Source organism: Lutra lutra, chromosome 12 (genome assembly GCF_902655055.1).
Source record: "Lutra lutra chromosome 12, mLutLut1.2, whole genome shotgun sequence".
Taxonomy (NCBI): Eukaryota; Metazoa; Chordata; class Mammalia; order Carnivora; family Mustelidae; genus Lutra; species Lutra lutra.
Genome location: NC_062289.1, coordinates 67,689,368 through 67,745,951, shown reverse-complemented (window position 1 = coordinate 67,745,951; position 56,584 = coordinate 67,689,368). Strand labels below are relative to the sequence as shown.

The 56,584-nt window shown below is 44.8% G+C and overlaps 1 gene segment (V, D, J or C); it reads left to right on the top strand.

The window, feature by feature from the left end:
* The first annotated feature begins 25,907 nt into the window (after positions 1-25,907).
* Positions 25,908-37,829, top strand: LOC125081772 (immunoglobulin lambda variable 3-9-like). The segment is given in 4 exon segments: positions 25,908-26,026; positions 26,393-26,683; positions 37,110-37,115; positions 37,726-37,829. Coding segments are annotated over 4 exon segments (447 nt in total).
* The last annotated feature ends 18,755 nt before the right edge of the window (positions 37,830-56,584 follow it).

Here is a 56,584-nt window from a genome sequence, read left to right as displayed (position 1 = left end):
TGAAGTGGTTGACAATGTCATTGCTGATCTGCTGTGGGATGGGGGCTGTCAGAGAAAAAACAGCACTATGTGTTAATAGACCAGAAATACTGATGAATCTCCAGCAGCAGGTGGTTGTTTAACAAGTTAGTACCCACTTTTGTAAGAGATGAGTGAACCTCAGAACTAGAGAGTTTTCTATTCTGTTGACATGCCAAGAATGGGACCACAGTATCTGTGGGGGATGCAGGGGAGATCTGGAGCCGGGAGAGGAGAATAGTAAGGTCACAGGACCACCTCACCTTGAATCAAGTGTTGTCTGCATCTCTTAGAGAGACCAGGCCAGGCCCATGGCCAGGATTCTGGAAACCCTGGGCCAGCCTCAGATAGTGTTCAGGCAGAACAGGTTAGAACAGTGGTTGTGTTCAAACCCCAAGAATGTGAGTGTGATACCAAATTTGGAGACCAAAGCTCATTTTCTGGCCTGAGAGCTGCTTGGAGGAAGCGGGGACCCCTTTCTTCCTCCTAGTCACCTGGTCTGAGCCACAAGTGGTTTGAAGGCATTTGGAGTGCCACAGAGGAGAAAATTTGCATAAATACTAACAGTCCCAGACCCAGGGGTCTGGAAAGAAATAAGAGGAGGTGGGGTAATGTTGTCCTGCTGTGGTTCTCAGAAGACAGAGTGCTGGGTACATGCACCATGGCCTGGACCCCTCTCTCACTCCTCTTCCTTTCTGCGAAGGTGCTGTCCCCAGTCCTGCCCACACTCTCAGCCTACAGGACACCTGAGCTTAGCCTGCCCCAAACCCTGAGCCCAGCCCAGAACAGCCTCAGTATTGGGATCCTGGGATTAGCCCCTGGACCTCATTGCAACCTCTCCTCTTCTGTCTTGTCAGGCTCCATGGTCTCCAGTGAGCTGACTCAGCCACACTCAGTGTCAGTGGCCCTGGGACAGATGGCTACAATCACCTGCACTGGAGAGGAACTGGACAATGTTGTACAGTGGTACCAGCAGAAGCCACGCCAATCCCATCTGATGGTCATTTATGATGATAGCGAGAGGACGTCAGGGATCCCAGAGTGATTCTCTGGCTCCACGACGGGAAACACAGCCACCCTGACCATCAGTGGGGTCCAGGATGAGGATGAGGCTGACTATTATGTCAGTCCTATGACAGCAATGGTGATGCTCACAGTGACACAGGCATATAGGGAAGTGAGACACAAATCCCTTCCCCATCTGTGTCACCCTATTCTCCAGCCACAGGAGGCCTGTACACAGAGCAGGGAGCTGGTCTGGCCCAGGTTCTCAGGTTTGAGTTCCCCAGTCTGTCCCCTTCCTCCCAGTCCTTCAGGCAGGCTGCACAGGGCAGATCACCAGGGGATTTGTAATCAGTTATTAGAACTCTATTAACCCAGGACTGTGGGTGGAAGAAGGACTGTACATGTGAGAAGCAGAAATGAAAGTTTTTGTTTTTTTTTTTTTTAAAAACCTCTTTTAAGAATTCCCAAATTACATGGTCTGAAATTTTAAAATACATGGGATAGACTGACAGCAGATATGATGCTGCAAAAGAGGATATCAGGGAACTTGATGTCGTAGTGATGGAAAGTATTCAAAATTAAACACAAAATGAAATACCTAATAAAACTGATGAAGGCTTAGTGCCTAGAGGACACCTTCATGCCACCCGGACAGTGTGCAAGTATAGGAACTGCAGAAAGGATGGTAAAGAGCTGAGGACAAATCAAAAAATCTGTGAAGAAATATCAACAAAAAAACTTCAAGTTTGGAGAAACCCAGGAACCAATATATCCAAGAAGCTCAATGAAGCTCAGATACAGGGAACATGAAAGCCAGCACAGTACACATCATTATGAAATTATTACAAACCGGTGATGCAGACACTCTCACAACCAGAGAGGAGGGTCCTGTTCTAAACAAAGAAACCATCATTGTGCTGAGACACATGTCCTTTTTTTCCCTTAGTAATTAATTTTATTATGTTCACTTAGCCATCATACAGTACACTAGTTTTTGATGTAGTGTTCAATGATTCATTAGTTGTATGTAACACCCACTGCTCATCACGACATGATGAGCATCACCCTGTTACCCCCTCCCCCTCCCCTCTATAACCTTCAGTTTGGTTCCCAGAATCCAGAGTTTCTCAAGGTTTGTCCCCTTTCTGATTTCTTCCCATCCAGTTTTCCCTCCCTTCCCCTATGGTCCTCCACACTATTCCTTACATTCCACATATGAATGAAAATACATGGTAATTGTCCTTCTCCACCTGACTTATTTCATTCAGCATAATCCCCTCCAGTTCCGTCCATATCAATACAAATTGTACGTATTCATCCTTCCGGATGGCTGAGGAATATTCCTTGGCATATGTGAACCACATATTTACCCATTCTTTTTTTTTTTTCAGCATAACAGTATTCATTATTTTTGCACCACACCCAGTGCTCCATACAATCCGTGCCCTCTACAATACCCACCACCTGGTGCCCACAACCTCCCACCCCGCACCCCTTCAAAATTCTCAGATCGTTTTTCAGAGTCCATAGTCTCTCATGGTTCACCTCCCCTTCCAATTTCCCTCAACTCCCTTCTCCTCTCCATCTCCCCTTGTCCTCCATGCTATTTGTTATGCTCCACAAATAAGTGAAACCATATGATAATTGACTCTCTCTGCTTGACTTATTTCACTCAGCATAATCTCTTCCAGTCCCGTCCATGTTGCTACAAAACTTGGGTATTCATCCTTGAAATGACAGATGCTGGCGAGGATGCGGAGAAAGGAGAACCCTCCTACACTGTTGGTGGGAATGCAAGCTGGTGCAACCACTCTGGAAAACAGCATGGAGGTTCCTCAAAATGTTGAAAATAGAACTACCCTATGACCCTGCAATTGCACTGCTGGGTATTTACCCTAAAGATACAAACGTAGTGATCCGAAGGGGCACGTGCACCCGAATGTTTATAGCAGCAATGTCTACAATAGCCAAACTATGGAAAGAACCTAGATGTCCATCTACAGATGAATGGATAAAGAAGATGTGGTATATATACACAATGGAATACTATGCAGCCATCAAAAGAAGTGAAATCTTGCCATTTGCGACGACGTGGATGGAACTAGAGGGTATCATGCTTAGCGAAATAAGTCAATCAGAGAAAGACAACTATCATATGATCTCCCTGATATGAGGGAGAGGAGATGCAACATGGGGGGTTGAAGGGGTAGGAGAAGAGTAAATGAAACAAGATGGGATTGGGAGGGAGACAAACCATAAGTGACTCTTAATCTCACAAAACAAACTGAGGGTTGATGGGGGGAGGGGGTTGGGAGAGGGGGGTGGGGTTATGGATATTGGGGAGGGTATGTACTATGGTGAGTAGTGTAGTAGTAGTAGTAGTAGTAGTAGTATGCTGTGAAGTGTGTAAACCTGGCGATTCGCAGACCTGTACCCCTGGGGATAAAAATATATGTTTATAAAGCTGTAAAAAAAAAAAAAAAGAAAGCATATTTACCCATTCTTGTGTTGAAGGTCATCTCAGCTCGTTCTACAGTTTGGCTATTATGGACACTGCTGCTATGAACATCGGGGTGCAGGTGCCTCTTCTTTCCACTATTTGTATCTTCAGGGTAAATACACAGTAGTGAAATTGCTAGTTCTATTTTTAACATCTTGAGGAGCCTCCACACTGTTTTTCAGAGTGACTGCACCAGCTTGCTTTCCAACCAATAGTGTAGGGATCCCCTTTCTCCCCATCCTCACCAACATCTGTCACTTCCTGACTTGTTAATTTTCGCCATTCTAACTGGTGTAAGGTGGTATCTCATTGTGGTTTTGGTTTGTATTTCCCTAATGGCTAGTGATGTTGAACATTTTGCCATGTGTCTGTTAGCCATTTGCATGTCCTTGGAGGTATGTCTGTTCATGTCTTCTGCCCATTTATTGATTGGGTTATTTGTTTTTTGGGTGTTGAGTTGAGTTTGAGAAATTCTTTATAGATCTTGGATACCAGCCCCTTTATATGACATGTCATGACCAAACATCTTCTTCAATTCCATGGGTTACCTCTTCATTTTGTTGACTATTTCCTTTGATGTGCAGAAGCATTTTGTATTGATGAATTCCCAATAGTTCATTTTTGCTTTTGTTTCCCTTGCCTTTGGTGATGTGTCTAGGGAGCACATTTTCTTATCATGAACTATGTAAACAGGAAAATAGAGGGCAATGTCCTCAGAATACTAACAGAAAACATTCTCAACCTTGGTCTTTATCCACAAAAAAAATCATTGAAAATTGAAGACAAACTAAGCCTTTCTCAAACTACAAACCTCCCAGAACTGATCACCCACAGACCCTCAGCACAAGCAAGAGTGAAAGACACCCCTCAGACACAAGGAAAGGGTGACAAATGGAAATGTGAGTCTACACAAAGTATAATAAGCTTCAGAAATCATAACCTCATGAATAAACATAAAACAAAATTTAGTGGTCAATATCTGTAAATACAGTCAACTCCTTAAAGCAGAAAAAAATAGCAACATGTTTGATTTATAATGGAGTTACAAGTAAAACATATGACAATGAGAGCAGAAATGATGAGGGAGATGAGACTATGTTATGATGTACTCACCTTGCATGTCAGTGATGTTGTGTCCCTGGGAGGAACTCTGATAATGTAGGAGGTGAGGACTGCAAATCCACACAAACCATTACAATAACATCACTTTACAAACAAAGAACTATAGCTACTCAGGTGAATGACTTAGGATTGTCTGGAGGGTACAGATCTAATAGGACATGGATGTCATGTGCATGTATGTGTATATTGTCTGTGATGCACAGAGAGACAGCAACAGTGGGAGAGAGACATTCACGTTGAGAATCAGCTCAGGCAGTCCTGGGGCAGCAGGTCTGGAACATCCCAGACAGGACAGAAGGCTGTACATGGAAGTCAGGATGAGGTTGCAGACTTCCATCCTTATTAGGCTGAAGAGGAGAGAAAGAAGAAAATTAAAACATCCAATTCAAGCTGCTAGAGATGAAAAATATAAAGTCTCTGATCACAAATAGAAGGGCTGACATTAGCATCAGACACAACAAGACAAATGACAGAAGGGAATCCAAAGACACAGCACAGGCACTGCAGAGTAAAAGGTATAAAAACAGTTTAAAAGTGAGCAATGCAGGGAGATCCTCAGAATATGGTAGAGGACTAGGAGACCCTATTTCAACTGGTCCCCTGAATTTCTTGGGATAGCTACAAACCACTCTGAACATGAAATTAGCCTGAGATGTAATAATTTATATCTGGATCCCTAAAAGCAGTAAATCCCTGGTGGTCTTGAGGTAAAAAGGGGAGAGCTATGATTCTGTGGGCAGATATTGGAAGATAAATAGAAGATGGAGAGAGCACAAAAAGCTGGTGTGAAGAAGGTAATACAACACCATAGTGCAAAAGGATCACATGCTGGGGACCAGGCACAGACTCAAAAACTTTTAGTGCAAGGTGAGGACTTTAGTCCAGCACCCAGGCAGGATCCAGGAGCTGCTGGTGCCTGGAAATGACCTGAAGTCAGCTCAAGGTTTTAGAAACACCAAGGACAGAGACATTCCCAACCTTGGAATCAACCTCTGGGGGAGCTACGGTGGGGTGAACAACCAGGGAGGCTGTGGTTTTTAGCAGGACAGACAGAAACAAAGACTGTGTGTCCTGGAGAGCTCAGTGAAGAGCAGACTGTGATTTCTATGTTTTGGGACAGAGGTTTCAGTGTGGTCAATTCTGCTCTGACTCTTGGAAGAGACACAGAATGCTACCAGGGAAGGCCACCAGAGAACAAAAGCCCCCCAATACCAGTTTTCACTGAGCCCACCCCTTCCCACAGGGGGCAAGGCAAATCTGTCCAAGGAGGGTTGCCTGAGTAACAACATGACAGGCCCCTTTGCCAGAAGACAGGATGGAAGAACAAGAGGAAGACAACCCTAGGGTCCCTCTATAACAGGTACATCTTGCTTAGGTAATGGTTAATACTTTAGACTCTGTATATTCCCTCAAGCATGCCCCCAACTGAATGATTAGGAGGAGGAACCCCCAACAAAGAAAAGAATCAGAGACTATGGCCTCTGCCACAGACCTAATGGATATAGACATAAGTAAGATATCAGAGATAGACTTCAGAGTTACAATTATGAAGTCAATATACAGGGTTGAGAAAAATATTAGCAACAATATAGAAGCTCTGAGAGCAGAAATGAGGTCTAATCAGGCTGAACGTAAAAATGCTGAGTGAGGAGGGGCAAGGTGGCAGAGAAGTAGAAGGCCCTGTTTCAACCATTCCCCTAAAATGAGCTAAATCTCTACCAGAACACTCTGAACACTCAGGAAATCAGCCTGAGATGTAAGATTATACACTTCTGGATCTCTGTGGGGGCAAAAGACATCAGTGGAAAGGTAAAGCAGAGAGGGAACATTTGGACTGATATTGAAGGATAAACAGAAAGGGGAGGGAGCCACCAGAAATGACCCATTGGAAAGTAATACCCTAATACAAAAGTGCTCTGTGATTGGGAACCAGCATTAACTTGGAGTCTGGTTAAAAGCACTCAGAAAGAGCAAAAGATCTGAGGGGGAAACTGGTGGAACTGGGCGATCATGGGCAGGGGCCTAAGCCCATGTTCCCAGGACAGTCACCACCAGTGACCACTTGTGCCAGAGAGAGTCTAGCAGGGGCTCCAGTCTGTGGTCCCTGAACACACGACTTTGCACTGCTTGCACCGCCACTCAGCTGGGCACACTCCTGCCCACACCTGAGAAAGCCTGGTGTGAGCACTGCAGGTCTCTAAGACCACAGCCTTCCCCAACCAGCTGCAGGGTGAGAATGCTCCCAGCCCCTGCCTGAGAGAACCCTGTGGGATCTCTGGTCAGGATCCCTCAGCTGCAGCCTTCCATGACCTGCACAACCACTGGGTTTCTGTGCATTGGGCATGGACCTGGGCTCCAGACAGCAGTCCCCTCAAAGGCTGCCACCGAAAGGGGGCTCCCCAGATCAATATTGCTCACGGTTTCAGTGGCACGGGGATTCAGAGACAAGCAGGGACCTCAGATGACTACTGGGATGGTGGCTACAGGTGTGCACCACCTGTGGGAGGTTGCGCTCTTAAACAGAGTCTTCAGAGGGGCAGTTTGTGTTCTAGAACCAAGAGGGGAAGAGTCTGAGGTTTCTCTCGGAGGCGGAAGCCAGGGTGCACACAGATGCTTTCTTTGCTCTGACCCACTGAAAAGTGGCAAAAAGGCGCCAATGAACAAAACCCTCCAGAGAACAAAAGCCTGAAAAACCAGTTTCCACAGAGTCCAGGCCCTTGATAACCTGCAGGGCAACTCAACCCAAACAAGACTGAAGGGAGAAAAATGCAGCAGGCCCATTCCCCAGTAGACAAGCCAAACGGATGAGAGGACAACCACCACAGGGCCCCCATAAAACTGTAAAACCCTTGGGGCACCTGGGTGGCTCAGTGGGTTAAAGGCTCTGCCTTCAGCTCAGGTCACGATCCCAGGGTCCTGGAATTGAGCCCCGCATCAGGCTCTCTGCTTAGCGGGGAGCCTGCTTGCTCCTCTTTCTGCCTGCTTCTCTGCCTACTTGTGATCTCCATCTGTCAAATAAATAAATATAAAATTAAAAAAAAAAAGTAAAACCCCAACATCAAGGGAAAACAATATATTAAGCTCCTGGTATTGCCCTAAAACCTGTATATTTCATGGATACAACTTTTTTCTTTTTAATTTGTTTTCACAAGTCTTGTTCTTTTAATTTTTTAACCTACTTACCATTACAATTAGAGGTGTAATATAACATATTCCATAATAACTTTTTAACCTGAACGTTTTTTCATATACATACTAGTGTTTTTTTTCTTTTCCTTTTATTTTTTTTTCTTAATATGCAAACAGATATAAGCTTCAAGGTAATCCTTTTTCCCTATTCGAACCTACCCCTATATATAAACCAGTTTTTAAATCCCTATATCTCTAGAAAGTTGGGTTCTTTTTTTTTTTAAATTTCATTATTTATCTTTATTTTTTTTAATTTTTTAATTTTAATTTTTATAAACGTATATTTTTATCCCCAGGGGTACAGGTCTGTGAATCGCCAGGTTTACACACTTCACAACACTCACCATAGCACATACACTCCCCAATGTACATAACCCCACCCCCCCTTCAACCCCCCTCCCCCCATCAACCCTCAGTTTGTTTTGTGAGATTAAGAGTCACTTATGGTTTGTCTCCCTCCCAATCCCATCTTGTTTCATTTATTCTTCTCCTACCCCCTTAACTCTCCATGTTGCATCTCCTCTCCCTCATAACAGGGAGATCATATGATAGTTGTCTTTCTCCGATTGATTTATTTCGCTAAGCATGATACCCTCTAGTTCCATTACGTCGTCACAAATGGCAAGATTTCATTTCTTTTGATGGCTGCATAGTATTCCATTGTGTATATATACCACATCTTCTTTATCCATTCGTCTGCTGATGGACATCTAGGTTCTTTCCATAGTTTGGCTATTGTAGACATTGCTGCTATAAACATTCGGGTGCACGTGCCCCTTCGGATCACTACGTTTGTATCTTTAGGGTAAATACCTAGCAGTGCAACTGCTGGGTCATAGGGTAGTTCTATTTTCAACATTTTGAGGAACCTCCATGTTGCTTCCCAGAGTGGTTGCACCAGCTTGCATTCCCACCAACGGTGTAAGAGGGTTCCCCTTTCTCCGCATCCTCGCCAGCATCTGTCATTTCCTGACTTGTTAATTTTAGCCATTCTGACTGGTGTGAGGTGATATCTCATTGTGGTTTTGATTTGTATTTCCCTGATGCCGAGTGATATGGAGCACTTTTTCATGTGTCTGTTGGCCATCTGGATGTCTTCTTTGCAGAAATGTCTGTTCATGTCTTCTGCCCATTTCTTGATTGGATTATTTGTTCTTTGGGTGTTGAGTTTGCTAAGTTCTTTATAGGTTTTGGACACTAGCCCTTTATCTGATATGTCATTTGCAAGTATCTTCTCCCATTCTGTCAGTTGTCTTTTGGTTTTGTTAACTGTTTCCTTTGTTGTGCAAAAGCTTTTGATCTTGATGCAATCCTAATAGTTCATTTTTGCCCTTGCTTCCCTTGCCTTTGGCGATGTTCCTAGGAAGATGTTGCTGTGGCTGAGGTCGAAGAGGTTGCTGCCTGTGTTCTACTCAAGGATTTTGACGGATTCCTTTCTCACATTGAGGTCCTTCAAACATTTTGAGTCTATATTCATGTGTGGTGTAAGGAAATGATCCAATTTCATTTTTCTGCATGTGGCTGTCCAATTTTCCCAACACCATTTATTGAAGAGGCTGTCTTTTTTCCATTGGACATTCTTTCCTGCTTTGTCGAAGATGAGTTGACCATAGAGTTGAGGGTCTATTTCTGGGCTCTCTATTCTGTTCCATTGATCTATGTGTCTGTTTTTGTGCCAGTACCAAGCTGTCTTGATGATGACAGCTTTGTAATAGAGCTTGAAGTCTGGAATTGTGATGCCACCAACTTTGGCTTTCTTTTTCAATATTCCTTTGGCTATTCGAGGTCTTTTCTGGTTCCATATAAATTTTAGGATTATCTGTTCCATTTCTTTGAAAAAAATGGATGGTAGTTTGATAGGAATTGCATTACATGTGTAGACTGCTTTAGGTAGCATAGACATTTTCACAATATTTATTCTTCCAATCCAGGAGCATGGAACATTTTTCCATTTCTTTGTGTCTTCCTCAATTTCTTTCATGAGTACTTTATAGTTTTCTGAGTATAGATTCTTAGTCTCTTTGGTTAGGTTTATTCCTAGGTATCTTATAGTTTTGGGTGCAATTGTAAATGGGATGGACTCCTTAATTTCTCTTTCTTCTGTCTTGTTGTTGGTGTAGAGAAATGCAACTGATTTCTGTGCATTGACTTTATATCCTGACACTTTACTGAATTCCTGTACAAATTCTAGCAGTTTTGGAGTGGAGTCTTTTGGGTTTTCCACATATAGTATCATATCATCTGCAAAGAGTGATAGTTTGACTTCTTCTTTGCCGATTTGGATGCCTTTAATTTCCTTTTGTTGTCTGATTGCTGAGGCTAGGACTTCTAGTACTATGTTGAATAGCAGTGGTGATAAGGGCATCCCTGCCGTGTTCCTGATCTTAGCATAAAAGCTTTCAATTTTTCTCAATTGAGAATGATATTTGCACTGGGTTTATCATAGATGGCTTTGATAATTTTGAGATATGTGCCCTCTATCCCTACACTTTGAAGAGTTGTGATCAGGAAGGGATGCTGTGCTTTGTCAAATGCTTTTTCAGCATCTATGGAGAGGATCGTATGGTTCTTGTTCTTTCTTTTATTAATGTGTTGTATCACATTGATTGATTTGCGGATGTTGAAACAGCCTTGCAGCCCTGGAATTAATCCCACTTGGTCGTGGTGAATAATCCTTTAATGTACTGTTGAATCCTATTGGCTAGTATTTTGGTGAGAATTTTTGCATCTGTGTTCATCAAGGATATTGGTGTGTAGTTCTCTTTTTTGATGGGATCCTTGTCTGGTTTTGGGATCAAGGTGATGCTGGCCTCATAAAATGAGTTTGGAAGTTTTCCTTCCATTTCTATTTTTTGGAACATTTTCAGGAGAATAGGAATTAGTTCTTTAAATGTTTGGTAGAATTCCTCTGGAAAGCCATCTGGCCCTGGGCTTTTGTTTGTTTGGAGATTTTTGATGACTGTTTCAATCTCCTACTGGTTATGGGTTTCTTCAGGCTTTCTATTTCTTCCCGGTTTATTTGTGGTAGTTTATATGTCTCTAGGGATGCATCCATTTCTTCCAGATTGTCAAATTTGTTGGTGTAGAGTTGCTCATAGTATGTTCTTATAATTGTCTGTATTTCTTTAGTGTTTGTTGTGATCTCTCCTCTTTCATTCATGATTTTATTTATTTTGGTCCTTTCTCTTTTCTTTTTGAGAAGTCTGGCCAGGGGTTTATCAATCTTATTAATTCTTTCAAAGAACCAGCTCCTAGTTTCGTTGATTTGTTCTATTGTTTTTTTGGTTTCTATTTCATTGATTTCTGCTCTGATCTTTATGATTTCTCTTCTCCTGCTGGGTTTAGGGTTTCTTTCTTGTTCTTTCTCCAGCTCCTTTAGGTGTAGGGTTAGGTTGTGTACCTGAGACCTTTCTTGTTTCTTGAGAAAGGCTTGTACCGCTATATATTTTCCTCTCAGGACTGCCTTTGTTGTGTCCCACAGATTCTGAACCGTTTTGTTTTCATTATCATTTGTTTCCATGAATTTTTTCAATTCTTCTTTAATTTCCTGGTCGACCCATTCATCCTTTAGAAGGATGCTGTTTAGTCTCCATGTATTTGGGTTCTTTCCAAATTTCCTCTTGTGATTGAGTTCCTGCTTCAGAGCATTGTGCTCTGAATATGCAGGGAATGATCCCAATCTTTTGATACCTGTTGAGACCTGATTTAGGGCCGAGGATGTGATCTATTCTGGAGAATGTTCCATGTGCACTAGAGAAGAATGTGTATTCTGTTGCTTTGGGATGAAATGTTCTGAATATATCTTTGATGTCCATCTGGTCCAGTGTGTCATTTAAGGCCTTGATTTCCTTGTTGATCTTTTGCTTGGATGATCTGTCCATTTCAGTGAAGGGAGTGTTAAAATCCCCTACTATTATTGTATTCTTGTCGATGTGTTTCTTTGATTTTGTAATTAATTGGTTTATATAGTTGGCTGCTCCCACGTTAGGGGCATAGATATTTAAAATTGTTAGATCTTCTTGTCGGACAGTTCCTTTGAGTATGATATAGTGTCCTTCCTCATCTCTTATTATAGTCTTTGGCTTAAAATCTAATTGATCTGATATAAGGATTGCCAATCCTGCTTTCTTCTGAGGTCCATTAGCATGGTAAATTCTTTTCCACCCCCTCACTTAAAATCTGGAGGTGTCTTCGGGTCTAAAATGAGTTTCTTGTAGGCAACATATAGATGGGTTTTGTTTATTATCCATTCTGATACCCTGTGTGTTTTGATTGGGGCATTTAGCCCATTAACATTCAGGGTAAGTATTGAGAGATATGAATTTAGTGCCATTGTATTGCCTGTAAGGTGACTGTTACTGTATATTGTTTCTGTTCCTTTCTGATCTACTACTTTTAGGCTCTCTCTTTGCTTAGAGGACCCCTTTCAATATTTCCTGTAGAGCTGATTTGGTGTTTGCAAATTCTTTCAGTTTTTGTTTGTCCGGGAAGCTTTTAATCTCTCCTTCTATTTTCAATGATAGCCTAGCTGGATTTGGTATTCTTGGCTGCATGTTTTTCTCGTTTAGTGCTCTGAATATATCATGCCAGCTCTTTCTGGCCTGCCAGGTCTCTGTGGATAAGTCTGCTGCCAATCTAATATTTTTACCATTGTATGTTACAGACTTATTTCCCAGGCTGCTTTCAGGATTTTTTCTTTGTCACTAAGACTTGTAAATTTTACTATTAGGTGACAGGGTGTGGACCTATTCTTATTGAAGTTGAGGGGGGTTCTCTGAACCTCCTGGATTTTGATGCTTTTTCCCTTTGCCATATTGGGGAAATTCTCTCCAATAATTCTCTCCAACATACCTTCTGCTCCCCTCTCTGTTTCCTCTTCTTCTGGAATCCCAATTATTCTAATGTTGTTTCGCCTTATGGTGTCACTTATCTCTCGAATTCTCCCCTCGTGGTCCAGTAGCTGTTTGTCCCTCTTTTGCTCAGCTTCTTTATTCTCTGTCATTTGGTCTTCTATATCGCTAATTCTTTCTTCTGCCTCATTTACCCTAGCAGTGAGAGCCTCCATTTTTTATTGCACCTCATTAATAGCTTTTTTGATATCAACTTGGTTTGATTTTAGTTCTTTTATTTCTCCAGAAAGGGCTTTTATATCTCCCGAGAGGGTTGCTTTAATATCTTCCATGCCTTTTTCAAGCCCGGCTAGAACCTTGAGAATCGTCATTCTGAACTCTATATCAGACATGTTACCAATGTCTGTATTGATTAGGTCCCTAGCCTTTGGTACTGCTTCTTGTTCTTTTTTTTGTTGTGAATTTTTCCGCCTTGTCATTTTGTCCAGATACGAGTATATGAAGGAGCAAGTAAAATACTAAAAGGGTGGCAACAACCACAGGAAAATATGCTTTAGCCAAATCAGAAGAGATCCCAAATTGTGAGGCGGGAGAAAGGGGATAAAAAGGGGTTCAGAATGAAAGAAAAAAAAAGAAAGAGAGAAACTATTAAAATAAGAAAGCCAATAAAGAAAAAATATAAAAAGGAAATATATATATATATATATATATATATATATATATATTAGATAAACTATTTAAAAAAACGTTAAAAAAGAAAACGGTAAAAGTTAAAAAAAATTTAGCAGAAGAAGAGAAAAAAAATTGAAAAAGAAAAAAAAATTAAATTAACTGCAGGGCTAAAGAATCATGGGGAGAAAGCCATGAGTTCCTTGCTTTGCTTTCTTCTCCTCTGGAATTCCGCCACTCTCCTTGGTATTGAAACTGCACTCCTTGGTAGGTGAACTTGGTCCTGGCTGGGTCTCTCATTGATTTTCTGGGGGAGGGGCCTGTTGTAGTGATTCTCAAGCGTCTTTGCCCCAGGCGGAGTTGCACCGCCCTTACCCGGGGCTGGGCTGAGTAATCCGCTCGGGTTTGCTGGGTTCGCTTTCAGGAGCTTTTGTTCCCTGAGCGCTTTCCGTAGAGTTCCGGAGGGTGGGAATGAAGATGGCGGCCTCCTTGTCTCCGGCCTGGAGGAGCCGAGAGCCCGGGGCCCCACTCCTCAGTGCGCCCTCAGAGAACAGCGCCCAATGACTCCCGTCACCCTGGCAGTCATCAAAAACCTCCCAAAAAACAAGAGCCCAGGACCTGATGGATTCCCTGGAGAATTCTATGAACCACTCAAAGAAGAAATAATACCTATTCCCCTGAAGCTGTTTCAAAAATAGAAACAGAAAGAGAACTTCCAGACTATTTCTATGAAGCCAGCATTATCCTCATATCGAAACCAGGCAAAGGCCCCACGAAGAAGGAGAATTTCAGACCAAAATCCCTGATGAATAGGGATGCCAAGATTCTCAACAAGATCCTAGCTAATAGGATCCAACAGTACATTAAAGAGATTATCCACCATGACCAATTGGGTTTTATCCGTGGGATGCAAGGGTGGTTCAACATTTCCAAATCAATAAGTGTGATGAAACAAATCAATTAGAGAAGAGAGAAGTACCACATGGTTCTCTCAATTGATGCAGAAAAAGCATTAGACAAGATCCAGCATCCTCTCCTAATTAAAACTATTCAAAGTGTAGGGGTAGAGGGAACATTCCTCAAACTCTTAAAATCTAACTATGAAAAGCCCACAACAAATATCATTCTCAATGGGGAAAAGCTGACAGCCTTCCCTTTGAGATCAGAAACATAACACGGATGCCCACTCTCACCACTCTTGTTCAACATAGTACTAGAAGTCCTAGCAGCAGCAATCAGACAACATAAAGAAATAAAATGTATTCAAATTGGCAAAGAAGAAGTCAAACTCTCTCTTAGCAGATAACATGATACTTGATATGGAAAACCCAAAAGACTCCACCCCAAAATACTAGAGCTCATACAGCAATTCAGGAATGTGGCTGGATACAAAATCAATGCCACAGAAATCAGTTGTTTTCTAATACACTAGAAATAAAAATATAGAAAAGAAAATTAGAGAATCAGTTCCATTTACTGTAGCACTAAGAAGTATAAGATACCTTGGAATAAACCTAACCAAAGAGGTAAAGGATATGTACTTGAGGAACTACAGAATACTCATGAAAGAAACTGAAAAAGGCACAAAAAGATGTAAAAGCATCCATGCTCATGAATCGGAAGAATAAACATTGTTAAAATGTCTATACTGCCCAGAGAATTCAATACATTCAGTGCCAACCCGATCAAAATTCCACTAGCATTTTTCAAAGGGATGGAACAATCCTAAAATTTGTATGGAACCAGAAGAGACCCATAATTGCTAAGGAAATGTGGAAAAAGAAAAACAAAACTGGGGGCATCGCGTTCCCTGATTTCAAGCTTTACTACAAAGCTGTGATCACCAAGACAGCATGGTACTGGCACAAAAACAGACACATAGACCGGTGGAACAGAATAGAGAGCCCAGATATGGACCCTCAACTCTATGGTCAAATAATCTTCGACAAAGCAGGAACAAATATCCAGTGGAAAAAGACACTCTTTTCAATAAATGGTGCTGGGAAAATTGGACAGTTATATATAGAAGAATGAAACTTGACCCTTGTCTTACACCACACACAAAGATAAACTCGAAATTGATAGAAGACCTCATCATAAGGCAGGAATCTATCAAACTCCTAGAGGAGAACATAGGCAGTAAACTCTTCAACATTGGCCACTGCAACTTCTTTCAAGACATGTCCAAAGGCAAAGGAAACAAAAGTGAAAATGAACTTTTGGGACTTTATCAAGACCGAAAGCTTCTGCACAGCAAAGGAAACAGTCATCAAAGCACAGAGGCAACCCACAGAATGGGAGAAGATATTCACAAAAGACAGTACAAAGGGCTGACACCCAAGATCTATAAAGAACTCCTCAACTCAAACTCAACACTGAAAACAACAGATAATCTTGTCAAAAAATGGGCAGAAGACATGAACAGACACTTCTCCAAAGAAGACATACAAATAGTTAACAGACATATGAAAAAATGTTCATCATCATTAGCCATCAGGGAGATTCAAATCAAAACCACATTGAGATACCACCTTATACCAGCTAGAATGGCCAAAATCAACAAGACAGGAAACAACAAGTGTTGGAGAGGGTGTGCAGAAAGGGGAACCCTCTTACATTGTTGCTGGGAATGCAAGTTGGTGTAGCCATTTTGGAAAACAGTGTGGAGATTCCTCAAGAAATTAAAAATAGAGCTACCCGATGACCTTGCAATTGCACTACTGGGTATTTACTCCAAAGATGTGTATGTAGTGAAAAGAAGGGCCATCTGTACCCCAATGTTCATAGGACCAATGGCCACAATCACCAAACTGTGGAAAGAGTCAAGATGCCCTTCAACAGATGAATGGATAAAGAAGATATGGTCCATACATTCAATGGAATATCATGCCTCCATCAGAAAGAATGAATACCCAACTTTTGTATCCACATGGATGGGACTGGAGATTATGCTGAGTGAAATAAACCAAGCAGAGAGAGTCGATTACCATGTGGTTTCACTTATTTGTGGAGCATAAGGAATAACATGGAGGATATTAAGAAAGGGAAAGGCAAAGTGAATTGGTGTAAAATGGAGGAGAGATGAACCATGGAAAATTGTGGACTCAGCAACAAACTGAGGGTTTCGGAGAAGAGGGGCGTGGGGGTTATATGAGCCTGGTGGTGAGCATTAAGGAGGGCACGTATTGCATGGAGCACTGGGTGTGGTGCATAAACAATGAATCTTGGTACACTGAAAAAAAAAAAAACAAAATAAAATTTCAAAAAAAGAACTAAGTCCTCTAGGACATCAGAGTGTAGGGTCATGGTGACAGTCATAATTTTGAAGGAGGTCACTGGGAATATCAGTGAATGGGTACATTCCTAATTCCACGTCTAGATCTCTGGATCCATGAATGTTAGCTACGCAAGAGACATCACCATATATTGGACACAGATTTAATGCAAATATTAACTCTGGAAAATGTTGCCCCAACCCCACAGGGTGTTCTCTGGTGCCTGGCACAGTAACTGCACCTTCAAGAAGAAATTAGTCCAGGGGAACCTGGGTGGTTCAGTGGGTTAAGCCTCTGCCTTCGGCTCAGGTCATGATCTCAGGGTCCTGGGATAGAGCCCCGCATTGGGCTCTCTGTTCAGCGGGGAACCTGCTTCCCCCTATCTCTCTGCCTGCCGCTCTGCCTACTTGTCATCTCTCTCTCTGTGTCAAATAAATAAATAAAATATTAAAATAAAGAAGAAGAAGAAATTAGTCCACTCATTCAAGCCAGATGCTTCAGAATGTTGGGGAATATGGTAGAGCCAGTGAATTCCTAGATCTTGGGCACATTGCAGCCCTTCATTTGATGTGAAAAATGTGCCTTGGACAGAAGCTTCCCTGAAATACTGGAACAGTGAGCGAGGCATCCTGTAAGTCCAAGGGTAATACTTTGGGAGGAAGCATTGCAGTCAAAGTAAGTCTATCTAGGGAAGGTCTATTCCAAAAAGTACAGAGCTATCCCTGCCATGATGGAAGAGGGCTAATATAATTAGTTTGTCGCCAGGGTCCAGGCTGCTTCCCAAGGGAATGGTCTCATTCTGGCAATTCAGAGTTGGTCTATGTTGTTGGCAGGTTGGTCCTTCAGAAAAGCCATAGCCAAGTGAGCTTTAGTGAGTGGGAATCAACAGTGATTATCCCATAAATAACCATTTACTTTGCCACATGGGCACTTTGCTATGAAGCTCACTGGAGTAGTTTAAGAATAGGTGGACAAAAAGGTCGACCCCTGCTCCCAGACATGTCACATTATTCACCTGGTTGTTAAAACCATTTCCATTTGAGGACACACTATGGTAGACATTTTCATTGAACAAAAATAATGTCCTGCTCTGTGTTCATTTGGAGAGTTCTACTCACATATCTCTTACTCAAACATCTTTCACCAGTTTTCTTACTTTGTTTCTTGAAATCTCCAGCCATCCACTGAACTCTGAGTAAAGCCCATATATTCATATATCCTCTGTCTTTCTCTCTGTCCAGGCAAAATGAACCAGTACTCTGCTCAAATATTACCTTATTTGAGAATTTCCCTCCACCCATGTTATGGAGGGATATCTCAGATGAGGGCAGAAGGACTAATATTGTTAAGTATCAGAGTTGGCTGCACAGCATACAGAAACCTCTGGAAACCAGCCATGTGTATTTTCTCTATATCAGCTGGTCATAGAATTGTCCCCTTTGGGCCATTGTTGGGAGAAAGAGAAAAAACAATGCAGCAGGGGTTGGTGTCATGGGGCCTCTTCCCCGTGCAATTCATATGTGCCTTCAGGCCCAGGTGAAGCCTGACCAAATTTCCCCCTTTGTTTGATGATGGACAGCTGCTGTGAATGTCTAGTTCCATGGCATTGTTGGTCAGATAGCACCCAGGCCAGGCAGGTGGTTCAGGTCACAGAAAATTAATGGCTAATAAGGAGCATACATTCTCTGTTACAGATCAGTAGCAAGCTAAATAGGTTGCTAAATGGAGTTTTCTCTTTAGACAGCTATAAAACAAATTGGAGAGCTGCCATCCATTTACGTTCTAAGAATACCATCATTAACCAACTGATACCATAGTCTTTTGTCAAATGAGTCTGATTGGTAATTATCCCACTATTTCTTGTAGTAACCTTACCCACCTTATCAATGCTGATAAACTATAACCTCATGTCTCCTAAAAACTAAAGAATCATATCAACTGCAACATTCAATGTAGAGTTCAGAATCTCTAGAAAATATATGTGTATACATTGTAAATAGATATGTATTTATGTACACACAAATACATCTACAAACATACAACACCATTAGTATATATGCACATACAAACTAGTAAATTCAGATATGTATGAGTGTGCATCAAGAATTTGGTGTCATGTGGAACACACACACAGATACATGAGCCACACAAAAGCCACAGTGACGCTCAGCTACAAATGGGCTCCTGCTTCCCATTCAGTTTGCAGGGAGGTTCGCACAGGTTCCTCTTGTGACCCACCTTCCTTGGAAACATACAACATGAGGATTCTAATACATGACTCCTGCCCCTCAAGTGTTTAACTTATGAGAAAATGTCACTTAACTCGCATAGAATCACAGACACCTAAGGTCCTCACTGTCCCCGCATGTCCTCACACAGACCAGATTCATCCCCACAGGGACTGACTCCAAACACACTCCAGTTCTTGTACCTTCTTCCCTTCTGACAGCAGCCACACAGACCCCTCCCCAGAGAAGCCTCCTTCAGCTTCTGCCCACACACAACCTGCCTATCATTTTGTCTGTTGTGACTTCAGTCTCTGCACATCACCCAAAACTAAGCAGGTTCCCCTATTCTTATTTTATTAATTGAATGTTTTATGTTAATTATTATCCTAGATGGATAGGAAGTGTCTAATGGAATACATGCCCATATCAACCAGGGGAATAAACATTCAGGTGCTTCTTTTTCTCCCACAAAAATAAGTCTGAATTCAGATGGTGGTTTTCCAGGTACTCATCAATTCCATAAAATCCCAAAGCTTCTCACTTTCTCTCCCACCATCACTACTATGGAGGATTTGCTTTTCCTTTTTGTTGACAGCAGACCTTAGGACAGCTGTGGCAGGTCCAACTATCTCAGCCATGTACCAGAGAAAGAGTACATCATAAATCTAGTGTGCTTCTTTCCTTCACAAGAGCAAAAGTCCCCCCAAGAGATCCTCAGCCACATAACACATTCATTGGCCAGCGTTGGGTCATGAGGTCAATGGTGACCAAGTGGCACTGGAGAATAACCATAGTGTGACTTCTAAATGAATATAAGAGAAGATGCAGGTAGAAGGGTTTAGAGTCTATATGCTCTATCAGCAAAGCATGTAGGTCGACTCTGCTGCACCAGCCCCAAGATGGAAACTCAGACAATGGGACTGGGTCTTGTTAACACTAATTTCCAGGATGAAATGTCTGCCATACTAAAGTGGGTGTTGTTAAGTCACTGTTGTCTCTAACGTTGAAGCAAAAGTCTCCTTTACCCCAATTTGGACCTTCATCAGCCACTGGCTCCAGTAAAAAGCAGTCCCTGAGTCCTGTTTCCCCTAAAGCCAAGCTCCAAAACCACAGGCATGACCACCCACCACCCATACTTCAGATGAGCACTGCATTCTTATCCTCTAAATGAGCCTGTTTGTATTTTCATGGGTAACCTAATCAGATCCTGCATGATCTTGAAGCTAGCAGGGAATACTTAGAGAAAAGCAATTCCTCACATGGATCCAAAAGTCCATGGATCAGGGACTCAAAATATCATCAATAGATTCAGAATCTCCACCTGAAGATCTTCCCTTCACCTGGCCCCTAGAGGGCAGCAGAGATCACTGGACATGGGATGTGTCTGGGCATCAGGGGTTCCAACAGCCAGGGAGGGCTCGTCATCACCAAGACCTACAGGAAAAGTCATAGGCTTTCTATAGTGTCACCTACACCACCAACATAAAATTCTGACTTTGTGTTACTCAGATCTTTGTCTTCTAGAATTTGCCTGTCTCTTGCACAGGTCTAGTACCTCATGCCTCTCCAGCCAAGCCCATTTCTTATCAAACCCAGTCACTATCAAACCTCGCTCAAGCACAGCATCTATCCCAGAAACTGAGTGCACTCTGGGGAGACTGAGCCACAAAATCTATCACACACCCTAGGAGCTCTCCCTGAGGATATCACCTAGAGCAACTCAATGGCTTCTGCAAAACTTCATGTGCTTAGCAAGTTAAGGATTTTCTACACATTTGATGCTCACATACAGGAATCTGGGTAGAAACTGCACTGACCTAAGCCTCTTATGGTCACCCAGGAACAAGGATAGGACAAAATCAGGGAGGGGATTTCAGAACCAACTGTGGGACATGTGGGTGAAGCAGAATCCCCTAGGCTGAAAGTAGGTCTGCAGGGACCACCCCTATCTCTCTCTGTCCCCTGAAGCTGAGCCTTCTCTGCAACCACAATGTTCCTCAGAAAGGACCCTGGTTAATTTGCATAACCTTCAGGTGTTTCCAGCAAGGGGATAAGAGAGGCATGGGAAAGAATGTGCCCAGCCTAGTGCCTAAGGGTGCAAGTCAGGGCACCTCCCCCATGGCCTGGACCCCTCTTCTCCTAAGATTCCTGGCTCACTGCACAGGTGCTGAGACCTGGCTCACACCCACCCAGACCCACAAAACTGTCACAAGACTGGCACTGACATGGAGCTCAGTGGGGCACTTCCTCTGTGTGGGAGAATGCTCATGACCCAGCCGCAGGATGAAGGGCTGGGTGGCTCTGCGTGAGCCCTGAGGGGCTGTACCTGCCCAGGGAAAGAGGGTCATGGGCTTGTTTGATCAAAGACTCCATCCACCATCCAGGCCCAGGGATCCCAGGGGCTGAGACTGATGGGAGGGGTGCCCTGTGTGCCCAAAGTATCCTTAAACTCCAATCTAGATCATGCAGGTGGGGGCTTCCTAAAGATGAGAGCGTAATTTGAAAACCCACCTCTCTTTCCCTCTCTTGCAGGTCCTGTGGCAACCTACATGCTAACTCAGCCTCCCTCAGTGTCAGTGAACCTGGGCCAACATCACCTGTGGGGGAGATAACATTGAACGTACATGGATGTACATGTATTTCCTGGCACCAACAGAGGCGGGGCCAGGCACCCATGATGATTATCTGTAGTGGTAGTAACTGGCCCTCAGGGATCCCAGACTGGTTCTCACGCTCCAGCTCAGGGAACTTGGCTACCCTGACCACCAATGGGGCGCAGGCCAAGGACGAGGCCAACTATTACTGTCTATCACATAAGGGTATCACAGTGACACAGGCAGACGAGGAAGTGAGACACAAACCCCTTCCCCCTCTGTGTCACTCTCTCCTCCAGCCCCAGGAGGCCTGTACACAAAGCAATGAGATCTGACCCAGATCCTCAGGTCTGAGGTCTACAGGCTACTCCATCTTCCCTGCCCTGCAGGTGGACTCTGCAGAAGATGTATGATGAATAACACACAAATTGCCATTGATTGATATTCCATTTGTTTGAAGAGGCAGAGCATGACTGAACATGTTCGGTGCAGATATGGACGACCTTGGAACAGGGCCACATCTCGCTTCTGAAAATGAAAACTGCAGCATCTTAGAGGGAAAATGCACAGGGTGACACCAAAAACAGATTAGATGCTGCAAAATAAGAGATTCACAAACTCCATGACATCAAAGTAGTAACCATTCAGAATGAAATAAGGCAAAAAAATAAGTGAATAAGTCAAAAGACTGTAAGAAATGAACAGAGCCTCAGTTGGCTGTGGCTCCACTTCATGCAGCCTACTGTGCTTGTAACTGGAGCCCCCAAGCAGGAAGGACAGACAGGAGGGAAGAGAAAAGATGCTTAAAGAAGTATTGGACAGAACTGTCACAAATGTGGTGAAAACAATAACTGACATATTCAAGAAGTTCATCAAAGCTCAAGCACAGGAAACATGAGGCACCGACACTGTCATCACGTCACACCCACATTGCTGAACATCATTGTGGAAGAGTCATCTGTGAAGCAGCCAGGGAGAACCTGAAGGTCGTCTGCAGAGGAATAAACATGGTGAGAGCAGATTCTTACTACAAGCAAAGCAAGCAAGATGGCAGTGGAGAAATGTTTTTTATAAAACAAAGGTTTTAAACTATGTATCTGTAGGGGGCCCTGGGTGACTTTATCAGTTAAGCTTCTGCCTTTGGCTCAGGTCATGATCCTAGAGTCCCAGGATCAAGCCATTTCTCCTGCTGTCTGCTCAGTGGAGAGTCTGTTTCTACTTCTCACTCTGCCCAAACCCCAACTTGTGTTCTCTCTCTCTCTCCCTCTCGAATAAAATCTTTATAAAAATATATATCCGTAGAAAAAAAAATCTTTTCACCTGAAATTCATTATCCTGTGAAAATATCTCTCAAAAATGAAGCAAGATATATCTTCAGCCTGCACAACATCACATAATTGATCACCCACAGACGCTCACTACAGCAGCGAGAGAGACACCCCTCGCACAGAGGAACAGTCTCTCAGATAGCAATGTGACTCCACACAAAGGGACGAAGAACATCAGCTTTGGGAACTACCTGGACAAACATAGAAATGTCTCTGAATGATCACTGTGTGAAGCCAAACATAATAACAACATTGTCTGGCTCATGATGAATCTCAGAATTAAACTCATGAACAGCATAGCCCAAAGTCAGGGGTGGGTGAGAAGAACATATTAAACAGTCCTTGTTCTATGTGAGGTGATATAAAAATCACAAGAAGGTAGACTTTGGGAAGGGAGATTGGTCCTGTAAACCTTGACACAACAATAAACTAAAACCTGAAGAACAAAGAGTTATGTCTAATGAGGTGTGTTCATTAGGGTTCTCCAGACAGAGCCATCAGGAGAGGCACACAGCTAAGCCTTGAACAACATGGGCTGACTTGCTCGAGACCAGTTACTCACAAGGGTTTACACGATATTAATGTAAATGTATTTTCTCTTTTTCATGCTTTTCCCCAAAATCTGTATGTTTTATTCCCAGGAAACAGCCAGGAATAGGATGCTGAGCAGCCAGACAGACAGGACAATCCTCCCGTAGAGGGTGCCTGCCCGATCCAGGGTCTACCCCAGAGCAGAAGGCTAGTTTTCAGGGAGACAGTAAGTGTACCTTGTGGAACTTCTGGGGGGACATGGTCTCTGGTGAGGGGTGTATACCTGCAGAGCTATGGGGAATGGAGAACATATTTCTTTATTACCAGGACCATTCTGTGGGGCATACCACGTCACCACAGAGCCTTCTGGTCAACATAGAACTTGGTGAAGGTCCATTTGATGGCATTTCCCAGCATGCTCCACCCCTTGGGCTGGGCTTCCATCCCCTTCCACAGGTGCTAGGAGTCCTCCCTGTTCACTCAGATCTTGCTGTGCTTATGGATTTGACCTGAGAGCCAGCGGTGATCTCATCAATCTGCACATGACTCCCTGCCTGCTACCTGCTGCCTCTCCAACTGGTCACAAGGGAAGGCCAGGCTCCCTGAACCCCACTCAGCAGAGGGGGCTTGAGGGTCGAGGAGCTGAGTGCAGTTCATGTCTGTTTGCCACATTGTTAGGGGAGGTTGGTGAACATGCACAGCTACTTTATGTATTAACCATATGCCCATCGATTATCTTGGCTGAGGAATGGTGCACAGGGTCAGCACAATGCCAATCCTCACTGGAGGCTCACATGGGGCTGGCTGTCCAGGGGCTGCAAGGACTCCACACCAGCACCAGTGATCCTAATTTTCCTAAATTTCTTCTTCACAACATCTTCTTATGGATTTGCTATGAGAATACAATATATAATGCATATAACATATAAAATATGTGTTAATCCACTGTGTATTTCGTCAGTAAGGTTTATGGTCAATAAAGGCTATTAGTAGTTATGGTTCTGGAGGAGTCAAAAGTTATATGCAGATTTTGACTGCACCTGTGTCAGCTCCCCTAACACCTGCACCAGCCACCAGGGTCCCTAAGAAGGAGTTCCTGAGTCCTGTGTCCCCCACTTTCCAGCCCAAAACCATATCCATGATGACCCACCACCCCAGTGTTAGCAGTAGTGATACCTCAAAAGGGTCCTGCCTCCTCTCCTTCACATGGGCCAGTTCCTATTTTCAAGGATAGTCGGTCTCCTGTAGTCTGGCCTTGAGAGTGGCAGGGACCAGCAGAGAAGAGTATGCCTCCCTGGGGGCAGCAGTCCACCAATCAAAGAAACAGTGGGTTCTGAATCCCCACCTGGACAATGGGCTTCCCTGCACCTCCAGGAGAGCGGCCACCAGGGCTCAGCAGAAATCACATGGCCAAACCACCTGCCTATGGGGAGGATCTGGGCATCAGGAGTTCTAACAGGGAGGGTTGTTCACCAGGACCTGAGGAAGAAAAGAAAAGGCACAGGTTTTCTACACTATCGACATTGACTCTGATATAAAATTCTGACTCGGGGGGCTCTCAGAACTGTGTCCTGGTGTATTCGTCTCTGTCTCTAGCACTGGTGAAAGTCTTCATGCCTCCCCACCCAGCACATTCCTGCTACATTCAGTCATTGCCAAGCGCTGCTCAAGCTGGGTAAACCCCAGGACTCAGTGCACCCTGGGGATACAGAGGCACAGCATCTATGGCCAGCCCTCAGGACGCACACCTACAACAGCCCTTCAATGGCTCCTTAAAACTTAAAACAAAGGCTCACATGGGGCTGGCTGTCCAGGGGCTGCAAGGACTCCACACCAGCACCAGTGATCCTAATTTTCCTAAATTCCTAAATTTCCTAAACTCACTAGCCCTCCTCTTCCACCGAAACCACACGCCGCTCCTGATTCCCTGCACCCAGGCTGCTGGCCCAGCTCCGCACCACCGTCTTCACACACTTCCCTCCAATAAATAAGGACGCATGCAGCTCTCACGCCTATCACGGGCAGCACCGGGTACCCAGCAGGCCAGATCTGCTTCGCCGGCCCCACACCCATCCTGCACTGACCCCAGCAGGGCCTCCGAGCCTGCGCGCTGCCGGCAGGGACTTCCTGCCTCAGTGTGGGATCATGTGTCTTTCCAGCTGCCACCCATCAACTACCAGCTGAAGAATTTTGTGGGCGGGTCAGAAGCCCTGTGTATGTTTTGCAAAGGAGAACTTTTGTTTGGGTCCTGATGTCCCCAAAGGACATATGGCTTAGGCACTGCATTGCCCTAAGCTCACTAGTGCCTGCAGAGGAAACACGCTATTGTTGGCTCAGAAAATGCAGACTTCACTTCGGTGTTCAGCCAGGACAGACCAGCCCAGGAGTAAGATCATAAATGCAGAGGGACAGAGTTGGGCACCCCATTCTATGGGCCATGGGGTGAAGCATAATCTCTTTGGTTGACATTGGGTCTGCAGGACCAGACCACACCTCTCTGTGTCTCTTGGGGCTGAGCGCTTCTCTGAAACCACAAGGCTCCTCAGCAGCTGTGCCTGAGACCCAGCTGATTTGCATGACCATCCTCTCCCTCTGCAGGGGCATAAGAGATGCCTGGAATGAATCCATTCCAGCCACAGCACTTGGGGAGCAGAATCAGGTCACCTCCACCATGGCCTGGACCCCTCTCCTCCTAGGCCTTCTTGCTCACTTCACAGGTGCTATACACAGGCTCAGACCCTCTGCAGCCCTAGGGATCTGGAGCATTCTAGGCCCTGACTCTGAGCTCAGCAGGGAGCTGCTTGTCGAGGGGAGGATGAACATGACCCTGCTGAGGATGAGAGACTGGAGGGGTGTCATTCACCTGTGTGTTCACTGGCTCTGACATGCCCAGAGAAAACTGAGGATGATCTCCTTTGGGCAAAGAATCCACTCACCAGTCAGAACCATGGGCTTCAGGAGCTGAGATGCTGGGAGGGTGGCAACCGGACAGTGAGAATCCCTGGGGTTCAGGCCAGACAGGTGATGGTGTTCTTGGATGAGACCCAGAGCTGGAAACCTAACTCTCCATTTCTCTCTTACAGCTTCTTTGGCTTCCTATGTGCTGACTCAGCCTCCATCTGTGTCAGTGGCCCTGGGACAGACAGCCCAGGTCACCTGTGGGGGAAACAACATTGGAAATAAAAATGTTTACTGGTACCAGCAGAAGTCAGGCCAGAGTCCTGTGCTGATCATCTATTTTAGCAGCAGCCGGCCCTCAGGGATCCCTGAGCGATTCTCAGGCACCAACTCTGGGAACACTGCCACCCTAACCATCAGTGGGGCCCAGGCCGAGGACGAGGCTGACTATTACTGTCAGTCCTATGATAGCAGTGGTAATACTCACAGTGACAGAAGCAGATGGGGAAGTGAGACAAAAACCCCTTCCCCATCTGTGTCTCACTCTCATCCAACCCCAGAGGCCTGTGCACAAGCAATGAGAAGGCCTGACTCAAGTCCCCGAATCCAACCTCCCCCAGCCTCCTTGGACACCCACACTTCCGGCAGTGCCTGCAGAGGGTGTATCAGGTTAGATTTGGGGCTACTGAGATTGTCTGGACCTGAGTATATTTGGAAACAGAGGCACTGGTTGCAAGGACAAACAGAATGAAACATCCATATACTGGTCACTTTTTCCCATTCCCATATGGTGGTCATAGACCACTCCTTCACCCGACTGCCTGGACCTAGAGCCCTGTATCTTCCAGCTCAGCTGAGCTCTTGTAGCCCTGTCACCATGGCGGTTGGGGATTCTAAGTGCAGTAGACCATTGTATTACCCACAGTGGTCACCCCTCTTCTAGGCTCACACATGCCACCATCTCTGGCCAGAGTCCATGAAAACTCAAAGGGGGTGCTCCTCACTGGGAAGTACTCTTAGATCAGAAAACACCCTCCCCAAGTTTCTGCTCCTTCTCATAGAGATTGTGTTGAATGGTGACCCAAATCTAAGGTCCCAAGTTCTATCCCCAGGCAGATATCCTGGAAGGTCCAAGGTTAAAGGCCTCCATGCAGGAATGAGTCCTCATTGATATCTCACTTTGCGTGGATAACTATTCCTTTGCCTAGTCTGACTTCCCTCCTGCTCCTACATTTCCTACACATACAATTCTCCACCTCAGAGTATGCCTTCTGGAATCCAATGCAGATTGGACTATGTCACTGATGTGGTCCTCAGGGACCTCTGGGGGACACTATTAGACACAGAGCTCTGGTTTCTCCAACAAATCCCCAATGGGCATGTCTAATCCCAACACAAATGGCATTGTTACAGGTATTTTTTTTTTTTTTTACAATGAGAAGAGAGGCAGGCACACTAGGGATCTGGTCCTGACAGACAGTTGGAGAGAAACGTTCATACTGATGGTGAATGAGGGACATTGGGAAAGTTGTCTCGTCCAATGAACTGGCCAGAAGATACACAACCATGGGAGTGAGACACAAAATGGGTTAAGCCTCACATCTACCCCCAAATTGTGCCCACGAATTTATTTTTACACACACACTAACCAGAAATGTAGACAGAAAAGAATTTTGTGAAATACAAGTCAGTTTGTCAATGCTGACACTTAATAAACCACCACAGTACCCCCTGTCCACATGACATACATCCAGATCCACACAAACCAGTCTCCGAGTATAAAGAATGTCGGCAGCCATGTTTCCACCTAATATGATGAAACTATCCAATCAACAATTACAAACATGTTCACCCTTTCCTCACAAGATGATTCAAATATATGTTTTTCCACTAGTGATTTTCATTTATTTTGTCCCAGCTTATTTGATAGCCCATAACTTCAATATTGATAGAGTTAGCTAGTGTAAACACATCTAATGATAGATGACAATGGGATGACACAGGTGAACGAAAGAGAAAAGTATACTTAATATGGATTTAAACTTATTCATGTCAACAAAAGGAAGAAACACTTGTTACTTCTATTCTCCTCATTTCTGTCACTACCCTGTGGTCAGAGTGATGTCTCTAATTACCTTCTTCAAGACCCCTTGTCCCCTTGCTCACAGCAAATTCCTGAGCTAGTCATGAACCCTGCCAGTTGGGAAAACCAAGCCTTTACTCTGGAAGGTGGGTCCATTATCAGACCCACTGCATTGGATTGTGGCGAATTTATGACTGTAATCACAGTGCCAGGGAGTATTTGGGGATCTGCTGAATCCATGCATACATCTGCTTATCCCATTTGTGTTGTAGATACTCAGTTGTCCCATGATAGACATTAGGATTCCCTAGCCAGTGCCCCCTTACTTTTCCTGGTGATTCAGTGCCAGGAAGACATGGGGGGAGTGAGGGGTATGGTGTCCTCACATGCACCAGAGCAGTGTGGTCAATATCTCATTGGGGCAACACTCCATCCACAACAAACATCCCTTGTGGCTGATGAAAAACTCTATTCTTAAACTATTTTTCCAGATGATTATGGGGTCTAGAATCTGAATCAAGCTCTGGGACCAGAGTGAGACAGTTAAGCCCCAAGAACCAGGTGGCCTGGTGGGGCCTGGGAAGACAAGGAGAGGAAGTGAGACTTTCCACGGTGGCCTATAACCCCAGCCTGTGAAGCTCAGTAAACACACAGTCCTCAGGGGAGGAGGGAGTCCCCAAGATGCAGATGCAGCTCTGGCTGGGACCCAGGCATTTACATATGCATGAGCCTCTGAAGCTAGTCTTCCGAGGACCACACGGTGAGTAGCCTCTTCATTCTACTTCCCTGCTGCACCCAGCACAGGCAAGATACCCCACAGGGAGGCAAAGTGTGAGGCACAGGTGCCCTTCTCCCTTACCATATAGGGTCTGTGAACTCACCATGTCACATTGCTCCCTCACCTCAGGGCTGGGCCAGTCACTACTGAATCAGCCTCCCTATCTTCCTCCAGTTTCCTCCCTCCTCCTCTCTTATAAGCTCCAAACCTCCACTGACCTGAGGCCACCTCTATCCATGTCAGTGGCCCTGGGCAGGCCCAGGATCCCCTGCTCTAGAGATGAGCTCAGGCAGAACTTGAATCTTGGTACCAGCAGAAGCCAAGCCAGGTCCATAAAATAGTTAAATATACAGATGTGAGTGACCAACAAGCTCTGATTATGAGGATGCAACTTAAGGACAAGACCCACCAGAGCATGACCAGGACCACAAGGGCCAGGACAGGGCTGCCCATTGTTGCATGACCTATCCTCATAGTGGGAGTGCCTGAAAGTGACTCACAGTGACAAAGAAGGATGTGCAGGGGGACGCAAACCCTCCTCTATGGCTTGGCTCTCCTAACCTGCCCTCTGAGCAATGGCCACTCAGGCCTTTGGATCAGATGCCCTCCCTGTTGCTGCCCTCACCCCTAAAGGGTGGAAGACTCTAGCAGGTTCTCTGTCCTCCAGTCTGTGTTTATCCTACTGAATAGTGGCAGAGTGGGGGGCTGTTCCGACATGGGGTCTGTTGTTGAATTTTGTGATTGAGAGTAAAGATTTGGGATGTCATTACATGTCACTTGGACCCCAGATGTAACCACTTGTCACTCAGGAGGAGATAGAGCTGTCTCAGCACAGTACTGAGGGAATCCCTCTTCTCCTTGGGTACAGGTAGCCTGGATATCTCTGGTTTCCTGGATGAGGTGTCCCTATGTCCTGAAGGGCAGCTTGAGGCTTTGTGAATTGTGGACCAGACCCCCTTCTGCCTCAGGACCTTCCCACATATTTTAAAAAATTGTGAAAGAAGTGCAGACACGACCTAGGTCCCACCTGGAGAATTTCTCCTGGCATCACTGCCCTCCCACTGTACCAAATCACCTGCACCAGGCAGGTATGACCCTTAGCTGAGGTCTGACCCACATGGACTCACAGCCACTGGTGCTGACCCTGTGTGGAGACCACAACTGCTTTCAGGCCTCATTGTAGCTCTGAGGAGAGAGACATTTTCTAAGATATGAATAAAATTGTATCATAAGTTGAATTTCTCATCAGGAATCTTTCAGTTTCATTTTTGAAATTAATTTGTAGAATAATTGTATGAGGTCCAAATGACAGAGGAGGGATTTATTAAGAAGGAAAAGCAGAGTTTCCCCTATTTCCACCCTGGCTTGTGTCAGAGCAATATCTTCAAAGGAGTTGTGAGGAGAAAAGCATTTTCTCCTCACAAAAGCATGGCAAGTGCCACTGGAATCTTTCCTATAAAATTTACTTATTGAGGGTCCAGCAAGATGGTGGAGAGTAGAGGACCTTATTTCAACCATTCCCCTGAAATGAGCTGGATATCTGCCAGACCACTCTGAACACCCATGAAATCAGCCTGAGATATAAGAAAATATATCAGGATCTATACCAACAGAATATCCGTGTGGCTGGTTTCAAGGTATGAAGTGGGAGCTGTGATTCTGCAGGCAGATATCTGAAGATAAACAGAACAGGGAGGGAGCGCTGGAGCTGGGAAGTGAAATAACACAGTGTAAGGGCCTGGTTGGCCAGAGGGAGCCATTTTGTTGCAGTGAACTTAGATTGACCCTATGCAGTGAACTTAGATTGACCCTGCCCCTCCCAGAGGAACTTACTTGCAAAGCCTAGATACAAGGGCGAGTCAGGCCAGGTGAAGACATCCAATCAGAGGGGTGTGCATATATTTACTGAGGTGAGATCCCATTGGCCACCTGTGTGTGAACAGGGCTCAACCACCCCTATAAAGGTTAGTCTGCGAGGCTGAGGCTGGGGAGGAGTAGAAGAGTCATCGGAGGAGTAGAAGAGTCGTTGGAGGAGTAGGAGAGTCGTCAGAGCTGGGAAAGCTGTCAGAGCTCTTATAAGAGCTGTCAGAGCTGTCAGAGCTATAAGAGCTGTCAGAGCTGTCAGAGCTCTTGTAAGAGCTGTAAGAGCCGTCAGAGCTCTTGCAAGAGCTGTAAGAGCTGTCAGAGCTCTTGTAAGATCCGTCAGAGCCATCAGAGCTGTAAGAGCTGTCAGAGCTCTTGTCAGAGCTGTCAGAGCTGACAGAGCTCTTGTCAGAGCTGTCAGAGCTGTGAGAGCCACCAGCAGCCCCGCCGCCAGCGGTCCCACCACCCCGAGCTGCAGCCTCAGGGAGCGGCCTCACCAGAGCAGCCCCTGTCCAGGGAGCAGCCCTGTCTGGGGAGCAGCCTCGTCCAGAGTGGCCACATTGGGAGCGGCCTTGCCAGGGTCATCGTAGTCACCTTTTCATAAGAGATGGCCCTGACCAGTCAGTTTGATTCTTGATGCTTGGCATTAAATAAAGCTTTGCTTGACCTTCGCTTTGTATCAGTCTCATTCCTTTGATCACAGACCCTAACACACAGGAGCACAGAAGAGTCCTGGGCTGTGATTCCGCAGGCAGATATTTGAAGATAACAGAACAGGGAGGGAGCGCTGGAGCTGGGAAGTGAAATAACACAGGAGCACAGAAGAGTCCTGGGCTAGGGCCCAGTCAGACTCATGAACTGGTAGCCACATAGAAAGGACTCTAGAGCAGCCCCCCAGACTGAAACCTGGAGCTGTGGGGGCACACCTGTGAACTGGGGGTGTGCTGATGGTTTTAGAAGCACAAAGGGCAGAGACATGCTTGGACTTGTAAGCGAGGGCTGGGAATGCTGCTGTGGGGTCCACAACAAATGACACCATGGTGTTTAGCAGCACAGACAAAAACAGAGTCAGTGTGACCTGGAGAACTTTCTGGAAAACAGACTTCAATCTCTCTGCTCTGAGACAGAGGATTAGATATAGTCACTTCTGCTCTGACTCTCAGAAGAGACAAGAGACCCACCAGGGAAAGCCTCCAGAAAACAAAAGCCCTCCAAAACCAGTGTTCACTGAGCCCATCTCCCCCCACAGGGGCAGGACAACTCTGCCCAAACAGGTTTGACTAAGTAACAGCATGGGAGGCCCATCTGCCAGAAGACAGCTGAAAGAACAAGAGGCCAACAGCTCTGAGGTCCCTATAAAACTAGTGAATCTTGCTTGGATTGTGGTCAATAGTTTGGACTCTGTACGTTCCCTCAACAACCTCTCTCCAGAATGACTAGGAAAAGGAACCCCCAACAGAGGAAAAACTCAGAGACTGTAACCTGTGCCACAGAACCAATGGATATGGACATAAGCAAGATATCAGAAATAGATTTCAGGGTAACAGTTATGCAAACAATAGCTAGGTTGAAGAAAACTATTAATGGCAATATAGATTCTCTAAGGGCAGAAATGAGATCTGATCTGGCAGAACTTAAAAATTACATCAATAAGATCCAATCTAATCTAGACACTCTAACAGCTAGGTTAAATGAGGCAGAAGAATGAATTTGTGATCTGGAAAAAAGACTGATAGAAAAGAAGGATCAGGAGGAGGCCTGCAACAAACCACTTAGAATCCATGAAAACAGAATTAGAGAAATAAATGATGCCATGAAACATTCCAATGTCAGAATCATTGGGACCCCTGAGGGGGTGGAAAGAGAGAGAGGACTAGAAGACGTAGTTGAGCAAATCCTTGCTAAGAACTTCCCTAACCTGGGGAATGAAGCAAGCGTTCATATCCTAGAGGCAGAGACATCACCCCCAAGATCAGGAAGGGCAGACTGACCCCCAGGCATGTAATAGTGAAACTTTAAGATCTTAAAACCAGGGATCTTAAAGGCAAGTAGGGGGAGAGATTCCTTATGTACAGAGAGAGAAACATCAGAAAAACGTCAGACCTGTCCACAGAAACCTGGCAAGCCAGAAAAGGTTAGCAAGATATATTCAGGGTAGTAAATGAGGAGAACATGCAGCCAAGAGTAATTTATCTGACAAAGCTGTAATTTAGAATGGGTGGAGAGATTAAGAAGTACCAATACTGGAAAAACTGTTAGAATATGTGACCATAAAGCTGGTCTTGAAAGAAATATTAACAGGGAGTCTATGAAAGAAGAAAGACCCCCAAGAGTGTTATAGAACAGAAATTCACAGAGACAATCTATAGAAACAAGGACCTCACAGGCAACATGATAACAATAAAAACATAACTTGCAATAATCACTCTCAATATGAATTCTGTACATGCTCCCATAAAATGCCACAGAGTGGCAGATTAGATAAAAAGACAGGACCCATCCATTTGGTGTCTACAAGAGGCATATTTTGAACCTAAAGATACATACAGATTGAAACTGAGGGGTTGGAGAACCATCTTTCATGCCAACAGACCTCAAAGGAAAGATGGAGTAGCAATTCTCATGTGAGACAAATTAGATTTTAAGTTAAGAATGTAGTGAGAGTTACAGAAGGACACTATATCATTCATAAAGGGTCTATCCAACAAGAAGATCTAATTATAGTAATATCTATACCCCCGATATGGGGCAGCCAACTACATAAGCATTTGTTAATCAAACTAAAGAGACATATTAATAAGAATATGTTAATTGTAGGAGATCTTAACACTCCACTCTCTGCAACAGCCAGATCATCTAAGCATAAACTCAACAAAGATACAAGAACTTTGAGTGACACACTGGACCAGATGGACCTCATAGATATATACAGAACATTCCACCCTAAAACAACAGGATATTCATTCTTCTCAAGCGCACATGGAACTTTCTCCAGAATAGACCACATACTAGGTCATAAATCTGGTCTCAGTCAATACCAAAACATTGAGATTATTCCCTGCATATTCTCAGGCCACAATAATTTGAAACTGGAACTCAATCACAAGAAGTTTGGAAGAAATTCAAACCCTTGGAAACTAAAGACCATCCTGCTCAAGAATGTTTGGATCAAACAGGAAATCGAAGAAGAACTTAAACAATTCATGGAAATGAATGAGAATGAAAACTCATCACTCCAAAAGCTATGGGATATGGCAAGACGGTTCTTTGAAACAATAAGATCAGTAACTCACTGGTCAGACTAATCCAAAAGAAAATAGAAAGGACACAAATTAATAAAATTATGAAATCAAGGGGGTAGATCATGACTAAGAACAAGAAAATAGAAAAAATCATTAGAAATTATTATCAAAAGCTATATGCCAATAAATTATGCAACCTAGAAGAAATGGATGCATTCCTGGAAACCTATAATTTCCCAAGACTGAAACATGAATAAATTGACAACCTGAACAGACCAATAACTAGTCACGTGATTGAAGCAGTGATCAAAAACCTCCCCAAAAACAATCGTCGAGGACCTGAGGATTCCCTGGGGGGAAATCTACAAGTTGAAGAAGAAATAATACTTATTCTCCTGTTTCCAAAAAAAAGAAAGAAAGAAAGAAAGAAAGAAAGAAAGAAAGAAAGAAAGAAAGAGAAGGAAGACTTCCAGACTCTTTCTATGAGGCCACCATTACCTTGATCTCGAAACCAACAAAGACCCCGTCAAAAAGGAGTATTTCAAACCAATATCCCTGATGAATATGGATGACAAAATTCTCAACAAGATCTTAGTTGCTAGATCCAACAGTATATTAAAAAGATTATCCACCACAACCATGTGAGATTTATCCCTGGAATACAAGGGTGGTTTGACATTTGCAAATCAATGTCATAGAACAAATTAATGAGAAAAAAGAAGAAACACATGGTCCTCTCAAGTGATGCAGAATAAGCATTTGACAAAATAAGCATCTTCTCCTCATTAAAACTCTTCAGAGAATAGGGAGAGGGGGGATGTTCCTCAAATTCATAAAATCCATCCATGAAGAACCCACAGTGAATATCATTCTCACTGGGGAAAAGCTAAGAGCCATTCCCTTCAGATCTGGAACACAAAAAGGATGTCCACTCTTGCCACTATTCAACATGGTACTAGAAGTCCTAGGAACATCAATGAGACAACAAAAAGAAATAAAAATTATCCAATTTGGCAAAGAAGAAGTCAAACTCTCTCTCTTCACAGAAGATGTGATACTTTATGGGGAAAACGCAAAAGACTCCACCTCAAATTATGAGAACTCATATAGCAATTCAGTAATATGGCAAGATACAAAATCAATGCACAGAAATTGCTTGCATTCTCATATACTAACAATGAAACCGTAGAAAAAGAAGTTAGAGAATTGATTCTACTTCCAATAACACCAAAAACCATAAGATACCTTGAAATAAACCTAACCAAAGAGGTAAAGGATCTGTACTCGAAAAACTACAGAATCCTCATGAAAGAAATTGAAGACACAAAATGCTGGAAAACATTCCATGCTCATGGATTAAAAGAATAAACATTGTTAAAATGTCTACGCTGCCCAGAGAAATCTATATTTTCAATGCCATCCTGATCAAAACATCATTGGTATTTTTCAAAGTGCTGGAAGAAACAATCCTAAAATTCATATGGAACCAGAAAAGACCCAAATCACCAACGATATGTTGAAAAAGAAAAACAAAGCTGGGGATATCTGTTGCCTGATTTCAAACTATATTACAAGGCTGTGATCACAAAGCGAGCATTGTAGTGGCACAAAAACAAACACATAGACCAATGGAACAGAGTAGAGAGCACAGATAAGGACCCTTAACACTGTGGTCATATAATCTTTGACAAAGCAGGAAAAAGTATCCACTGGAAAAGAGACAGTTTCTTCAGTAAATGGTGCTGGGAAAATTGGACATCTATATACAGACATTTTTATAGAGACATCTATATATATAGATGTCCAAGACATCTATATACAGACATTTATATAGAGACATCTATATATATAGATGTCCAATATATATAGATATATATATATATTGGACATCTATATATATAGATGTCTCTATATAAATGTCTGTATATAGATTTATATAGATGTCCTATATACATTTATATAGGACATCTATATACAAAAAAACTCGACCATTCTCTTATGCCTAATGCAAAGACAAACTCAAAATGGATGAAAGACCTCAATGAGAGACAGGAATCCATCAAAATCCTGGAGAAGAGCATAGGCAGTAACCTCTTTGACACTGGGAACAGCAATTTCCTTCAAGATATGTCTCCAAAGGCAAAGGAAACAAAAGCAAAAATGAGCTTTAAGTACTTCACCAAAATAAAAAGCTTCTGCACAGTAAAGAAAACAGTCAACAAATCTAAGAGGCAACCCACATGACAGGAGAAGATATTTGCAAATGACAGTATAGACAAAGGGCCAATATACAGGATCTACAAAGAACTTCTCAAACTCAACACCCAAAAAACAGATCAATTCAAAAAATGGGCAGAAGACATGAATAGATACTTCTCCAATGAAGACATACAAATGACTAACAGACATCTGAAAAAATATTCATCATCCTTACCCATCATTACCCATCATTATCCATCATCATTACCCATCATCATTACCCATCAGAGAAATTCAAATCAAAACCACACTGAGATACCACCTTACACCAGATAGAATGGTAAAAATTAACAAGGCAGGAAACAACAAATGTTGGAGAGGATGTGGAGAAAAGGGAACCATCTTACACTGTTAGTGGGAATGCAAGTTGGTGCAGGCACTTTGGAAAAGATCATGGATGTTCCTCAAAAAATGAAAAATAGAGCTACCCTGTGACCCAGCAATTGCACTACTAGGTGTTTAGCCCAAAGATACAGATGTGGTGAAAATAGGGCATATGCACCCCACTGTTTATAGCAGCAATGTCTACAATAGCCAAACTGTGGAAAGAGAAGATATGCCCTTCAAGAGACAAATGGGTAAAGAAGATGTGGTCCATATATACAATGGAATATTACTCAGCCAACAGAAAGTATGAATACCCAACTTTTGCATCAACATGGATGGGACTTGAGGAGATTATGCTGAGTGAAATAAGTCAAGCATAGAGAATCAATAATCATATGGCTTCACTTACTTGTGGGACATAAGGAATAGCTTGGAGGACATTAGGTGAAGGAAGGGAAAAGTGAAAGGGAGGAATCAGAGCGGGAGACGAAGCATGAGAGACTTGGACTCTGAGAAACAACCTGAGGGTTTTGGAGGGAGGAGTGTCGGGGGATGTGCTGGCCCAGTGATGGGTATTAAAGAGGGCATGTATTGCATGTAGCAGGTATTATACATAAACAATGACTCTTGGAACAATGCATCAAAAACTAATGATGTACTGTATGGTAACTAAAATAAAATAAAATAATAATAATAATAATAATAATAATTAAGGTCTTCCTATCAGGGACTGGAAAATTCTGTTCTTCCCTTTCCCAATTTCTGCAACTCAGTTATTTTCTCAGTAAGCTTTTCTTAACTTAAATTATAGAATAAGATATTTATTACATTTCCCCCCAAACCGAAGCAGGTTACTTATGACAACACTTCCCTTGAAGAGTTACTAAAATGAGATCCCTCTCATTCTCTTATATGACAATATTTCTTTTTGGACCTGATCTGTTCCTGATCCTGATTGCAAAATAGGGATACTGAGGCACAGCCCCTATGACCTGCTGCAAGAGATCACAGCCAAAAACAGACATTTACAGCACTGTGATGGCTTTGGAAATGCCATGAGCTATTCCTAGAAGATGAATTTTATTCGGTCACTGTGGCCCACGGACTGTGATCTAGATTGGACCCTGAACCTCCATAAAGCTCATAGTGCCAATTATACAATGAGATCAGAAAATAAAGACTACTCCACTCTCAGGTCACAGTGGCCAGGCCAGCCAAGGAGTAAGACCCTTCCCCATCTGTATCACACTCTCCTCCAGCCACAGGAATCCTGTGCACAGAGCAGTGAGCAGGTCTGACCCAGGACCCCATGTCTAAGGTCCCAAGTTTGTTCCCTTCCTCCTGATGCTCCAGGCAGGCTACATAGGTTGGATCATCAGGGGATCTGTAAACAGTTATTAGAACTCCATCTCCTGTGAATGTTTAGGAGCAGATATGGAAGATATTTTTCAAAGTCCAAAACTTTTAAATCTTTCCTAAATGAATTTGTCCAAAAATTTAAAAAATACACAGGATAGACTGACAACAGATGTAAAGCTGCAAAAGAAGAGATTATAGAATTTGATGTCTTCATGATGGAAACTACTCAAAATGATATGCAAAGCAAAAACCTTGAAGAGATTATAAAGGTGCAGTGCCTGTAGGACACCTTCACACCAGCTAGACAGTGTCCAAGTGTAGAGACTGTGAGAAGGAAGGTAAGGAAATGAAGGTGAATCCAAAAAATCTGTGGAGAAATAAGCTACAAAAAGGATTCAAATTTGGAGAAACCTGGGAACCAGTATATCCAAGAAGCTCAACGAAGCTCAGGCACAGGAAACATGAGAGACAGCACAGCAAACATCATAATGAAGTTGTTAGAAACCAGTGATGCAGACACTCGCAGAGCCAGAGAAGAGAGTCGTGTTCCTTACAGAGAACCAGCATTGTGCTAGGAGCACATTTCTAACCACAAACCATGAGAGCATGAAAACAAAGGAGCAATGTCTTCAAAATCCTAATAGAAAATATCTATCAAATTTGGTCTTTAAACACGGTGGACATCACTGAAAAGTGAAGAGAAAGTAAACTTTTCTCAAACAGCAAACCTCCCAGAACTGATCACCGGCAGACCCTCACCACAAGTAACAGTGAAGGATGTCCCTCAGTCAGAAGGAAAATGTGACAGATGGAAATGTGAGCCTACATAAAGAAAAATCATAAGATGTCATAACTACAAGGATAAATGTAAAATCAATGTTAATGGTTAATGTCTATAAAAGTCAACTACTTAAAGCAAAAGATATAGCAATGTGATTGATTCATAATGGATGTACAAATAATACATATGACAATGAGAGCAGAAATGGTGGTGAAGATGAAACCATGTTTTGATGTCCTCATCCTGCATGTGAATGATGTCATGTAACTGAGAGGAAGTTTCTCAAGGCAGGAAGTGAGAACTTTAAACTCAAAGGAAAGCATTAAAACAAAACCATTTTAACAATGAAGAACTATAGCTAATAAGGTGCATGACTTGGGATGATCTGGAGGACACAGATCCAGTAGGACATGCATATCATGTCTATGTATATGTGTATTTGTGATGCACAGAGAAACAGAGACAATGGGAGGGAGACACTCACGTTGAGAATCAGCTCAGGTGGTCCTGGGGCAGCAGGTCTGGAAGGGGCAGGACAGGACAGAGGGCTGTGCGTGGAAGTCAGGACAGGGTTGCAGACTTTTATCCAAGTTGCTTCTGAAGGATTGAAATGCTAAGAGGAGACAGAGAAGAAAATTAAGGCATCCCAATCAAACCACTAGAGATGAAAACAACAGTGTGTCAGATCACAAACACAACAGTTGAGATCACCAGCAGACATGCCAAGATGAAGATTGTGAGGGAATCTGAAGACACAGCACAGACACGGCAAGTGAAAGGCACAGAGAGACTTTATAGGTGAGCAGAGCAGCACTTGGTGTAGGAAAACATGAACAATGTCACGCACAAGTGATTGTGAACCCAGGGAGTGAGGGTGGGGAGGTGGAAAAGATTATATTATGAATCACTGGCCACAAATGTTCAAAATTTCATGAAAATTCAATACCTATAGTTTACAAAAATCCCAAGCAAAGAAATATGGGGGAATAAAACACCCCAGAGAGGAAAGACATTAGATTTAGGTGAACAGTGATAAGGATTCAGACTGATTTCTCAGGAACAGAAATGCACACAGAGGGCAGTGGATTAACATTTTCAAAGTACTGAGAAAAACAAAAAGAAATCCTTTATGTAGGGAAAATATACTTCTATAATGAAAGCTAAACAAAAAAAAAATGCTTCAGCTCTACCAAATTGACAGAAATGATCATGAGCAGACCCATAACACAGGAAATACTACTGGACTTCCGTCAGGCAGAAGGAGTGGATACCAGAAAGAAACCGTATCTACAAAATGATTGTAAGAGTCAGAAATGATAACTACAGGGATAAATATGAAGAATTTTTTGATGATTTAACTCTCTTTGAAAAATAAATCTCTGTCTAGAGCAAATCTAATTCACTGCATATGTTGGAATTTATCACATAGCTAACAGTGATGGGTATGATATTCCTACCAAAGTCCTGAGAAGAGAGAGTAGGAATTGGGCTGTAATGTCTGATGCTCTCTGTCCCATGGTGTGACGTCACCTGAATGTAGCCTGTGATGAGTCACAGATGACAGGAAAGCAAGGAGTTACAGTAATAAGCTAAAACAGAAAAACAAAGCAGATTATAGAAAAATGCTCCAATTCTCAAGAAGAAGATAAAAATGGAAGAGGAGAAAAGACAACCCATGGAACATACAGAAAATTAAAATCAGGATGAGATCTAACAAACTATGTTACCAAACAAAGTCAGGAAAGGGGGTAAACCCCACAATTAAAAGACAGACATTGTCAAAATAAGTTTAACAGTAACATCCAAGGATGAGAAACCTACATAAATAATCTTATACTGTAAGGACGTATTTAGCCAGAGCACTTCTATCCATCCGTTAAACAATAACCTTGTTGTTTAACCCTTAAACTGTCCCTGCTCCCCTTCCCCCAGGGGACTTACTTAAAAACAAGTCCCAGAAACCAACCCCAGGTAACAAAGCCCAAATACAAGGGTGTGTCAGGCCAGGTGGAGATATCCAATCAGTGGGGGGTTGCATACCATCTCTCTAGTTACCAAGGAGTATGGGCCCTGCCCTTTGGGAGCCTTTTAGGTGCCAATTCTAACCAAAGTGATAGGCTAATTCAAATATCTACTAGGTAAATTGTAATTCAATTGGTCACTGTGCAGCTTTCTCTGTGTTACAATTTCATTGGCCACCTGTGCATGGCCAGGCCCAACCACATGGCCTTTGCCCTTAAAAGCAAGTCTGTAAGGGAGAAAGGGGTCACCCTCTCTGTAAGAGGCATGGCCCTGAACATTCGGTTTGATTCTTGATGCTTGGTGCAGAATAAAGCTTTGCTTGACGTTCGCTTTATAGCAGTCTAGCTCCTTTAATCACGGACCCATTATTGGGGGACCTAACATTTGGGGGCTCATCTGGGATTAAATGACAAGAACTGAGCCAGCATCAGAATTTCTGGGAAAAGCGTCCAGAGGTAAGATCTCCAGATTTTACTCTGTGAGATGGGTCTGTCTGTCTGGGTGCAGAGCTCCAGGTATAGCCCACCAGGGAGAAGCTGGATGCAGTCATGCTCCCCAGGGCTGGAAAGGATGGGGGGATGCCCCTTCCCTCCACTGGTAGATCGCCAGGGGGTTCAAGTCACCCTAGACAGTCAGGCTCTTTGAGTCCCCCTAGGTGGTCCGGGGGTTCGAGTCCCCCTAAGCAGTCACCTAGGCGGTCAGGGGGTTCGAGTCCCCCTAGGCGGTCTCCTCAGGTTCTGAACCGCTGGGCCTGTGGTTGTCTGTTTTGTCTTTTCGTTGTCTGTTCTATTGTTCATTATGTTTGCAGGGGATGGAGAAAATTCCCACCAGCAGCAAGATCTGGGTGAGGACCGCTGGGCCTGCGGTTGTCTTTGTCTTGTCTTTTTGTTGTCTGTTGTGTTGTCTGCTGTGTTTGGAGAAATGAGGCAAGCGGGGAGTAAGGGACCTGTGACACCCTTAAGTCTTGTCCTCCAGCATTTCAAGGATTTTCAAGGTAAAGCTGCCCAGTTGGGTGACAAGGTTTATCCGGGAAAACTAAAAACACTCTGCCAATTAGAGTGGCCCATTTTCTCCACAGGGTGGTCGCTGGAAGGAACGTTTGCCTTGGCTCAAATTTACTCAAAGTAAGGTCTTCGATCTCCATCAAGACCAAATACCATACATTGTGGCCTGACGATATCTGGTAGAAGAGCCACCATCATGGCTCAAGTCTCACCTTCTCCCTACTAACAAAACCATCTCTCTCCCCCTAAGGCAGGTCGGATCACCAAAACCAGAATAGAAAGATGAGGGGGAATCAGGGAAGAAGACCATCCTACCTCCATCAGATGTGGAGGATGTGGAATTTCCCCCTTTTTATCTGTCCCCTAAACCTGACTCTCAGTCCCAAGACACCCTTACCAGTCCACCTCATACGCGGTCGGGGTCCACCTATGGGACCACCAAGCAGGAAGACGGCCCTGAACTTTCCCCTTTCCTCTATCCCCCTTTGGCTCCCTTTACCTCACTGGTTCCATGGGCACCTATGCTGCATCTCCATGAGGTTGTTCCACTGGACGAGAGGGGGCGCCCCCACCTAATGTATATCCCTTTCTCCTCTTCTGATATCTATAACTGGAAGGCCCAACATACATCCTTTTCAGTCCACCCTCAGGATCTAATTAGTCTCTTGGAGACTGTCTTTCTTACCCACCAGACCCTGGGTGGATATTCAGCAGCTCCTTATGGCCCTCTTTAGCGTGGAAGAGAGGGATTGCATTATGCGAGAAACCCATAATGTGATAAGTGAGAGACTTGGCAGGGACCTCAGTCCCTGGTGAGTGGAGGACTACTGCCCAAGGGAACCCCCAACTGGGAGCCAAACTCCATTGAAGGTAAGGAGAGCCTACACTTCTACTGCCAGGGTCTACTGGGAGGCCTCCATGCAGCTGCAAGGAGACCCATAAATTTATCTAAAATTAGTGTGGTGACTCAAGGTAAGAATGAGTCTCCAGGAGCTTTCCTAGAAAGGCTTATTGAAGCCTATAAAATGTATAGCCCGATCAACCCTGAGGCGCCCGAAAATCAGAGGGCAGTAAATCTTGCTTTTGCCAGTCAGTCAGCCCCAGATAAGGAGGAAACTTCAGAAAATTGAGGGATTTGAAGGGAAGAATCTGACCGAGTTAGTGGGAATAGCAGAAAAAGTGTTTAACAACAGGGATGCACAAGAAGAGGAAAAACAGACAAAAAAAAAAAAACTGGTTAAGGTTTTGGCACTATATGAAGCGGGGAGGAGACAGGGGAAAAAAGTCAATAGAAAGGGAGAAGGCAGGTAGGGGATAGCCAATGGAAGGAAAAGTCTCAGCACAGAGAAAGCAGGCTGGAAGACTTAGATTCAGATCAGTGCACTTACCGTAAGGAAAAAGGACATTGGGCCAGGGAGTCCCCCAAAAGGAAAACAGCAATGCTGGCCACCAGAGACTGAAGGGGCCATGGTTCAGAACCCCTCCCCAAAGCTCGGGTGAAAATTGAAGTGGAGGGAAAATCAATTGATTTTTTGGTGGACACGGGGGCCCAATTTTCATCATTACTTAAACCTATGGGAAAACTATCTGGAGAGTAAGTCTGGGTACAAGGGGCAAATGGCACAGAAAAGCATAAATGGACAACAGAAAGGACTTTAAATTTGGCCTCGGAAGCAGTCAAACATCGATTCTTGGTCCTCCCTAATGCCCCATATAACTTGATGGGAAGAGATCTCCTCCACAAATTATGAGCTGGCATTCAGTTCTCCAAAGGAGATATGACTGTAACGTTGGGACAACCCACAGTGCAGATGTTCGTGGCAGCAGTAGATGAATACCTCCTTTATGAGCCAGTCTCGAAACCAGAGGAGACAAGGGAGGGGAGCCTTCTCCAAACCCTACAGGCCGAGTTTCCCCAGGTCTGGGCAGAAGGGAAGCCCCCTAGATTAGCCAAGGAACGACCTCCAATGGTAGTACAACTAAAAGCGATGGCTACGGCTGTTCATGTCTGGCAGTATTCCTTCCTCTGGGGAGCAAAGGAAGGGATCAGAAAGCATGTTAACTGCCTCCAAGGAGACAGGATCTTAGTTCCTTGCACGTCTCCATGGAACACTCCTTTGCTCCCCGTCAAAAAGGCTGAGACTGGGGAATACCGACCTGTTCATGACTTGCGGGAAGTTAATAAATGGGTTGAAGATATTCACCTGACAGGGCCTAACCCCTATATCCTACTCTCCCTCCTGGGCCCCAGAAGAACTGTCTATACCATCTTAGATCTCAAGGATGCATTTTTATGCATACCTTTAGTGAGGGAGTCTCAGCCCCTTTTTGCTTTTGAGTGGTCTAACCCAAAGGAGGGATTCCAGTCCAGCTCACCTGGACAAGAATTCCCCAAGGATTCAAGAATTCACCCATCATCTTCAACAAGGCCGTACACAAGGATTTGTGTGAGTACAGAACCTCCAACCTGGGAGTCACTCTGTTACAGTATGTGATGATTTGTTGATAGCCGCTGAGGACTATGGGTCATGCTTGTGGGGGACGAGAGCTCTCTTATAGACTCTGCAGGAAAAAGGGTATCAGGTGTCAGAGAAGAAAGCACAGCTCTGCCAGAGCCATGCCACTCATTTAGGCTTTGATCTCCACGAGGGAGTCCATTCGCTGTCTGCGTCCAGGAAACAGGTGATCACCCGATACCCCCGCCCCACCACGCCCGACAAGGAAGGAAGTTTCTTGGGACAGTGGGCCACTGTAGGCTGTGGATACCACGGTTTGTGGAGATTGCCCAACCTCTCTACAAATGGACTAAGGGAGGGCTCACCATGATAGAATGGACAGCTGAGGCAGAAGGAGCATTTCAGGAATTACAAGTAGCCTTACTGAGTGCCCCAGCATTGGCTATCCCAGATGTTACCAAGCCCTTCCACTTGTATGTGGATGAAAATGCAGGGGTGGCCAAAGGAATTTTGACTCAGACTCTAGGGCCTTGGAAAAGGCCAGTAGCCTATCTTAGCAAAAAACTAGATCCAGTAGTGGCCAGGTTCCCCCCTTGCCTCCACATAATTGCTGCAATGGCCCTCCTGGTCAAGAATGCAAGTAAATTGACTCTGGGTCAAAATATCATCTTAACCACCACCCATGCTATCAAGGGCCTTCTCTGGACCCCACCAGACTGGTGGATAACAAACACCTGAGTGACAGGGTATCAGGCCCTCCTCCTCAACGAGCCAAAAGTGAACTTCCGGCCCCTGGCGGTGCTAAATCCAGCCACGTTGCTGCCAGAGGACCTGGCTGACCACCCACACGACTGCAGGGAGGTCCTAACCCAAGTCACAGGAATAAGGCTGGACCTCAGAGACACTACCTTCCTGGGTGCAGAGATGACTCTGTTCACGGACGGGAGTAGTTACATGGTCAATGGAAAGATGTATGCGGGGGCTGCGGAGGTTTCTCCTGAGCAGGAACTCTGGACAGCAGCCCTGCCACATGGGACCTCGGCGCAAAAAGTGGAGCTGATTGATTGCACTCACTGCAGATGGCCAAAGGCAAAACCGCCAACATCTATAGGGACAGCAGGTATGCCTTTGCTACTCTCCATATACATGGGGCTATTTATAAAGAAAGGGGCCTATTAACAGTAGAAGGAAAAGGAATTAAAAACAAAGGAGAGATATTGGCTCTCCTCCAGGCTATTTGGGACCCAAAAGAGGTGGCCGTTATGCATTGCCCGGGACACCAGAAGGGGATTGACCTAATTTCAAAAGGAAACCAATTAGCAGATTGGGCCACGAAACAAGCAGCCCAAGAAACAGCATAAGAGCTGGTTACACTCCCAGCTCCGGCCCTACCAGAAAAACCAAACTATTCAGAGGAAGATTTAAAATATTTACAGAAGTGGACTAAATTAGACTATGAAGGGGATTGGACTAAGACTGGAAGGGGAAAGTTAATTCTTCCTCAAAGACTAGGAAGAAAATTAGTAAGCCAAATACATCAGGGCACTCATCTGGGGACACGCAAGCTTAAGGAGTTTATGGACAAGCAGTTCCAGATTTCTAAATTAGGGCATATGACTCAGGATGTGGTTGATAGATGTGCTCAATGCCAGGCAGTCAACGCGGGAGGCACTAGAATGGGAAGAGGGAGAAGAGAGAGGTAAGGAACCAGGAATATTTTGGGAAATAGATTTTACAGAGATGAAACCGAGAAAATATGGGCACAAGTATATGTTAGTTTTTGTAGATACATTTTCAGGCTGGGTAGAAGCTTTTTTCACCAAACATGAGACGGCAGGAATGGTAGCCAAAAAGCTACCAGAAGAAATAATTCCTAGGTTTGGGCTGCCTCTCGCAATTGGGTCAGACAATGGCCCTGCATCTGTGAGTTCAGTCTCACAGGTGTTGGCCAAAGCTGTAGGCACTAATTGGAAACTACATTGTGCCTACTGGCCCCGGAGCTCCGGACACATAGAAAGAATGAATCAGACTCTTAAAGAGACCTTGACAAAGTTAATTCTGGAGACTGGCGGTGGGTGGGTGGATTTCCTTCCCTTCGCCCTCCTCAGGGCATGATGTACACCCTACTTAAATAGAGAAACCCCATTTGAAATAATGTTCGGGAGACCCCCCCTCTGCCCTTGACTACAAGAGGTTGCTATAGCAGAAATGACTGATCAGTCTGTACTCCAGTCACTGCAGGCATTACAGTCTGTCTTAAAAAGAGCCCATGCAGGGATCCGGACTGCCCACACTGGGACAGAGACGGAGGTGGAACCACATCCTTACCAACCTGAGGACTTTGTTTGGATATGCTGCCACCAAGTGGGAAGCCTGGAGCCTCACTGGAAGGGACCATTTACTGTCATCCTGACCACCCCCACGGCAATAAAAGTAGAAGGCATTAGGGCCTGGATTCAAGCGGGTCACATCAAATGAGCCGAGGATGAAAACGCCCCCCAGAGGTGGATGCCACTGTCGATGGACCCCACCGATCATGGACTAAAACTAAGACTCAAAAAACAATGAGTTCATTAAGTTCATTGTTGCTCCTGTTGTTAAGATATATGCAGGAGGTATAAGCAATTGCAAAATTAAAAATGGGGGGAGGCTTAACATACTGTTTCTAAAAGGGGGGGAGCTCTGCATAACCCTAGGAGAGAAATACTCTTTCTGGGTAAATCACACTGGAGTCATTAAAACAGTCTAACAGCTGTTAAAAGGGGGATATAGAACTGGCTGAAAAGTCAAAGATTTGACTGATCTCCAAAGAAAAGGGGGGAATGTAAGGACCTATTTAGCCAGAGCGCTTCCATCCATCCGTTAAACAATAACCTTGTTGTTTAACCCTTAAACTGTCCCTGCTCCCCTTCCCCCAGGGGACTTACTTAAAAACAAGTCCCAGAAACCAGCCCCAGGTAACAAAGCCCAAATATAAGGGTGTGTAAGGCCAGGTGGAGACATCCAATCAGTGGGGGGTTGCATACCATCTCCCTAGTTACCAAGGAGTATGGGCCCTGCCCTTTGGGAGCCTTTTGGGTGCCAATTCTAACCAAGGTGATAGGCTAATTCAAATACCTACTAGGTAAATTGTAATTCAATTGGTCACTGTGCAGCTTTCTCTGTGTGTTACAAATTCATTGGCCACCTGTGAATGGCCAGGCCCAACCACATGGCCTTTGCCCTTAAAAGCAAGTCTGTAAGGGAGAAAGGGGTCACCCTCTCTGTAAGAGGCATGGCCCTGAACATTCGGTTTGATTCTTGATGCTTGGTGCAGAATAAAGCTTTGCTTGACCTTCGTATTATATCAGTCTCGCTCTTTTAATCATGGACCCATTATTGGGGGACCTAACAATACTAAGTGCAAGACCAAGACAAGCAAGACATGTTGCATAATTCAAGCTGTAAAAAAAAGCACAGGACAGAGAATCTATGAAGATGAACTGAACTGCATCTTACATGTGGTCAGGATGGAATATTTCATGTCCTGTGTATCTGAAACACTCACAAAAATGGAAGCTAATGATCACAGGACTCATTTCATGAGAACATCAACAGAAATGCCCTCCCTTCTCCCTCTCCCCACTTGTGATGCAGCTCAAATGTGTAGTGACCAGAGCTCCCCTATGGAGCTGAGAGGTGAGCACAGCTCCACATCAGGCAAACCTCTGCAGCTCACGAAGAAGCAAGGAGATTCTCTCCACCAGCATGAGGATCATTTTCACAGGAACCATGAAAGGGTGTGCGAAAGTCTCAGGGAGGCCAGGCTCAGCAGCAGACTCAAGAGAAAGAGTCTGGGCTGCCCACCAATGTTTGTACCATCCTCTCCTTCTCCTCCTCACTTGCTGCCCAGGTTCTGCCCAGGTCCTGCTCACAGGCTCAGCCCCCACAGGACCCTGAGCATGACGCTGACCCTGAGCTCTGCCCAGAGGGTACCAGAGGTGGTGGGACCCAGAGAATGAGCCTGTACAGGACTTTTGTCCACTGCAAGACTCATCTGACCCCATCAATGTGCCCATGAGATGCCTGTCACTCCCTCAAACCTGGAACACAGAGAGGACCAAACAATAATACAGAGCAGAGCCAGCAGGACCTGGATCAGGCTCCTGTACCACCAAACAGCCTCTACTCTCCCCACAGATTCTCCAACCCAAACCTGGGGCATGACATCCCTGACCCTCCACATAGGCTGGCTAGCCAGGTTCCCTTTTAGGCCAGGCCATGAAGAGGATGGCAGTGAGCTGAGGGACAGAAGTCCTGCTGCCCATCCTGGCCTCATCCTCTCTCCCTCCTGTCCTGGTTAAGCTCTGCCTTAATGAGATCAGCATCTGAATCCAGCACATCTGGTCTCCATTTATGGACTTGCCCCACTCTCCTCTGTTTTCCTGGAAAGGTAGCCTCTCTGGGCCTCAGCTTTACCTGCTATGAAATGGGGAAGCTTACACTCAAGTAAGAAACACTGTGTTCATTTCACATTAAATGACACAAAATATTTTAAGAGTCCTACTAATTAGAGAGAGTCAATGTGAGTTTAGTGAGTTGAGCTTGTAGGTGGAGTGTCTGGTCTTCCTCTGTGGGAATCCAAGGAAAAGTTTTCAGCTGCCCTGTGACCTGCATCGTGTGCACCTGGGTCCAAGTATAATTAACAGATGCCCAGTTCCACAAAAGCACAGAATAGGCTATAAATCCTCCCACAAAAAATTCAGGAGAAGAGGGCTGAAGTGATTTAAAATGCAGCAAAAGTTACACTATTAATGATAAAAGTTAAGGTTTGCCTGCTCAACTGAACGTAACACCAGAAGCATCACCTGTCGCTCCCATGACCCAACTATATGGATACGGAAGCAGGAAGCATCGGACTTGATTCCTAAATACACAGGAACCCAGTGGCTGTGGGACATCACACAGGTTTGTCCAGACACTGACCCTTTTGAAATGCACTACCTGACCCATGCACTCTCCTTTCTGAAAGATGACAGTGGGCTAGTCCAGGGCATTTCCAACCTGGGACAAGTACAGGAATCCCACCTGCCCTGCCTCCTCCACCTTGTATGGGACCTTCTCTGCTGGACTGTGCAGACCAAGGGGGGCAGCTGCCTGTGGGAGGAACCTGAGCATGATGTTGAATCTGAAGTCAGCCTGGAGGGTGCTGCAGGGTTGGAACCCAGAGAAGGAGCACCTGAGTCTCCAGAACCTAGAGGCCTTGTGTCCACTGAAGGACTCATTGACACCAGTTGTGTGGCCAGAAGACCCCTGTCGTTCTTTCCAACTTAGAGGACAGAGAGGACTAAGCAATAATACAGAGCAGATCCAGGAGGACACAGGCCAGGTCCCTGTATAGCCAAACATTCTCCACTGTCCTCACAGATTCTCCAGCTCTAACCTGGGATAGGACACCACTGATCCTCCCCATGTGCAGGCTGAGGGGACTCCTTTATAGACCAGGCAGGTTGGGGATGGCAATGAGCTCAGTGACAGGAGCTCTGCTGCCCAGCCTGGCATTAACCTCCCTCCCTCCCTCCAGTTCTGCACAAGCTTTGCCCCTAGGTGCCTGGGATCTGAATCCAGCGCACCTGGGGTCCATCCTGGACTAGACCCACTTTCCTCTGCTCTCCTGGGAACATTTTCTCCCTGTACCTCAACTTTATGTGATATGATGTACAAATATTGGCAGAGTCTTATGAATGAAACAGAGATTGTGGGATCTCAGTGAGTGGATGCTGCGCTGGGAATCTCTTGTCCATATTCTGCAGAAATCCAAGGAAAGGGTCTCAGCAAATGTGTTACATGTATGATGTGAAATTGCACATCCAGGTCTGATTCCCAACTTCCCTGTTTCATCCACATCAGCTGAGAGGCTCATGTACAAACCACCCTCCCCCAGACTGCTAGTGCTCTGGGTCATAGTAGAAACAGCAGTGGCAGAGATGACAGGAATATGCTAATAAAGATTTAGGTGCACATGTGAAGGTTAGTGCTAGAAGGATCGCCTGTTGCTCTGTGACCCAGCAACACTCACTGGGATGCAGGCAGCATCAGACTTGATTCCTAAATGGAGAGACAGGAGTGCCAACAGGATATCACAAAGGTTTTCTGAACTGTGACCCTTTCAGCACACTACACTTTAGCCTGCACCCACCCTGTTGCAACAGCCAGTGGCACAGGCTAGGCCATATCAACCCCTGGACAAGAGGAAAGAATCCCACCTTTGCTGTCTCCTGCACTGTGTGTGATCTTCTGTGCTGGTCTGGGCAAGGCAGTGGGGGCAATAGGCAGTGGGAAAGGCCTGTGGGAGGCTGGAAACCGTTGTCCACACCCTTTCTCAGGTGACAGGTGCTGTGGAGCAACCTACAGGATGGAAGCTCCTGGTCTGAGCCCGTCTCCACCAGCAGGGGGCAGCAGACCGCATCAGGAGCCTCAGGACAGAGGCTAGGGCTAACCAAAGGGAGCCTTACAGGGACACCAGGCCTGGGGGTCAGCGGGGGTCCAGGGTTCAGTCCTCAGAGCCTGTCAGCATGATCTATCCTAACTCCTCAGGGTCCAGGGACCATGATTCACACACAGTTACCCAGAACATTGAAAGGATTCCTGACACAGTGAGTAGCTCATCTGGGAAATTCCAGTCCCTGTCTCTCCACCTGAGGTCCCAGGGAGCTGACCCTTCTGTGCTGGGCATGTCCGCAGACACCCCGACTCTTCCCCTCTGCCTCTCCTGCCCCACTCCATGCAGACTCAGATCTGGGGCTGCAGGTGCCTTGCTCAGGAGTGACTCAGGGGATAGGAGGTGGGATATTTAGAGCCCCTCATTCCTGGAAGGTGGGTCTGCAGCCTTCAGTGAGACTGTCTGCAGAGTGAAGTGATTCCCATGGCCTCAGGCCACATCTCTAGTCCATGTGCTGTCCTTACTTCAGAGACAGGATCCAGTTCCCAGGAGAGACCACTGACTATCCAGTCCCAAGAATCCATTCCCTGAGCAAAGACATCACCATGGGGACCCTCACAGAGGAACAAAACATGAAGTGAGTCCTTCAGTCAGGGGGGATTTCTGGCACTTTTCACAAACTTACATGAGACATGGAAGAAAAAAATGAAAGGAATCAAAGTATTGAGATGTAGATTGTTGGACTGCTGTGGGATGGTGGGAGTCATAGAGATGGTCAGCCCACATAGAAATAAACTAGAAGTCATGGTGAATCTCCAATAGCAGGTGATTCTACAACAGTAAATTTCCAAATGTACCATGATGAACAAGTGTCATAATGAGATAGTTTCCCATTCTCATGACATATTGAGGGTGGGACCAGAGTTCAGCTGGGGGAAGCAGAGGGGATGTGAATCAGGAGGGATAGACACCTTGCCTTGACTCAGGTGTTGTCTGTAGTTCTACAAGAGCCCAGCTCAGCCCCATGTCCAGGATCCTGAAAGGCTGACTCAGCATCCTGTGTTCAGTGACCCTGGGATAGATGGACATGATCACCTGTCAGGGAGACAGTGTAGAAATCTTCAGTGTTCAGTGGTACTTGCAGCAGCCAGGACAGGTCCCTGGCTGGTCATATATGACCATAACAAGATTCCCTCAGGGATTCCCTGATTATAGGGGTCCAACATGGAAGAAAGAGCCACCCTAAACACCAGCAGGACCAGGGACAAGGACGAGGTGACTAATACTATCATGTGTGGGACAGTGGTACTAACGTTCACAGTGAGAGAGACAGACAGGGTTGTGAGACAAAACCCCCTATCCTATCTGTGTCATACTCTCCATCAGCCCCTGGAGGACTGTGAACAAAGCACATAGGTCTGGTCCAGGGCCACCAGTTCTGAGATTCCCAGGTCTATCTCCCAACACAGCCCTTCATGCATCCTCTGTATCATGTAGATCAGAGGTGCTTATGCAGGAGGCAGGATGGAACTGTCATGTTTTCTGGCCTAGGGTACTTGTTGGAGATGAAGGATCCAGCTGGAAGGACAGAGAGACATCCCTGGAGACATGACAAGCTCAAAGTGACAAGGGGAATTCTCAGCTTTCCATTGAATAGAATCATTGTGGTGTTTCTGTGAATTGTTTCACTAAAGCAATTCTCCTTTAGAACTTAGACCTCTAGGGCAAGAGTATACGGTCATGGTACAAGGAGTGAAAATTTTGCAGTAGGTCATCTGGAATGTCAGTGAGTATGGATATTCCCAACTCCACCTCTTCATTCCCGGACCCATGAATGATGGCTATGGGGAAAATAGCTCATATATTGGACACCTATTTAGTGCAAATATGCAAATATCTTGCCCACAGTCCCACAAGATGTGGCATGTGACTGAATGGTAAACAAGTCTGCAAGAGGCCAGTAGTACATCATTCAAGCCAGTTGTTTCAAATGGTGGGGAACAAGGTAGAATCAGTGAATTCCATGGGCATTGGAACATGGCAGCCCTTTTCTGATATGAAATGTGAGCCTTGGACAGAAGCCACACTAGGTGAGGCATTCAGTAAGTCCAAGGATTACAGTTTGGGAAGAAGCACTTCAGGAAAAGAAAGCAAGTTCCTGTCCAGAATAAAAATTTATTCCACTAACGACAGAGCAATCCTGTCCATGATGGAAGAGATCTAATGTCATTCATCTGCCACCAGGCTCCTGGCTGATTCCCAAGGGAATGGCCTCATCCTGGGAACTCTGGGTTGGTCTCTGCTCTTAGCAGATTGGACCATCAGAAGTGGCCATAACCATGTCTTTATGAGTGGACATGAGCTTTATGAGTGGACAAACCTAGGGATTATTCCATGAATAACCTAAAAACTTGCAACATGGCCACTTTGCTATAGGCCCACTGGACAAGTTCAAGAGTGGATGGACAAGAAGGCTCACCACTGTCTGCAGAATGTCACATTACCCACCTGATTATGAACACCATTTCCCTTTGATGACACATTCTTGTGGGCATTTTCATGGAACACAAATAGCTCTGTGTTCATTTGGGGGTGGGTTCTCCTCACATATCTCCTCCTCAAACATCTTTCACCACTTTCTTTTTTGTGTTTCTTCCAAGTCTCTCACCATCCAGCCAAACTGAGTCAGAGAACATAGGTTAGAAAAAAGCCACTTCTGTCCTTCTCTCTGCCCAGGTAAATAAAGCAAGCACTCTGCTCAAATGGTGACTTATTGAAAAATTGTCCATATTGTGCAGGGGTGTCCCAGATGAGGGCTGCAGGACTAGTATTGTTAACTAGCACAGTTGGATGCACATCAGACAGGAACCTCTTAAACCAACCATGATTTTTCATCTGGACCAGCTGTTCATAGGATTGTCCCCACTGGGTCATAATTGTGCCAGACAGAGCAGAGACAATGCAGTATGTGTTGGGGTCATGGCCATCGGGCCTTTTCCTCACGCATCTCACCTGTGACTTCAGGACCTGGGGAAGCCTGATCTTAAATTTACCTCTTCTGCTGGATGATGGAGAGCTGCTGTGAATGCACAATTTCAGGGCATGGTTGGACCTAAAATATTCAGTTTGTGCAGGCAGCTCAATCACATAGAAACTTGGTGGCTAATAAGGAACATACACTCTCTATTAAGGTTCAGTAGAAAGTCTAATTGTGTATCTGTTGGAGATTTCTAATAATGCAGATGTAAAAAAATAATTGGTAAATGGCCGATCTATTTCAGTTCTAGGAACACTGTCTTTGATTGGAAGCAATGTGCTCTGTCAAAGAGTCTGTTTACTAACTTGGTCCTGCCATTCATTATGGTAACCAGGCCTACCTTATCATTGGTGATAAAATGGAACTGTATGTCTCCTTAAAATGCAAAAACTAAACCTTTGGTACACAATCCAGAGTTCAGAATCTCTAGAAAACATATGTGTATATACCATACATAAGGGTATATATGTACACAAATATATCTCAAACATACAGCAGACACAATCCGTATATATGTGCACACACACAAGTATATCATATATGTGTGTGAGTGTAAATATATGATAGAAAGGTGGTATGTGATAGGAATTTGATGTCAGGAGGAAACACACACAGACACACACACACACACACACACACACACACACACGTGAGCCACACAGAAGCCACAGTGACTGTCAGCTACAAACAGGCTCCAGTTCCCACTCAGTCTGTAGCGAGGTTCACCCAGGGCTCCTCTTGACTCACTTTCCCTGGAAACATACAACATGAGAAATATAACATATCACACCTGCCACTGAGTTTTTAACTTATGGGAAAATACCACCTTGGAACTCAACTAGCTTTGAATCACAGACACCTAAGATCCTCGCTGTTCCTGTGTCCTCACACAAAGCAGACACTTCCTGACAGGGACGGAATCTAAACGCACTTCAGTTCTTTTCCCTTTTTCCCATCCTGACAGCAGCCCCACAGTCCTCTCTGCAGACAAACCTCTCCCCACACATGGCCTGCCTGTCATTTTGTCTGATGTAACTTCATTCTCTGCACATCACCCAACACTCTCAAGGTTCTCCTATCATTTAATTAATTGATTTTTTTATTAGTTACTATCTCAACTGGTCAGGAAGTGTTTAATGCAATACATGCCCATATTAATCAGGAGCATGAACATTCAAGCAGCTATTTTCCTGCAGACAGTAAGTCTGAAGACAGATGGTGGTTCTCCAGGTACTACCACTTCCGTGAGGTCCCAAATACTCTCACTGTCTCTGCCACCATCACTACTATGGAAACTTTGCTTTGTTTTATTTTTGACAACAGACCTCAGGATGGCTGCTGTAGCTCCAGCTATCACAAATCGGTAGAAAATAAAGAGCACTCATTTATCTCAACTGTTTCTCTCACTCACAGACAAAACTGCCCAGAAAGATCCCCAGCAGAATGACACATTTATGGGTTAGCTCTGGGCCACAAGGTCAATGCTGACCTAGACAAACCTGAGAATAGCAATAGTGAGCTTCTCGATGATTATAAAAGATGCAGGTAGATGGGGATGGTGACCCCAGTGTGCTGTCTCACCAAAGCAACTCTGTCCCCAGTGCTGCTCTGCCCAAGGCAGGGACCCAAGAAAGACTTGTGTCTTATGCCCACTGATTTCCCAGGATGAAACCTATGGAAACCAAGCTGGGTCTGAATAAGATTTTGTTGGTTGAGTGTCCTACTGTTTCTGTCCTTAGAGCAGGAGCCATCATCACACTATTTGGTGCTCCAGCTGCCAGATCAAGTGAGACAGTCCCAGAGTCCTGTGTCTCCTGGTGCTTAACCCCAAAACCACAGCCATGACCACCACCACCCCAGAGACATGAGCCCTGATACCTCAGATGGGTCCTGCCTTCTCTTCACATGAGCCTCTTCCTTTTTTCATGGGAATATGACTCCTCGTACCTGGTCTTGATGCTGGCGGGAGCCCCACAGAGACGAGCAAATCCTCCCCTGGAGGATCCATGCCAGCAGTGCCTGGATCAAGGGGAATCAGGATGTGAGCACTGGGTCATGAATCTCCACCTGGACAAAAGATTTCCCTGCACTTTCAACTGCCAGTGTGAAGTGGCCACTAGGGAGCAGCAGAGATCACCTGGCAAAGCCTCAGGGGTTCTAACTGGGAGGATTGGTTACCAGGACCTGAGACCAGAAGGTAAAGATACAGGTTTACTACACTATCCTCTTTGCTCAGATGTAAAATTCTGACTCAGGGTCTCTCATCTCTTTCCTGTGGAATTTGTCTCGGGCTCTAGTACAGGTCCAGGACTTCATGACGCTCCACCCCACCCCATTCCTGCTACACTCAGTTACTGTGAATCCTTGCTCAAGCACTGGGTCTGCCCCTGGCAGGGAGGGCACCATGGGGATACTGAGGCACAGCATATATGACCTGCCCCAGGAGTTCTCCCTTGGCACAGACTCCTACAGCACATCAATGGCTCCCTAAAACTCCATGTACTTCTGGCAAGGGGGGAATTTTCTTCATGTTCTGATGTTCACCAATATAAACCAGGAGTAGGACACACACTGACCTATGAACCTGTAGTACCTACAGAGGAAACATTATATGATGGGTTCAGAAAATGCAGACAGACTCCACCTCACAGCTGTGATGATACCTCCCAAGGAGCCAGGTCAGGACATGGAGAGGGATAGGGTTTGGACCCCAGACTGTGGGAACAGAGGGTGAAGGAGAATAAC